The sequence below is a fragment of the Lepidochelys olivacea genome, assembly GCF_965140295.1.
Source record: "Lepidochelys olivacea isolate rLepOli2 genome assembly, chromosome: 3".
NCBI lineage: Eukaryota > Metazoa > Chordata > Testudines > Cheloniidae > Lepidochelys > Lepidochelys olivacea.
In genome coordinates, this window is record NC_140413.1 from 28,564,855 (window position 1) to 28,636,943 (window position 72,089).

Here is a 72,089-nt window from a genome sequence, read left to right on the forward strand (position 1 = left end):
ATGACTCTACCTAGCCTGCTGTACATGATGGCCATGGGGTAGAAGGGAACTAGAATGACATGCTCAGTAAAATATTCACCCACCATCCATCCTAAGGTAAGACCAGCTTCTTTCCAGATGACTGAATATCAGTGAAGACTTCTAAAGGGGCTGTAGCTCATGTCTTTTCTTTTTAATTTGTGTGTTTTGGTGCTTCTTCAATATCATGTCCCAAGTGACTAGGAGCTCCTTAAACCAAACCAGGGTCACTAGAGAGGTATATACATTTTATTGTAGAGCAGTTGTTCCAAAGTATCTATCACCACAACATCACATGCAAGAAGTGAGCTCTAGAAATCATAATCTTCTAGTTGTTTTTCCACAAAGGTACAACAACAAGTAATAGTAATGCAGGCTCTTCCCACATTGGTCTCACAATGTACATCAACTCGGTTGTGACACTCTTTCAATGGTGACTCTAGGCCAGTGGTTCTCAACTGTGGCTCACGGGCTGCTTGTGGCCCAATCAGCGCAGAGCTGTGGCCTATGTCACATCCTCAGCGCCATATAGGTTGTATTGGATGCAGCCCACATAAAATGCATATGTGGCCCTGTCATAAATATACAGGGAAGGGTAACAGCCTTCCTGTATACAGTACTATAAAATCCCTCCTGGCCAGAGGCACAAAATCCTTTTACCTGTAAAGGGTTAAGAAGCTCAGGTAACCTGCTGGAACCTGACCAAAAGGACCAATAACGGGACAAGATACTTTCAGATGTAGAGGGGGCAGGGAGAGAAAGATTTTGGTCTGTCTGCTCTGAGTGCTCACCGGACCCAGATCAAGGGAGCAAGCAATCCAACTCCATTAGAATCCGTAAGTAGTAGCAAGGGAATGCGTTAGCTTATTTTTGTTTTGGCTTGTGATTTTTCTCTGTGCTGAGAGGAAGGTGTATTCCTGGTTTTCTTTTTGTAACTTTAAAGCTTTTGCCCAGCGGGGAATCCTCTGTTTTTTTTAATCTGATTGTCCTGTAAAATTACCTTCCATCCTGATTTTACAGAGGTGCTTCTTTTCCTCCCCCCCTTATTATAAAGTTCTGTTTTTTAAGAATCTGGTTGGGTTTTTAGTGTCCTACAAACCCAAGGGTCTGGTTTGTGCTCACCTTGTTTATTTTTCAAGCCTCCCCAGGAAAGAGGGTGTAGGCTTTGGGGGATATTTTGGGGGAATAGGAACTCCAAGTGGTCCTTTCCCTTATTCTTTGTCTAAATCACTCGGTGGTGGCAGCATACCTCAGTCCAAGGACAAATAGAGATTAGTGCCTTGGGGAAGTTTTTAACCTAAGCTGCTAAAAAAAAGCTTAGGGGGTCTTTCATGTGGGTCCCCACTTCTGTACTGTAGAGTTCAAAGTGGGGAGGGAACCCTGACAGGCTCACAATGTTAAACAGGTTGAGAACCATTGCCCTAGGCTAGCATTTTGGGTCGTACTTCAAAGATGTAATGAAATTGCAAGGTATGACTTATTTTTGTTGTTTTAATATAAATTCTTTGTAAACACTGCTCTAAAAGGATCCTACTTGCAGAGTGCTGGGACTGAGAGAAGTTCTTTCTCCAACTCCATCCACTCTTTCATCCTTCTTCTGTGACTGCCAACAAGGTTTCCAACTACGGTGGTGATGGCACATCAGGATCTTGCAAAGAGAAAAACCAGTCAAGATTGCATTTCTGTCCCTTGCCTAACATAGCCGTAATCGAGGGGTGAAAAACCAAGAATGTTTCCAGCAATTGTGGGGGAGATGAGGTTACAATTAAATAGTACAAAAACACTAGCCCAAAGCGTTCTGCAGCAATTGCACTATGGCCAGCCCCAAGCATACAAAATTAATGGGCCTAGCCACCTCATCCCGCAAATCATGAGATTTTAAAATATAATATATTTTGGGTCTGTTATTCACCTTCTGGATTTTGAGCTTTTCTCTACAACCATAAGGGCCAGAAACTTTTATTTCTCAGATAAAAACTGAGATTCTCACGATCACCTGACTCCAGGTACAGAGACTTTAAGAAAACACACAAAATATTGCAAGATTTGTGATTAAAATGGTGACGGACTGGCGGTACCGAGATGGGCTGGCTGTACTGTAACAGGGGGATGAGAGATACACAGCCTGAACCAGTTAGGCTCTTGTGGCCACTCAGGGGATTGACTACAACACTGGAAATGCTAGAACCATCTCAGGTTGCGTGGCATTGAGCAGGGTGGAGAGGAGAGAGTGGAGAGGGTGCCACAGGGACAGGTCTGAGAATCAGATTTAATGGGACATGCTATATGTATGGCTGGAAGTTAACTATTTATTAACCAAGGTGTCCAAGGCCCACAGATTGCAATTCAGCTTGATGGATTCCCTAAATAGTAACAGAGGAATTTACATGAATCTCTAGTTTCTGGGGTTTTCCTATTGTGATTGAACAAAAAAATAGATGTTAATGCCAGCAAATCTGCCCAGACTGCAATATTTTTCTCTAATTTCACATTTTTATTTGAGATTAAAATGTTTATTTTTAAACAGTTAAATGGGGGGAGGGATAGCTCAGTGGTTTGAGCATTGGCCTGCTAAACCCAGGGTTGTGAGTTCAATCCTTGAGGGGGCCATTTAGGGATCTGGGGCAAAAATTGGGGATTGGTCCTGCTTTGAGCAGGGGTTTGGACTAGATGACCTCCTGAGGTCCCTTCCAACCCTGATATTCTATGATTCTATGATTCCCAGACCTGCTCACATGCATATCAGCTGCTTCCTTATGAGGGTTCCTCAGTCACAATGCAAACAACCCAGGAAAATACCCCGCAGCTCTTAACAGTTCTTATGTATAATACAGTACATTATTTAACAAGTGGAATCAGCAACTCTGCTTAAGGTATGTAGGGTTGGTTTATAAGTGCTGGACATAATAAGAGGGCATGTATGATGCAATGTGTCTGCAGTACAGCTTCCTGCTGCAAGAACCACAACGCTGGCTTCTAAATGGAAATGGGGGGGAAAATATCACAAGACTTGTTTCTGATGCCGATCCAAATCTCTAGAGTTTGCAAAATTGGATCCTGAGGCAACAGCTGGGAAGACAACTGTGCTAGCAGAAAACTCCATTGCTACCCACCTGGATCCAGTTTCTGGATCTTGGCTTTTTACTGGAAATCTTGTGGCTCATGACTAAAAATACTACGACAACAGCCTTTCTCCTCCTTTTAGCACACATTTAGCCAGAAATGGGGACTCAAGTAAATGTACCCAAACGTTTCAGAACTCTAAACAAATAGAATTTGGTTCTAGAAATTATTTTTCTTTTTTACAAACCTGTTTGCTCATATCTGTTTGTAAACCTTGAAAGCTAGAGGCTGCTCTAAAACAAGATCTCCCCAAATCCTTCCTTGCTCTGTCTCTGTACTTTCAGCTCTCATATGGCTGGTAACTTGCTAATGAGGATTGCAGTATGTTGGATAAAACTGAAAGGCAAAGGTTTTAAAAAATTCTTGACAAAACACATTGTACTGCATTTTTGACAGTGCTACTTCAAGGTATACTAGAAACATCTAACACAACAAATGAGAACTAGGCTTGTGGAATTTTTAGGTGACCTTTTCAGATTAAGGCCATAAGAAGAAAATCAGGCCATCATTTTCATTTACGCTTAATAGGTTATCCGCTTAGCATAGTTGTGATGGTGCTGAAGTAGATTAATACATTTTTATTTTCCTCAAAGCTGGATTAAATCCTGCTTAGGTTCTGTGAGAAATGGATTTTTATAATTTTAGGTCAGTTCCTGATGAAGTTCGAATATAAAATCTGCTCTGCATGGACAACAGAATACTCTAGTAGAAGGGAATGTTCTCTGAAGAGTAGGGTGCAATTGGCATCATAAAATGAGAGATTTAGGGCCAAATTTGGGTTTCAATCTTTCAAATATTTAAGCATTTGTTATTTATCATTCCTATTTCAGAAGCACATAGGAGCCCAGTCATGGATCAGCACCTCACTGTACTAGGCACTGTGCAAACACAGAAGAAAAAGATGGTCTCTGATCTGAAGAGCTTACAATCGAAGTAACGATTTTAATTATTCTATTCATCTGGGTAAAGTTATACATGTTTAAGGGTCCGCTTCAAAGCCCATTGAAGTTAATGGAGTCTTTCCATTGACTTAGTGGGCTTTGGATCAGCCTATAGGTGTTTGTAGACTCTGACGCTTGGTCTGAGCAGTTCCTGTGGTGTGCTTTACGTACTCAAAGGCTAACACAAGATTTTAATTTGAAAAAAACTACCACACACACACTCCCTCTTGCCATCTGCAAGTTTATGTAAGATTCTGTTTGTTCAAGAAAGAGAAAAAGACTTCCAGGCATTTTATTTATTTAGAGTTTAATTTCACAATAGTTATATATGTAATTTGTCATGGGTGATGGGATTGCAACATCAGGTATAACGCAGCCAGTCTTCATACAACTGACTTCAGGAGCTTTACATATTGCAGTTCTGTGGGTTAAAGATGAACAAGCTGTCAGATTTAAGTCGTATTTTGTGCGGGGGAGCCATATTTCACTAGTGGCTGTATTTTGGGATCATGGCTGTCTCAACCATCACTCTTATGATATTTGATAAGTGTGATAAATGACAAGTGTATTACAGAGAGAGAGAGAGAGAAAGCCATGAAACAGAACTCTTTGCAACATAGGATTTTTAGTGTACCCTCTTTGAAATATATAATTATGACTTTTCATGGCTGTTCACAAATTTTCATTTCACCAGTAATGACTGAAAGAAAATAACACATTTTGAAGATAAATAGGTGGTGACTCATGACACAAACACTTAATCTGATACTCAAATAAAAGCCACATTAATTTTTCAAAATTAATTTTGACACGTTCAAATATAGCAAGGGAAATTATCTTCAAAATACTATAGCAACACTATTTGCATTACAAAGATGAAAATACCGTACTTAAGGGCAAGTGTTAAAACTTTTGTAATGCTGTAGCAATAAATACACATTATATAAAAGGGTTACAGGAGGGCAGGATAACATCATAAAGGGAAAGTATTTGTGACTCACTTATAAGGGTAAGTGAGTTATCCTAATGTGCAGTCTGCAATGGAAATAAATGGAACATTAACAAAATATTTTACATAAGGCAGAGTCCAAAATTAAGGGGTTGTGCAAGGCTAACTGTAAAAATAAGCAGCTGAATCCTCTATAATAATATTGCAACATTTTTTGGCTTCCATCTATTGGTTGCCATAGGATTTTTACTTAGTGAGCAACCATTGAACACAAGGCAGCACACTTGCCAGGAGAACTTAGAAAATGGTTGGTAAGCACCCATTTCCCAGCTGCCCAAAAGCAAATAGATTTGCAACTGGGATGTGTATTATGTATGCCTGATTTGAATTTCTCTCTCCTTCAGAGAGCATGCAAATTTCTCTCTGAAATGAAGTTACTTATTATGCAAGGAATCATACAAAAAAAAAAAAAAGGCTAAGGGAAAGTAGGTTAAGGTAGTGTGCATATTGCCTAAAGAATCATGAGGCACATTAAGAATCTCTGTGATACCAGCTACTTCTGCAAACAGAGAACACCTTGTATGTTCCTCTGGTGGACATTAAAACAAAGAAACAGGAATAGCTCATTAAACCATTTTATTTCTCTGTCAGTTTCTAATTTCTAAATTTCCCTTGCTGGTATTTAAACCTGTACACAGTCAGGTACAGCCCCTGCCACAAAAAGTTTAACAGGCTAAGTGGACGAGACAGACCAAGGGTGGAAGACAAAACAAAGGCGCAGAGTGCTGATCACTTGCCTGGGGTCAGATAGTAAGTTAGTGGTAGAGAACGCAGGTCTCCTCACTGCCAGTCTAGTGCTCAATCCACTGGACCACACAGTATTATTCTGTCACCCTCTATGTCTCTTGGGATGATTCAGTTAATGATTTCAGGTTTTGTTTTCTACTTTTGAACCTAGGCAGTTATAATGGCAACTTATCTATCAGTGTAGATTTTTCTACAGAATCAATCGGCAGAGCCTGTGAGTGCCTCATACATATTAATGAATTTATCCCCAAGGTAGGGAAGTATTATCTCCATTAAACAAGCAGTGATCTGATCCACAGGGAGACTAAGTGGCTTCCTCAGGGTGACCCGGGAAGTCTGTTGCAGAATGAGGAACTGGATCCACATCTCCAACTAGTGCCTTTGCCACCAGGCCACCTTTCCTCTTACCATGTTTGTAAGTAAAGTACATTGGCCCACTGCACAGCTTAGCACAGTTAATCATTCCTGTTCGAGTTAGGCAAAGAACTAGACCACTGGTGGCATTACAGGTAAAGACTGAGGTGCAGTGGCAGCTATGTAAAAGTGCAGATAAGGATTGTGCAATCTGTCAACTCCTACACTCTGCGCTTTAAGTCCCTAATTTTCATAAGCAACAGTGTTGCCCAGAAATTCCGGCAAAAAATAGAAATTTAGCATTGCCCTATGACCTCAGATTGTAATGCAGTTGGAACTCCCAGACCGAGCAGGATCCTACCTGGATGGAACACCTCAGAAGCAAACCCTTAGGTCTGGGTGATATGTAGCTTGGGAAATGAGACTCTTCCCCCCACCCCAAGTCAAAGCAAATTAATTCTCCAGCATGGCGGTAGGGGATTCTTTGCTGCTGTAAGTGCCATCTTTCAGGTGGGACAGAAAATAAAGATCCTAACCACTTGCAGTCAATAAATGTCCCAGGAAACTTTTTGCAAGAGTAGGGATATTAACCCTGATGTCCTTCTAAACTCTAGTTTAGATTATGGGTTGATGAGGCCGGATATGGGGTTGAATTGGGAGTTTTAATAAGGCTATTCAGTTAATATGTAACTGGTTAGGAATTCTGTATTGGGTATTATTTTGTTTGATCCTATAAAATCTAAATATAATTAATTATACACTAATAGTATGCTTAGGACTGCAGAAAATGGGGCAGAGATGCCCCCTTTTCATGGAATTTACAGTTTAAATGACTGACAAAACAGAGCAAATACATGGTGAAGAAGTTGGCTGTTCCTTTTTTTTTAACATTTTTTTTCTTTCAGAGTAGCAGCCGTGTTAGTCTGTATCTGCAAAAAGAAAAGGAGTACTTGTGGCACCTTAGAGACTTTTAACAAATTTATTTAAGCATAAGCTTTTGTGAGCTACAGCTCACTTCTCTAAGGTGCTACAAGTCCTCCTTTTTCTTTTTGCGGATACAGACTAACACAGCTGCTACTCTGAAACCTGTCATTATGCAAGGCACTGAATTTAGCCGCATGGAGTGGCAATCTATCAACTTCATGAAAAAACTCATATAGATACAGACAGGCATCATCTTCCTTTCCAAATGCAAACAGATGGACATCATACCAAAAAGACTTAAGGTAAAAAATCCATTACAATCTACATACCACACAGGGTATGCTGAGAGATTGTGCCACACACTCTCAAAGAAACTGCGGAACCACCTGATCAACATCCTCTACAGCAAACAGGGAAAGATTACAGAATGAGCTCTCAAAACTGGATACTCTCATAAAAAACGAAACTTCCATGCAAACTTCCTCATGGCTGGACTTTACAAAAACTAGACAAGCCATTTACAACACACACTTTGCTTCTCTACAAAAGAAAAAGGACATTAGGCATGCATCCGATGAAGTGAGCTGTAGCTCACGAAAGCTCATGCTCAAATTTCTTAGTCTCTAAGGTGCCACAAGTACTCCTTTTATTTTTTTTTCTTTGTGGGCTTTAGAGAAAATGAGTCTTCTGGAGGGATTTAAACAAGCACTGGATGGATTATCTATCTAAGCACATCTAATGTTTTCATCACCATAAACCGGGATTTTCAAAAGTGACTACTGATTTTGTGTGCTTGAGTTTTTGGACAGTCAGCTTGACACCCTAAAGGGGCTTGATTTTCAGGAAGCACTGAATATACTCCCTCAGCAAATCAGGCCTCTTTAGTGTGTCTCAGTTTGGACACCCAAAGATTCAGGTTAGTCCCTTCTGAAAACCTTAGGTCATGATGGATCGGGGGGAAGCCTTGTGGATGGAGGGAAGCAGTAGGTGTGGTATATCTTGACTTTAGTAAGACTTTTGATACTGTCTCGCATGAATTCAAACAAACTAAGGAAACACAACCTAGATGGAGCTACTGTAAGGTGGGTGCATAACTGGTTGGAAAACCGTTCCCAGAGGGTAATCATCAGTTTGTCTACAGTCAAGCTGGAAGGGCATAGTGAGCGGGGTCCCACAGGGATCAGTTCCAGGTCCGGTTCTGTTCAATATCTTCATCAATGTTTTAGATAATGGCATAGAGAGTACACTTATAAAATTTGCAGATAATACCAAGCTGGGAGGGGTTGCAAGTGCTTTGGAGAATAGGATTAAAATTCAAAATGATCTAGACAAACTAGAGAAATGGTTTGACATAAATAGTATGAAATTCAATAAGGACATGTCAAGAATTCCACTTAGGAAGGAACAATCAATTGCACACTTACAAAATGGGAAATGACTGCCTAGGAAGAAGTACAACAGAAAGGGATCTGGTGGGGGGAGGGGGTCATAGTGGATCACAAACTAAATATGAGTCAACAGAGTAACACTGTTGCCCCAAAAAAAAACAAACAAACATCATTCTGGGATGTATTAGCACGAGTATTTGTAAGCAAGACACAAGACATAATTTTTCCACTCTACTCCACACTGATTAGGCCTCAACTGGAGTATTGTGTCCAGGTCTGGGTGCCACATTTCAGGAAAGATCTGGACAAACTGGAGAAAGTCCAGAAGAGAACAATCAATATTATTAAAGGGCTAGAAAACATAATTTATGAGGGAAGATTGAAAAAAATTGGTTTGTTTATTCTGGAGAGGAGAAGACAAAGGGAACATAACAGTTTGCAGGTACATAAAAGGTTGTTACAAGGAGGGAGAAAAAAAATTTCTTAAATTGCAGCAAAGGAGGTTTAGGTTGGACATTAGGAAAAACTTCCTGTCAGGGTGGTTAAGCACTGGAATAAATTGCCCATCATTTGGAGATTAAGAGCAGGTTAGACAAATACCTGTCAGGGATGGTTTAGAGAATACTTAATGCAGAAGGCTGGACTAGATGACCTCTTGAGGTCCTTCTAGTCCTATGATTCTATGGTGTCCTCTAGATCCTGTTTACATAGTTAAAATTGAGAGGAAGATTGTCCTTGTGATTAAGACACTAGACTGGGACCCATGAGATACAGGTTCAATTTCAAGCTCTGCTATAGACTTCCTGTGTGTCCTTGGGCAAGTCATTTCAACTCACTGTCTCATCTGTAAAATGGGCATAAGAATACTTCTCTTCTTACCTTTAGTCTGTCTTGTCTATTTGGATTGTAACCCCTTTGGGCAGTAACAGTCTCCTGCTATGCATATGCACAGTGCCTAGCACAAGGAGGCTCTGACACAAGTTTGGATGGATAGGTACTATTACCACTGTAATACAAATAATAATTGATCATTAATTCTGTCAGTTAAAACCTAAACATGCTTTCTACCTTTATTTTAGCTATTTTGGGGCCCTTCTGCCGCTCTGCAAGGACCTGGCTATAACCAGACTACAAAACTGTCAACACGTCATGGTATCACTTGATAAAATTTTGTAGTGAAGACAGGGCCAAAATTAGATTTGCATCCAGCCAGTGCTCAAAGTAATCTGAAACACGTGCCAGTTCTCCTGCCTAGCAATTAATTCTGCTTTCAACCCCCAGATTAATCCTGTCCCCCAAGTTCCCACATCAATTCTAATCCCCACATGTGTTCTGCCTGTCCCCCATCTAGCCTCATTTCTGCAGCTCCTCGGGTTCTTCATCCCAGTTTCCCAGGTCTGGGGGAAGCTTCAGTGGGGTCCCCTCTCCCCTTTCCCAAGCTGGGTGTTGCAGGGAGGGAGAAGGGAGGAGCAGAGGCACCATCCCATTACTCACAGGAGCAGAGCCAGACTTTGCTGCTGGGCTTTCTGTCCCTTTCTCCCCACTCCTTTCTTGAGAGAATGGTGTTGGCTCCTGTGGGGAAGGAGAGACAGATCTGGCTGCTTTTTCCCAGGAGGGTGAGCAAGTGGGGAAAGCAGCCAGTCAGAGGAGATTTTCCCCCCAGAAAATCATTTAACACACATGCCCCTCAGAAACCTAGCTTCTTAGAAATTTTATTTCGTGGGTCTGTGACCAGCGCACTTTAAGCACTATATCCAGCCTAATTGTTGCAATCTCACATGTATTCGAGCAACGAATCCTGTTGTTTTGACCCTGGGCTGTAAAGCACTATACCCATCTAGCTAGGTATCTAAGATTAAATTGGCTGCAGCCACATGAAAGGTGGCAGGTAGTTGTAAGAGGCAAGCAAACATGATACGTTTGACATCTCCCTCCTTCCCCTTTGAACAACATGTATCTAACAGCTATTTTATTAGAAACAGGCTGGTAGTGGATGGGCATAGTAAAATTGTTTAGGAAGTTTTAACTTCATGCCCCATCTGAAGAAGAGCGTGCAAACATTTTACCCTTGTGCTGAGACAGATCCTCCTGAATTAGTCTCATGTCAGAATTTAGGTACCTTCCTCTTCATATTTATGCAGTGCCCATCACCATGACACCTGAGCGCACTCTGCAGTGACCCAACCATGTGTGACCCAAGGTAACAGGCTTCACATACAATTATGGTTGTCTTAAATAAAAACAAAGTTTATTGGCATAATAGAGAAAATACAGGGAAAGTCATACAATGAAACTGGTTAAACAAATTGATATTAACCAAGTATGCAACCACAAAAGGTGCTGCTAAAGTGGCTTAAGCAAAATTAACACCTTATCAGGCACAATGCCCCCCTACCCCCTTTTACAGCAGGTAGTCTCTGATCTTTATCCCCAGCAACAAGCATGGTTCAAGTCCCAAGCTGTCTGGGTATATCAATGGGGGAATTTTTGTTTAATTTTTAAATTTTGTTGCTGTATAGGAAAAACAGAATATCTTCCACAAAAATAGATGGCTATCTGACACAGGTTTATTCCATAATCTTTGTAGGTAACAGTCCATCTCTTCTTTCAGGCACCTCTGTTCAAAACTGCATGATTATTAGCCTAAATGACCCACCATCACCTTTGTTCCCCTCTATGGCCCTTAGGTTTGAACATTTCAGCCCTTGCTTCTACAATGATACCTAGCTCTTATACAGTGCTCTATCAGTATCTCTCAAAACACTTTACAAAAGAAGTAGGTTTACTAATTTTAATTTACAGATGGGAAACTGAGGCATGGAGTGGTGAAGTGACTTGCCCAAGGTCACCCAGCAGACCAGTGGTAAAGCCCAGAATAGAATGCAGGTCTCCTGAGTCCCAGCCCAGTATTCTGTCCAGTAGGCCATGCTGCTTCTCATCCGAGTCATTTTGGGATGTCCCAGTATCCAATGTTTTGTCCCTAGTGGGATACCTCCCTTACCTTTATTTCTGCAACTGGAGCCATTTTGGATGCCGGAGAGTAGAAGGGCTACAGTGTGTCTCAATCCCCTGTATTTTACTTCCAGCTTCAGTTGCTGCCTTTACTGTGGGAAAGGACACTGCAGTAGAACTTTCCTTTATATTTAGCCTTCCCCTGGGTCTCCAGATGCTTTACTTACACATACATATGTGGATCCCAAAATAATGGTGAAATTTAAACAGCAGTAGACAGATTTCACACACAATGAAATTCACTCCAGTGCACGTGAAAAGAGCAAGGCCTTTGCACCACCTGAGTTCCAAATAAGCCAATTTTTTTAGGACTTCTCTGGTGATGAGTCCTTGTGCTGGTTCTCTGCACGTGGGTGAGTTTTCATCCTATGAAGTAGTCATAGTTATGTTGATGGCATGGGAACAAAATTGTATATGAATCTCAGAATTCCAGTTTCATCAGCTGTGGATGGTACCAAGCTATCAGGGGATTTCTCTGAATCATGGGGACAGGTGATGACAATGTTCTTGTGGTCTGTCCTGTTACGTGCTAAGGCACCATCATCATCAAACCAGCATGCGAATATCACTCAGCAAAGTCCTGGATTCAACAGCAATGGAAATAGTTACCCTTCAAACAATGGCTGCTTCCAGAGTCATCCTACAAGAACTGAAGGCCCAGTTCTACGGATTTGTCAACTGAACCTCAAGGATTTCTCCTGATGTGAAAGTGACTACCTAGCTCGCATTACGCAAGACAACAACTAGTTCCTAGTCAATTAGCTATTTCATGGCATTTTTATTCTGCTGTAAAATCCCAGTTGCAATCTATGCTATAGTAGTTCAAGGATTATTCCTTTGATCAAATCACATAATGCGTAAGAAATAACATCTGGCATAGCATGCAAGTGACTTTGGATATGTTGAGTGGCCTTCAATTACTGAAGCAGTGCAGGTACTTAATGCAACTAGTATTTTGAAGTGTATGGTTACTTTAATCACATGCTGTTTTTGTTATGTTGAACTATAAACCAATACAGCCTGACCTCCGCATCTATACTAGACACCAAGAAGTTGGACCCTTCCTCCACATATACATTCCACCTTCCATAATACCCCATTATAAAAGGATCTACTAACTGATAGGTCTCAGGCACCTTTCATCAGAACAAGTGGAAAAGCCAACATGATTAATGAACAATGTAACCAAACTCTGTGGAAAATCTACATATAATCTGCAGTTACTGTGATTACACATATGACTGGGTAGTATATAAGAAACACATTGATACAGGTACATGGATTAGTCAGCTGGAGTTCAGTAAGTATTCTTTCTCCTTTTCCTTCCTTAAGACTAGACAGAGCTCACGTTAGACTTTTAAAATTAATGTTTACAACATGAAACATCAAATTGTACTTTACAAAAAACACTTAGATTCAAGATACTAATTTCTGTTCAATATTCTGATTTCTGAAATATAGGGCCAGATTCTACCCTGTTTTACACCTGGTCATGAACTTAGAGGGAAATTTTAACCATCAGATCTTATATAAGAAAAATTCAATATAACTAAACTTTGGGAGAAAAAAAAAAAGAGTTGAAATGACATGCATCAGTCAAGTGAGAACTAGTTAGGGTATGAATCCTGAAATCCTTTTCACATGCAAAATTCCCATTTACTTCAATGGGAGTTACAAGCATGCATAGGTGGTGAGATCAAGTACTTGAAAGGAAATTCTGAACTTCTTGAAAGGACCTTCTGCAGAAAAGGACCTAAGGGTTACAGTGATGAGAAACTGGATATAAATCAACAGTGTGCCTTTGTTGCCAAGAAGGCAAATGGCATTTTGGGCTGTATAAGTAGGAGTATTGCCAGCAGATTGCGGGAATGATCATTCGCCTCTATTCGGCATTGGTGAGGCCTCATCTGGAGCACTGTGTCCAGTTTTGGGCCCCACACTACAAGAAGGATGTGGAAAAATTGGAAGGAGTCCAGCAGAGGGCAACAAAAATGGTTGGGGGCTGGAGCGCATGATTTATGAGGAGAGGCTGAGGGAACTGGGATTATTTAGTCTGCAGAAGAGAAGAATGAGGGGGGATTTGATAGCTGCTTTCAAGTACCTGAAAGGGGGTTCCAAAGAGGATGCATCTAGACTGTTCTCAGTGGTACCAGATGGCAGAACAAGGAGTAATGGTCTCAAGTTGCAGTGGGGGAGGTTTAGGTTGGATATTAGGAAAAACTTTTTCACCAGGAGGGTGGTGAAGCACTGGAATGGGTTACCTAGGGAGGAGGTGAAATCTCCTTCCTTAGGAGTTTTTAAGGTCAGGGTTGACAAAGCCCTGGCTGGGATGATTTAGTTGGGGATTGGTCCTGCTTTGAGCAGGGGGTTGGACTAGATGACCTCCTGAGGTCCCTTCCAACCCTGATATTCTATGAACTACCTTATCCAATTTTGCAAAGCATTTAAGAACATACTTAAGTGCATTCCTATTTGGCAAAGCACTTAAATCTATGCTTATTGAGTTGGGGCCTAAGAGAACAGCTTTTTACAGATAGACCAAGCTATTATTTTGAAATTTCCACAGTTAGAGGGCCTGATCCAAAACCTTTGAGGTCTTTCTTTTGATTTTAATAGGCTTTGTATCAGGCCCATAAGGAGCAAAAAATAAGATGCTTACTCCCCCACAACACACATACACAAAAGCAAGTCTTTAACCCGATGTTATCATCAGCAAATGACATCTTAAAGAGCCCTGAGAAGTACAACTATATAAAGTGTGCCATCTTGAAGTCTCTTATAGCATAGCTATGAATAGGTGCAGATGCAAGTGACCTCTTAAAGACAAGTTTACCATAGCAGTGTCTAGAAAGAAAAACGGGGAAAGAAATCTAGTCACTTTCCATTGCTGTGTGTGTGCTGCCTTCCAAGCCTTACATAGATTATTTTGCCCCCACACTACTCGCCCCTTAAAATAAACATGCCAAATCAAAAGTGAGTAGCCTTTATACCCTGTTTTCATGGTATAACATTCAGGTGATTGCAGGCTCCAATTTCTGCCTTTTATTTTTTCTTCCTGGATTCAGTAATTAGAAAAAGAAAAATCAAAATTGCATGACAACCTGTGAAGAAAGGCCATGAAGAATCAAACATTTATATGTAAAAACTAAATGTACATGTTTTACAGAAATATTTGGAGACACTGTAGGTCCAAACTTATTCCTAGTGTAATTCCACCATCTTGCAAAATCCTGTATCTCACACTAAGTATCATGGCTTTCCCATAAGTGACTGCTCTGTTGGGATGCCAAAATGTGAAGCAGTGATCAAAATACCATTTCCCTCTTTGTATGCTCGCTCTGCAGTACGTATTTTGCTAACCTAATCAGATGAAGATAAACATCTTGTGAGGTATTGTAAGTCTGGCTGAAGTTTTATTTTTGTACTTATTGGTTGCCAACTCCTGCTTGAGAAATGCTTTTAATGTTTGCAGTGGTGTTATAACCATGCTGGTCCCAGGATACAAGGGGGAGAAGGCTGGGGAAGTTTTAACCCTTTGGGGTGCAATCCAGACCAGTGAGAGATTGTCACCTCTTACCCCGAGTGCCTCATAATGCTCATACTGTAGGTCTCTGCCTGGGACACTTACAATCAGCAACAAGCATGCATGTCATACTCTGTGTCTGTGTGCTATGCAGGTAGCCCTGCTTCAGCAACTCTGACCCCAGCTGCCTGTTTACAACCCCATGTGGGCTTCTACCTGCCTGGGTTACAACCAGCAAGGTGACCCCAACGCACTCCCAGTCATGAATTTCCCCAAACTGTGTGCCCTGAAGTGTCCAGTCATTTCCATTCAGAGAAATGAAGTTACTCACCTTGTGCAGTAATGATGGTTCTTCGAGATGTGTCCCCCTATGGGGGCTCCACTGTTAGCGTGTCTGCATACCTGCACTACTGATTGATGAATTTTGGTAGCGGTGTCCGTTAGGCCCGCACATGCACGGTCTCTCCTCATGCCCTGCCATGAGGGTAGTCGGTGTGCACAGGCTAACCCCCTTTAGTTCCTTCTCTACCACAGTCATTGACAAGAACTATGAGGTAGAGGGGAGGAAAGTGGGTTGTGGAGCACTGTAGCAGGGCGGGGCACTCACTGCCACGGTGCCTCCTGCTGGGTCAGTCTGGGTTAGCTCATCCAGCTCAGGAGCACCCTCCTCTGGCCGGTTTCTCTCCTATCTTTACCTGCCCCTCTGCAGTTGCTGTATCTCCACCAGTTCAGGCCTCCCGGACTATGGTGCCCCTTACCTTGGGGTGCTTCCCCATGGCAGTGTCCCCACACTCTGGGTCTCCCCTCCCAGGGGAACCCCAACCCCCTATTCCCACCTAGGCTCAGTGGCTACTGCCAATCATCATCTAGCCACTTCTCTCAGTGGCAAACTGCAGTCTGAAATGGCCCCTCATCACTGGCAAGGAGGTTGGACCTGCTGCCTTTTCTTGCCCTGGCTGCCTCCCTGCAGCACTAGTACCTCTTCAAGCCTTCACTTAGGTGGAGCTGCAAATAGTCAATCAGCCTAGGCTCTGCTTCAGAGCTGGGCAGTAAACAAAGTCTCTCAGCTCCAATCTGCACTCATGTGGGGCTGCATGCAATTAACGAGCCCAGGCTCTGGTTCAGAGCAGGGTGGGAAACGAAGTCACCCAGCTCCAACCTGCATTCAGGTGGGGCTGCAAACAAAGTCATTTAACTCAGGCTTTCCTTCAGCTAGCCTGAGGAAGGGGGAGACTGCCACACACCGCTTGGGTGGCAGGGGGGAGGCAGGCCCTCCTACTCCACTGCGTCCTGGCCCAGGGCCCGAAGGGTGGCGGAGGGGTCTGCCACCGTGTTAGTGGGGATCCAAGCTGCAACACGCTGACTCACCCTCTGCCAGTGTTGCAGCCAAACAGAGGTCTACTACCCCTGAGCCACTTCCACTATCCCCCTCCAAGGGTACCTGCTGGTCTGGTGAGGTAAGGTGATTGGCAGGGACCTCAGTTACCAGCAGAAACTCTGCCGGGGTTGGGCCAGCCAGTGGTCCGGACTAGCCATCTGTCTCCTGTGGGGCCGGGTCATCCGGGGTCCGGGTGGTCTGGGCCAGTCGTCTGCACTCTGCGGGCCTGCTGCCACCTCCTAGGGCGAGTGTTCAGGGGATGCGTCTGTCCCCTCCAGTGGTTGGGCCCTTACTGAGCTTCTGGGTCCCACCTTTATACTTCTGGCCCCATCCCTTGACTTCCAGGGGTGGGGTAAGGCTCCGCCCACAAGGGGGTGGAGCTGCCCTCTTCCGCTGTGTCTGGGGAGGGCCAGTCCACCTCACTACAAGCACCCACTGGGAAAGGCATCTCAAAGAATCCTTGTCATGGCACAAGTTGAGTAACAACTTCTTCTTTGAGTAGTATCCCTATGATCAGGGCCCTACCAAATTCACGGTCCTTTTTGATCAATTTCACGGTCATAGGATTTTTAAAATTGTAAATTTCGTGATTTCAGCTATTTAAATCTGAAATTTCATGCTGTTGTAATTGTAGGGGTGCTGACCCAAAAAGGAGTTGGGGGGGGGCGCAAAGTTATTGTAGGGGGAATTCTGGTACTTCTACCCTTACTTATGCATTGCTGCTGGCGGTGGCACTGCCTTCAGTGCTGGGCGGCTGGAGAGAATCATAAAATATCAGGGTTGGAAGGGACCTCAGGAAGCCATCTAATCCAACCCCCTGCTCAAAGCAGGACCCATCCTTAATTTTTGCCCCAGATCCCTAAATGGTCCCCTCAAGGATTGAACTCACAACCCTGGTTTTAGCAGGCCAATGCTCAAACCACTGAGCTATCCCTGCCTCACTAGAAAGTGGTGGCTGCTGGCTGGGATCCCAGCTCTGACGGCAGAGCCGCCGCCAGCAGCAGCACAGAAGTCAGGGTGGCACGGTATGGTATTGCCATCCTTACTTCTGCACTGCTGCTGGCAGGTCACTGCCTTCAGAGCTGGGCACCTAGGCAACAGCTGCCGTTCTCTGGCCACCCAGCTCTGAAGGCAATGCAGAAGTAAGGGTGATAATACCACAAACCCCAAGTAACTTTCTTTTGGGTCATGATCATCAATTTGAGAAACACTAATCTCCCCCATGAAATCTGTATAGTATAGGGTAAAAGCACAAAAAAGACCAGATTTCATGGGAGGAGACCAGATTTCATGGTCCGTGACGTGTTTTTCATGGTCATGAATTTGGTAGGGGCCTACCTATGGGTGCGTCCCTGTAAGTGATTCCTGAGCAATATCCCTCATGGAGGGCTGGGACTTCAGAGTCGGGTCAGTTACAGATGACAGCACTGTGGGGTCAAAGGTGGCATCAGAGGTGAAGTCCCCAGTGATGGCATAGTGTTCTGTGAAAGTGTGGACTGACGCTCATGTCACCACTCTACAGATGTCTGCGAACAGGTGGCCATAGGTTCAAAGGGGATCCTGTTCAGATCTTTCAGTACCAGGTTTAGATCCTATGAGGGGTAGGCAGTCAGGGTTGTGGGAAAAGATTTACTATACCCCTGAGGAATCTTTTAGTGGTCAGGTGTGACAGCACTGAGTATCCCTCTACTAGCTTTTGGGAGGCTGTTATAACCACCAAGTGGACTCAGAGAGCTAAGAGATAGTCCCAATCTTTTTAGGGTCAGCAAATAGTCTAAGATCCCAAGGAGAACCACGGGTGTTAGGGAGATCTGTTGGGAGGTACACCAAATACAGAACCTGGACCATTTTTGCAGGTAAATGCTGCATGTTGAGGATTTCCTGCTGTGTAGCAATACCTCTTGTATCTTCTTTGAATAGGAGTCTCTAGGTGTCGGAACCATGAAGGAGCCAGGCCTTGAGATGAAGAACCCCCAGGTTGGGATGTAAAATGTGTCATCTGTTCCATGGGAGGAGGTATGGAGTGGCCTGGAGAGAAATTGGCTGGCATGTCACAAGCTGTGACAGGTAAGAGTATCAGGTCTGTCTTGGCCAAGTAGGAGCGATCAGCACGATGTGTGCTACTTCCCTTTTTATTTTCAACAGGACTTTCAACAGTAGAGGAAAGACATAGAGAAGGTCCCTGCCCCAGAGGATAAGGAGACCGTTGCCCAGGGAGTGCTGTCCAATCCCTGCTCTGGAGCTGTAGCGTGGAAATTTCTTGTTTAGGTAAGTGGTGAACAAGTTTGTGGTCAGTGTCCCCAACCACCTGAACAAATCATGAAGTACTACTGGGTCTCTCTCCCACTTGTGGTCAAGTGGGAATTTGTAACAGACTGTCTGCTGTCGACAGTGTGCCCAGGAAGTAGGCTGCTGACAGTATGACATTGTGGAAGATACACCAGTTCCACAGTCTCATCACTTCCACGCAGAGGGAGGGTGACCAAGCTCCCCCTTGTTGATTTATGTAGAACATGCAGGCTACATTGTCTTCGGGACTCTCATGTGTGATCCTTTCCATCAGTGGGAGGAAGTAGGCACAGCCATTCTTGACTGCCCTTAGCTTGAGGATGTTGATGTGAAGGGATATCTCTATGGGTGACCATTTGCCCTGTGTAGTAAGACTATTTAGATGTGCCCCCCACCTTATGAGTGACACGTTGGTGGTGAGAAGCAACGGTGCGGGGGGTTGCAAGAAGGGGATTCCTTTGTAACTGTTGGCTGAGTCTTTCCACCAGTCTAATCAGTTCTTGATCCTGGTGGGTAGCAACACAGGTTTGTCTAGTCTGTTCCTGTTTGTTCTGTAAACTGTGCTGAGCCACATCTGCAGGCACCATATGTGAAGCCTGGCCTGTGGTATTACAGCTATGCCCGCTGCCATGTGCCCTAAGTTGTAGGCAGTGTCTGGCTGATATTTTTGGGCTGTTTTGAATGGTCTCTGAGAGTGCAGCCAGAAAGAGGAGTCTGTAGTGAGGTAGGAGAGCTCTGCCCATAGCAAGTTGATGTCAGTGCCTATGAATTCCAGGTGCTGTACCAGAGTAAGGGTTGATTTCTGGATATTGATCTGTAGGCCCAGTTCTGTAAACAAGTGCATTGAAGCTTTGGTGAGCCTCTTGGAGAGACCTCTGATGAGGCAACCATCCAGATAGAGGTAAATCATGATCCCTTGGCAGCGTAAGTGAGCAGCCACCACTGAAAGAACCTTTGAAAATACTCTTGAGGACAATGATAGCCCGATATAGACTCGTGTACCGGGAGTATCTTTTTCACTGAATGCTTACTCCTGTCCCCTGGTGCCGATGACTCTGTGCCCATGGCCATCTTGTCTGTGAGCACATCAACAGTACTGGCTGCCAGGGCCATCCCTAGGGGGGTGTGGGCCCCGGGGTAGAAATGGAGGATTTGTCTTTTCCAGGATCAACCATGCCGACCAATTGCACTGGTCTGCAGGGCCCCGCAAAGCACAGGGCCTGGTGTGGACAAACCGATTTGCCCTACCCAAGGGACAGCTCTGCTGGCTGCTGTCAGTTTCCATGAGCCATGGGTACTAGACTGGAATGGATTCTGTGCTGACAGTGCCAAAAATACTGAATAATACTGTGAGGACTTCCCACTTTGTGAGAGGGGTCAACAGCTTCTTTCTTTGACCCACTGCCTTTAGCTGTAGAGGGCTGTAGGAAATACTCCCATCTGCCAGGTGACTTGTGGTGCGGGTCCTGAGAAGGTCTGAGAGCCACCTCCATGAACATAATCTTCTGCCTGAGATCTCTCGCCTTATGTGATGGCGACCAGAGTTGCTGGCAGAGCCCACACTTCTGCTGGATGTGACCTTCCCTAAAGCAGCGAATGCACTGGCAGTGCTGGTCTGCGATCGGGATTGCTTCCTTGCAAGTGAGGCACTTCTTGAAGCCCGGTGAACCAAGCATACCACACTGGGGGAAGAGTCCCCAACAAGGAAGAAAAAAAGTGGGGGGAAAAATAAAGGGTTTTTTACTATTATTATTTAAGAGAAAAAGGGGGTAAAGAACTACAATTACACTATACTAAGAGGCTAACTATAGAAATGCAAATAGAGAACAATGATCCTAATGGACTGTGAACAGCTCTGTCTCTAGCCATTGAGAAATAACTGAGGGGGTTAGCTCACGTGCGCTGACTAGAGAGACATAACACGTGTGGGCCTAATAGACGCTGCTACCAAAGTTCTCTGATCAGCAGCGCAGGGACACAACCATGACTACGGTGGAGCACCCATAGGGACACTACTTGAAGAAGAAAATAAGATTCACTTGCTCTTTTAAAAAGACAAAACCACAACACAGCTTATTAACTTAACTGGGGTAAATACACCCTTCCCTGCAAACATAGCACTGATATAGGTTTACTATATATAGTAAACATAAAATAAATGTATTAATCATAGGATATAGGTTAAGGGATGCCAAGTAAAAGAAATAAAATCAGAGGCTGTTACAAGCAAATAAAGGTAAAACACACAAAACAATCTAGCAAGGTACAGGCTTTGTTCATGAATGCTTTTCTCACCCACAGTCTTCCAGCAAAATGGCTGATCCTCCAACCTTGTCAGGATCTTCTCCAGAAGCCCAAAGTGCTTGTTCCTCTGTTTTCTTAGGTGAAAGAGAAAACTTGGGGTTTTCTGCCCCTTTCTTTTATAAGCCAGCAAACCTTTGATTTTTCTGAAGGTTGCCCCTCAAAGTAAAGTTAATTCAAGCTGTGAGGAAGGTAACCTGGAGTCTGGTGGTAAAGGAAGCTCCACATTCTTTCTTCCCCTGCTGGTGTTTGCTAAACAGCAAATTGTTCTGTTAGTTTGATGGCTCTATTTACTGTTTATATGTAAAGTAAGGTAACCCCACATTCTTTTATTTAGGATAGACCTGTTTAAAAAATCCCTCTGACATGCCCGGTTTAAACACACTTTAGTCATAATTACAGCATATATCCATAATTCAAAACACATACCACGTACATACATCAGACAAGAATATTAATGATCAGTGAGTTATTAGTTTTTCAAATGATACCTCAAGGCATATTTTGTTCAAAGGTTATTACAATAGCATGTAGGATGTGAATATAGGTGTGTTTAGGGTCACACTTCCCTCCTCATTTCAGGCACCCAGGGTTATAGGGCAGGCAGTGACAACGCTTCACTAGTCCAGATTGCACCCCAGAATGGTGGCAGTAACCAACACCTTCTTCCTGCCCACTCTGCTGGTTAGGTATACCAGTTTAGACTCAAGAGCCAAATTTCTGTGCTGTTACACTGACATAAGTCATTTAATTGGAATTACTAAGGATTTACACAGGTATAGCTCAGAGCAGAATTTGTCCCTTAGATTCACACCCATTTACCAACATAAGCAAACTCACACATCCCCTGAATTTGGGCCAATGAGTTTCCAAATCCTTACCCAATGGAAGTCAATAGAAAAACTCTCATTGACTTCAGTAGTCAGGATTTCAACCAATGAGTCTATACTGGTTTAACTCAAAAGTCAAGGAACTGGAAGATAAGGATGTTATGGGAAAAGTACCTAATAGGGGGATGTTAAGTGGTCTATTTTAACCTATAATTTATTATTCCCTCTTGTAAAATGCTTTTTGTGCTACAGGCAGAATTATATCACATTACAGGTGTCTTACAATGTGGTTCACAGACTTGCTTCTGAATTTGCCTCACCGTATTAGTAATAATTAACATTTGCTTTTTCTGAAAGGACAGGACAGTTAAAAGTTAGTCAAGTTGTTGGCTATATTGACAGTTATTAAATTAGTGAGTTTCTTCCATAGAAAGCTCAGGCAAAATTTTAAAGAGTAAGGAACCAATCATTAGTAATTCTTTTGGTATTCATTATGCTATTAGTCACAAAGCTCACTCATGCATTTCCAATTCCTACATAATAATTTCAGGGTGAACGGTATTTTTTTCCCTTCCCAATAATTTTACCTTGGCATCACACTACATACCCTTCCTTTTGCTGCTTGCCAGGAAAGTGTGGGATTTTTTTTTTTTAAAGAGAATTTTTTTTTTTTGGAAGCACAAGTAACAGGTTTTATGGTTTTATTCACGAAGAGACTATTTATAATTTAAATATGTTTATTCACAAAGTTGGTGCACCTCCATATTTCAATGTGATCAGCATACATAATACAACTGTGCTGAATGAATGACTAAGTTGTTTGTGTCCCCTGGGATGCGAAAGTCACAAGAAAAGTTGTGCTGCATTAAAAACCACCACAGTAAATACTGCAATACTGGTAACTTTTTGTCTCTGAAAGCCTGCTGTAGGGTTGTGTCCTCATGAATGATTTCATTTGTGAACGAGGCTTTTCATTCTAGTTTGTTAGACACTTGCCCATATAACGAACCAACACTTCACTGAACAAGGTTGGCAGTCTTTGCTCAGGAGTGTACCAAGTCTGGGATAGCAGTTAGCATCCAAGTCAAGCATGACCTGTATTAGCAAAGCCATTGGGAAGATTCCACGATGCTTGATCCCCAACTACTACTACTACTTTCAGGAACAATAAATGCACCTAAAAGATTAAAATGAAAAAAGCCAAAGATCAACTATTTGAAAACCAACCCCTCTAAGGTTAAGCTCTTGGTTCATGAAAGTTCAGAACTCAGGCTACAAGGATAAGGCATTCCATCACCATTGCGTAAAGAAACTGACTCCCAGTGCCAAAGGCTTCCCTCACAGCAGCATCAAGCATACTTTATTGTTTAATATAAATCACTGCAAATGAGCAGTCATTAGTCAGCCACCTCTCTTTTTCATATAATTACTGGCACCGAAAAAGAAAGCATACAGGTTGTTGTAAAATTAAATCCAACTATTTCCACCCAAACAGAACAGAAGCTGTTTGCGTAAGTTTCGGGGTAGGTTGGTGGGTGTGTATGGGAGTGTTGGGTGGGAGGAAGGGGAAGGGAAGAGATAACCCCCCTCACACACACACTTCCCCAAATCTTTTCTGTGTGGGATCACAATCTGCTTTTTCCTATAAAGCACATTTATTGTAGGAGTTTGATTTGAAAGAGTTTCAAGTAATTTAAACTCTGGCTGCAGACGCACAAATCATTTAAAAGCGAATTTCTCCAAGAGTTTCCATATATTAATGACATTGTAGGTTGGCATTACGAAGATCAATTTATATTTCTCAAACAACCACCACCCAGCGTATTAGATGTGTGCCAGAAAATAAACTAGGATGAACCAGCATGGTACAGAATTAGCCAACATGATATTAATGGCTGTATTATGTACCAAGGAGTGGATTTTCACTGAATGCACCATTATTTTGAAGTGTTACTCTAAGTGTGAATTCTGGTTAGCAGTGGCTCTTCACACTAGTAGACATGCCCAGAAAAGAATGAGTCCTGCTTTTTTCAGAACCCTGCACTATTTTTTACATAAAAAGCTCAGATTCCAACACCCTTACTCACACACCCTGAAATGCACCTTCCACTGAGATCAACTGAAGCATTTGAGGAGTAAAGTACTGATCAACATGAGTAAGGGTATGAGACTCAAGCCCCAAACAAAGATAGTCGTTTCCTCAGCCATGGCTTTAGCGCCTCTGGTATGGAATTTAGGGGTAACATGACATGTAGGACTTTGGTAATCATCTACATTCCCTCAGGACTTGAGGAGCAAGATAGCACATTCATCCTGCAAAGAAATTACACTGTCTCACTGGAGAAGCCTAACTCTCATTAATGGAAGCTATTCAGGTGCACCAAGAAGAAAACTGGCTTATCCGGACATCCTAACAGGCCTCAAGAAAACTAATTTCATTCGCAGAAGTTAACAGTGTGACATTTATGTCTGAAGACTTAAGAGTTCTCTGATAAGCTATTTGAGGCCTGTCTTTATAGGTTTAATGAGCACTTAGCAGCAGTTTGGAGACTATATAAGCTAAATGATGAGAAATGGCCAAGACTGCTGCAGCAGTGTGGAACATACAAAAAAAATCCTTCACAACCGTGGTTTAGTTAAATATGCACAATTTTATTTATTGAAGAGATTAGGACAAAAACATTAAACCAAATACATGACAAAGCACCAGAGGCAGTAAAACCCCACCATGCACATCACCAATCTTTCCTCCTACAAGGTACTTATAAAATTAAAATTAAAAAAAAAAAAGTCCTTCTTGACACAGCACCATCTTCAGAGCATAAAATCATTACTCCCTTTATATTCTTAGTTACCAAAATAGAACCAAGGCAGGTCAGCTGCAGCTAGCTTCATCTTTTGATAAAGGCCCATGAAACATCCTCAAGAGTGGGACCGTAACTTCCCTGCAGGGCAGGCAAATAGCATCCATACGTCAAATGCCAAGCAGCTGTACGCACATGCCACATACTATAATTGAGCACAAATTCAAGTAACATTTACATACTACAGAGTCCACATGTACCTACCCAAAAAACATGACCACTTCACAAAACGTATACAGGCAGTAATATCAGAACAACTGAGGTACTGGAAACACAAATATTTATGCAAAGAGATTTCAATATCATACAGCAATATAAAAGCAGTAATTAAAAACATTTGCCAGTCTAAATCAAATAAAGCTATCTAGAAAAAAAAAAGCTAAATAAAAAGTTATTCAGGGACAGAAATACCTGAACAGAAAAGAAATGCGTTAACTACAGCATGTAACATGTCATCCCAAGTCAACCCGTAATTGAAGTACTGGCTTAATACATCACTACTGTGACATTTTCTTCAATAAATAGAGTAAGTCTTGACAATACAAAAGGTGCATATTACTGCATATGTTTTGGGAGAAGTATCCATATTATAATAATGTTCAGCTTATTAATACCCTTTTATTTCTTATTCAGGGCATAACAAAATAACCCACAAAAAAACAAAGAAAAAACAACAGTTGCCATCTCAAGAGAAATTCAAAAGAAAAAACGTTAATGTTTTTCTTCAATAAAGAGCCCTCTATTTACATGTGGGCCAGTCAGTTAAACAAAAGGTTGGTTCTGAATCTAGAACTGATGCAAAGGCTTTCTGCCCTCTACAGTCACATACGTGCAGCATGGCAAACATGGCAGCCAGTATTTCAAACCCTTTTAAAAATAACATAGGTTTTCTTTTCTTCTTTTAATATTATAGCAGTAATGCATCTGGAAGCTTGAGTAATAATAGCTTCCTGCAACAAACCATTTGACACAAAACAGAACAGCTTGTTAAATGACAGTTACTTCCCCTTAAGGGAACAAAGCATTAAAATGTCATTTCCTGACAAGAATATTAAGTAGTATATTTAGAAGAAATATGAGTTGAAAATAGCTATCAAGAGACATGAACTGAACTTTTGTTTACTTTTTTAGCACCCACTTTCATGTCTATGTGCATTTAATTTTTTCTTAAATGAATCCCATTAATTATTAGACATCAGATTTAAAAAAAAAATAGCCAATTGTACTTTCCCTGAATAATGGCTGAAGTTAAACATTTAACAGTGCGATGCCAAGATGCGTGTTGAGGCAAAAAGTTTCTCTACTTGTTGTGAACTGCAACTATTTTAATGAAACAGAAATAGGAGTGATACAGCTGCACTGGAATTGGCATGTGCAGTCAGTCTCCTTGGCTCCAAAAGGTGAGAAGCTACAATTGCTCCATGCTGCCTTCCCCGTCCCCCTCCAAATCAATCTAACCTGATAGCAAGGCTCCCTCCCCCCAAATCTGTCCCCATGCTACATTTGTTTATATTAGCTCCTTGTGGAGATTCCTTCTCAAACCAAGGAATCTTTTGTGTCTTTCGCTACCAAGCTAGGCTGATGCAGGATGTGATTTAACATGGTCAGGAAGGACTCCTTCATGTGGATATCTCGTCATTGTACCTTCTGAACACCAGTCTTTGTGCTCAGTTAAAGAATGGGTCCAAATCTTCTTCCATGTTGACATCAGGCACCAGCTGATCTGATACTTCCTTAGCACCATATCCTGAATTAGAGACATTAAAATCTGTAGAAAACCAGGGATGGTCCAGAATTTCCTGTGAAGTCAGCCGTTCCGATGGCTCCCGGCGCAGTATGCTACGTATAAGGCATTTTGCCTTGGGGGAGAGAGTCTCTGGAATGTTAAATTGCCCACGACGGATCTTGCTGAAGAGAGAACTAGGCTCAATGTCATGGAAAGGATAGCGTCCAACTAACATTGTATAAAGCATGACACCTAGACTCCATACATCTGCTGCCTTGCCAGAGTAGCTGCCATTTGTGTTCAAGATCTCTGGACTCACATAGGCCGGGCATCCATGCTTATCAGAAAGAGAGTCATCATTTCCTCGTAAAATATATGCATCTTCTAGACTCTCCAATTTTACTCTAGTCCTGTAGGGCAAGAAAATAGAGGCAACCATTAAACACACTGATGAATTCCAGACTATTGCAATTACATGATGATGATGATAATACATCAGAAAAAATCAATCATCAAAAAAGGTGCATCAGTTTGGAATCCCCATTCCTAGGCTAAGATTTCCTTTATTTGCAGTAACATGTGCATTGTCTCTTCCCTCCCACTCAGACATTTGATTTTATTGAGAGAATAAATATAACCCCAATCATACGCGCCTACACTTTCTAGTAACAAGACTTAAGTTAACAGTAGGGCACGCATGAGAAGTCATTTCAAAGCTCTTGCTAAAAGGAGCATGGTGGAGTCTTTCATTGCCAAGTTCACTAAGATTGTAACTAACAAACGGGAGTGGAGTGTGTTTTAGATTGTTCTTGTGGCATTGAATCTTCCCCTTTCATTACGCAAGTTAGGGTAGTTTCTTTGTTTCCAGAGGGAAATTACCGAGTTCACTGAAAGTCAGGAGGTAGCTTCTAGCTTATGAAAACTAGAGAATTCTTTTATTACAAATTGACTACACTTTTCAGAGGAAGCATTTACATACAGTCTGTGTTTGGTGAAGGGGAGTTTGAAGTAACATCTGAAAGAGGATAAAGCTCAGAATCAAGGAGCAGCTGGTACAATAATAATCTACTTGTAGGAGAACAAAGCTTTTTCCTCATACAGACCACAAAGTGACATACCAGCTAAGGGCTAGAGTACAACTCCCTTATTGACACTGGTGAGCAGTCACTCACATCAGTAGTTCCACTGAAGTCAACTGGAGTAATGAAGTCACAATCTCACCCTAAAATATCTTTTCTCTTTAAACCCAACACACAATACAGGAAGAATGCACTATACAAATAAAATTTAAGTCTTCCCAACCATTCCTTTAAATGGCATCACATTAGCTAGGTATGTTACAATGGTATTTAACAGATTAAAACAAGACTATTATGCTTAGGGGAAATCAAGAGAAATAAAGCAATACAGTTCTTTGTGATGGACAGGTTAACAAAAAATGATTTTCAGCACGACCATAGAAATGGCGTATCTAGATTGGAAGCTCTTCATGTCTGAAGTGTCATGCACTTGTTAGTACAATGCAAGAATAAACTCCGCAGTGGCAAATTCTCTTTTATTTCAAACTAAAGTGAAAAATGACTCCAAGCTTCCTTGTTACATTACTATATTAGTACAGTCTAACTATACATATCTATATAACATTTAAAGTTGAGATCCCTTTTCACTGACAGAGGGGACACTGACACTAGTTACTCTTTAGGCTATAGATTTTATTCGCCAGTAATGACAGGTTGTTTAGGAACGGTTTTAGTATAATGCAAGCACATTGGAATCCTCCTTCTCTGAATGGAACAGAAACATAACATTTATCAGGATTTTCTTTTATGAGACAGTGTTCAATGTAAAACATTCACATCAGGGATCATAACCGAACATTAGCTAATATGGTCCTAGTCTCTTTCCATCATTGCTCTATGCGCTGTGCCCCTGGTAGGTCCCAGGACCAGAACAGGCCCTGTACAAGACAGTATTCCAAAACCATTCACAGGTGGGGCTGCGAACAGACTGCAGGCCACAGACCCTCATTAGAAAACACCTTTTTTAATAAGTATTAGGACGCAAAATGGGAGTCCTAGTTCTTAAATATTTACTGAGGAGAACTTAGCTTGGGCTTGAGTAGTAAAGGCAAGCGTGACCCACGTTGGCTTTAGAACTGGATCCAGGACAGTTCAGGGCTATATATGTAGAACCAACCAGGGCAGACTGTTGAAACGTGCTATATAGCAGACTGCTCTATAAACTCTCCAAACACCCTGAGACCATTTCAACATCTAGAGACATTTACTAGTTGAGGTCAAAGCCCTTTTGGCAATGTGCCTTGAATAAGGAAGTCATAAATACCTAATTCAGAATTCCTGGCTCCCAAATACAGGACATAAAGGCACCTTATTCTATGATTAAATAGGCCAATGTTTTCTCCCTTAGTTCACAGTGATGGGATGTGTGCCATGCATCAGCTTCCTGATTAACTACCTATTGCCGGCTTATAGACACCTCTGGTGGCGATGGACAGGCAACCAACCTCTAGCACTCCAAACAATAATCTACTGCAGTAATACTTCACACAGGAAAAGTTACGAGACCACAACCAATTTCCTTCTGTGTCAAGTTCAGAAGCTCTTTATGCCCAAAAGGGCTGAAGAGGGAAGCTGACTAAACATGCAGGTAGGATTCCCTCTGCAATCCTAAATATACACTTGTTCCCATATCTACACAAGAGAATAGAAAAGGAGGGAAGATGAGAGAGGAGAGAAACGCAGAGGGCAAAGTCGGACTGAAACTGAAGGCAGAGACATGAGAGGTGGTCCCAACACTGCAGCCTGTCACATTTTCCACCAAGATGTAGAGCAGAGTTACTCAGATGTGCACTTCAGTCACCAAACTGCCAAGCTGCAAAGCCATCAGTTCATCTTCGTGGAGAGTAAAATACACACACACACAGGTTGGAGAGGCGTATTCTATTTATAAGCAACTTGTGGGAGGGAATCCAACACACACACCCCTATGCGTTTCCCTCTGCTGTTGACACTCAGATGGTATTTATTCTCTTATCGTACTTTACATTTCCAATAGAGCTATGGATTAAAAAGAGAAAGACTAGTGAGTATTTTTGTGGTGTTGTTTTTTGGGTTTTTTTAAAACCAAGTTATTTGAATTCCCAAGCCTTTATGTTCTTGTGACTGAGTGGTGCCGTACAAAACTGACGCTGTGGGACCAGAAAGACTGCTCCTCTCCCTTCAAAAATATTTGATTCATAAGGAATCCAATGAGAGAAGAGGCTTCCTTTATTATAAAAGCAAGCAACGCACACACATGCTGGAAATGGAAAACCGTACTATGACCTTGAGCCTTATGCAAGGTGCCCTGCATTACAGGATCAAGCCCTATATGCATGCTATTGCAGGTTTGGTTTAAGCCAGTAAACTGAAGAGCAACTGGCCATTTTTGCTTGCTCCACCATAATCTGTGACTGAATGAAGCACACAGCCATGTTTTCATCCTTCTGAACAGAGTGGATTTGAAATCTTATATATTTTACACCCACACTCATTCACTCTCTTTTTATTTATGATTAAAGCAACAAAACGGTGGCCTTGCTAGAGGCAGTGCTTCTGTGAAGGTGATCAACAAACATGCAAGCTAGTACATTTGCATTTCACTTTGTATAAAACTAGCAGCTTGCTTTCTTAAGCTCTTACACATCAGGTGTACTGAATGTAAATTAGTACCTACTCACATACCATGAACTGCTTGGACATTTTATTTAGCTAGGCTGCTTTTGTGAAAGATCACTAAGACTAGCATAAATTTACAACAATGAACATTTTTCACCGATTGGAGAACACATTATGATAAAGCTGTCTACGCTCAGTCAGAGAACATGTGCAGGTATTTCCAAATGCTTTAGATGCCAAGACCCACAATCAGTGAATTCAGTGGAGAAAAGAGAGAAACCCGACCTCCCAAGTACTTAAAGCAGTCATGGAGAAAAACATTCTGGCCTACATTTTCAGAAGTGACAAGTGATTTCGGATGCCTCAGTTTGGAGCGTCTAACTTAAAATATTTTAAAAGGGGACCTGATTTTCAGAAGGCATGAGTACTTGCCCTTTTAAGGAGAATCACAATAGCAATTTTGGAGTGTCCAGTCATTCCTGAAAATGTAGGTCTCTGCATAAAGGGTGGGAAAGTCATCCAGTTTCAGAGTAAACAGACAAGCCTAAATTTGATTCTTAGCAGGCAAGAGACACTCTCAAAGCTAATATTTTAAAAAGAATTCATTATTAGTTTTGAAACTCTTCACATTGTGCTGTTACCAATTTGGAATAAAAGAAAATTAAAATATTAATTTTGCAGTTAAAATCCTTCCTTTCTCCCAATAAATCCACTACTGACCGAAGAAGGAGCTATGTTTAAACATTACTATAGGAATGGCTGATGCAAAATTAATCCCTAAAAGTTCAGATGTACACAATTGCCAAAGACGGATGGGAGTCACTTTCTACATATACTGTAGTGCAACAAAGACTTTTGTGAAGGCCTGCATAATTACAGTACATAATTTCAAGTTTTAATGCAGAGACTGAATAAGCACTTGGAAAAAGAACATTATGCATCTATCAGATCATTGATAAAACACTGCATTAGCCTAATGCATTAAAAAAATGCAACCCTGAATCAAGGCTACTTAAAAAGGGGAAGCTATTCTGCCTATGAATGCTTTCCCATTACTGGTGAATGAAACCACAGAAGTGCAATCAGAGGGCAGCAGTGGTACTCAGACGGGAAATGCGTCTTTGTCCCCATAGAAACCGTCAGGGAAACCCAAGAAAAACAATACCACTCTGAATTTCTTATCAATATGCCATTCATTACTTGACTGCATTCAGACTTTGCTCTTCAGTAATGTAACAAAACCTGATCAATTAAACCTCTTCTAGAAGATTCTTCAATGTAACCTCCTGAGTTGGCATCAATTCCTGGCAGACAGCTTTGTTATCATACAGCCTACACTTTTTCACAGTGATTCACATTATTCTTCCCTGCAGAGTTTGGGGATTACTGACAAATTACTACACTGCCTTTTAACACAGAAGCCAGGGCCACAAAAACTCTGCAATCACACTCCAGCTTCTCTCATGTTGTCCAAAAAGCAAACAGGATTTCCAGAACTAGAATCAGTGGAATTATTCAGAGGCCTCAAAGCTCATTTTTACCACTAAGGGAAAAACCTGAACATTCAACAGACACACTGTGAAATGAAAGAGTATTTCTGAGGTGCCCTATAGCTCGGAAGGGCATGCGTGAACTGAAGGTGTGATCAGTACGGCATCTGTCTCATGTTTCTCCAAAACAGCGTATACTGAAACGGACTTCTTGGCTGCAGCAGCTGAACCTAGCGTTAACGTTTTAGGAACACAGGGACTGCAATATTGCACCAGACCAGTGGCCCACCAGTAGCCAAGACCAGCTGCTTCCAAGGAAGCAGCAAGAAACTACTCTCACTTCTAACTTGATAGGTACATTATCCACTTGCTAGTGAAGCACTGTTGGGAGTGGGTGTTCAGGAATGACAGTAATTTAGCCAGTAGCCCTGTGCTCCAAGAGATCAGAAAGCAATTTCTATTGTTATCTGTTCACATCTCTATAGTTATGCACCAGAGAGCAAACCAATATCAAATGACAGTTTGGGGGGGGAGGAGAAAAGATTATGTCTTCCATCTTAAGACTCCTTCCTAGGTTAGACCACACACACAAGGCATTCACATGACCATATGTCATAGGCAACATCATTCTGGCTGAGGATAGAATGGCATTTCCTTTGGCCCCCACAGACCTGGCTCTCGCTGGACAGAGAGACTGTTGTTGAGCCATACTGTTTCCCCACTCCAGGGACAGCGACTACTCAGGCAGGATCAATAATTGCTCCCACATAGCCAATAAGCAAATCCAATCAAGGTAATTCAGTAGCAGCTCACTATAAAAAGTAAAAATTGAGCACAAACTGACTGTGCCATCAGATTAGTGAGAAAATGCTGGCACTGCTCACTATTCTCTGTGGCGAACTATTGTAAATAAGAGAAAAGAACTTCTTCTAAACAAACCAGGCCAGCAGTTTGAAGTGAATGTCTACTTTAGATACACGCACTATTAAATCCTGACATTTGCTAAAGTGAGCATATCATAATTTAGTTCAAAATTCATCTCTGCACCAAAGAGCATGCTATCTTACCCAGGGCAAAGGGGACAGCCCCTTCCCTCTCCCTACAACAACTTAGCAATGGAGTGCAGAAGGGCAAGTGCTGCATTCTCAGTATTAATCCTCCTTCTCCCTATGTCACAGAACCCTTTTGGTAGGGATTAGGCTACACAGTGAAGGCACAGGCTGGCAGCTCTCCAGCTCCACTGGCCTGACCCCACACCACTCGCAGACTACAGCAAGTAAACTCGGACTAATGCTGTCAGAACGAACATACCTGCTTTCATCCTTGACAAAATGTCCCCGTGTCTTTCCAAGGGGGAGGGGGATCAGACAGCGCAGGAGGATACTTGTTACCAAAGGAATGGAAAGATTCTCCCACCACCCCACTACCATGCAGGGATGGGAACTGTGCAGATTCCCTCACCATCCCTAGAAGAATGCCTCTGCAAGTACAAACTTCAACCCAGTTGCTCAGATTCCAGAGTGATGAGCATGGCTTAGAAATTTAGGGCCAGACCCTTAGCTGGTATAAAGTGACATAGCTCCACTGACTTCAGCTGAGCTCACATTAGCCGAGAATCAGACCCAGATTGCCCTTCATGCAGGATAAACCCACAGGAGGGATGACGTGGCCCCACTATCTTGTTTGTACAGCATCTGAACAGAATTCCATGCAATGGTACTGTCTGCAAGTGCATACTGCAGTAGGAATACCTTATAATGCATTTGTCTGTGTTCTTCTAGATTTAGGACACAAGACCTTCACTAAAGGGAATGTAGTTCCAGTTCTGTACTTTTCTAACTGAAGAGGATCTCAGGTTATTTTTAGTGAGGGATAAGACTTTGTTACAAGACCACAAAGATTCCATTATTTGATAAGCATCTGGGATAAAGTGGCTACCTGAACTCACTTTTATCTTTCTTAGATCGCATTAGAGGTCAATGGTTTTAAAAGGCTCCACTTGCATCTCTATGCACCTATATCCACCATGTTCTCCAGAGCCTTTTACTCCAGGAGTGGCAGGAAGGAACAAAGACAGGCATTTGGTTTAGTTAAGATAGCTGTCCACAAGGAACATAAGAACTAACCCCAAGTTTACTGCCCCAGGAGACACACTAAATAAGCAGCCTGATCTTCAGAGGTGCTGAGCACCCAGAGCTTACATTGAGCAAAACTGGATCTATGCAAAACAGTCCTAGTTTTGAAAAATGGCTAGATTTTGGGTGCTCAATTTGAGACACTTTACAAGAGGCTGGTTTTCACAAAATGCTGGGTGCTGTTCTGCAGACGGCCTGAAAATCAAGCGCCTTTCCAGTGTCTCAAGCTGGGCAACCAAAAAAACCCACTAGTCACTTCTGAAAATGTAGGCCATGCATACTGGCCAAATATTTATTTTGGAAAGTGAAACAAATGTCCAGTAATCAAAACCTGCCGGGGGGGAGGGGGGGAATTAGTTACTATCATCATCAAAAACCCTGCAGAAAGTCAGCAATGTAACTAAAACGTGACTGACTTGAATTCAAAACAAAATGCTGAGCTACGGTCAGAATTACACAGTTCATTCAGGAATCTACTGATTCAATGTTATCACCTAAGCACAAGGTGAGGGAGAGCAGCCCTCTCAGGGAACATGGTGTACACCACTTGCTGACTTGTCTGAAACACCCAAGAAGAGGACTGCCAATCACAGGAGAGTGCCCATAAATGATGCTTCATTCAGTCTATGTGCTTCAAGCACAGAATGTGGAGACACCTAGGCACTAAAGAGTAACAAACCCCTAAGAGAAAGGGGTAAATAGCTATGGAGGTGGGAATGATGGGAGGTGGTCTGAGGAAGTGGGAGGGAGAAAGGGGGAAAACACCTTCCAACTAGGTGGGAGTGGTGCAGATATTCCACAAGGGATGGTCAACTCCTGTTGGAGGACCCAGTCTTCTCTAATCACTGTCCGGTCAATTTGGAGCTCCCATGCTCTTCCAGTAACCAGCGCTTCAGTACTGTGATTAGAACAGCAGAGGGGACTGCTGGCTTCTATTCCCAGCTTCTGCTACTCCCTCGTTTGTGACCTTGGCCAAATCACTCAACCACAATGACCACATTCACGTCTATAAAATGGGGAAAATATTTACCTACCTCACAGGGACATTCTGATGCTTAAGGTTTGTTGATTGGTTCATGGGCTCTGGCAAAAAGGCATTGTATAAACATCTGGATCAAAAAGGAGGCTTAGCAATCAAAGGACACAGAGAGCAAAGGGACCATGAAGCTCGCTGCTGACAGAAGTTACTTAACTGTTCCGGTATTTATCTGAAGTTTGATGAATGAGATTTACTGCCTGGGAAGACACAATCCAACCCTCCCACACACTGTCAAAGGCAAAATAATTAGGAAGAGCCTCAGTTTCTGGGTTGAAATTTGATCTATGCTTAGACCCTCCACAGTTCAAGTTACACTATTTAATGCTACACCTTTCCTCTCAGTTTAGGTTAATGAAGGATGATAGAGCAGCCGATAAAAGAAACCTACTTTTGTTTCTGCATCTTTATTTTAAGAAAGCTGTTTACACAACTGCCATTGCTACAACGGAAAGCTCTTTAAACAGTTTCCCTAACTCCTAGAAAGCTTGCTTGTTCACTGTGTGTTCTAAGCAAGGTTAAAGGTTGCTAACACCAGAATTCAACCAGCTGACTGCAATGCAATTCGACAGGAGTATGAGGGGAGGAAGCACGGTGGGTGGAGCGACGAAGAAACAGCACTGCCCAAAATAAGAGAAACAGTCACTTAGGGCAGGTCTACACTTAAAATACTGCAGCGGGACAGCTGTACGGCTGCAGCGCTTCAGTCACGATGCTACTGTGCTAATGGGAGAGCTACTCCAATCAGCATAGTTAATCCACCTCCGTGAGAGGCGGTAGCGATGTTGACAGGAGAAGCCCTCCGGTTAACATAGCGCTGTCTACATGGGTGGGGGGGGCGCGCGGGGGGGCGGCTAGGTAAGTATAATCGTGTCACTCAGGGATGTGAATTATAGTGACGTAGTTATACCAAATGTAGTGTAGACCTGACCTTAACAACAAGTATGCAGCAAAATAACTCTCTGCTCCAATTTTCTGTGGGATCAGTTTTACTGCGCTAGGATGCCAAAGAACAGAACTAGGTTACCTTAAAGCAGCATACACTAGCCCCAAGGAAATGAGCAGTTCCAGAAAACAAAACAAAACTGCTCACTGTACCAAATAAATACCTATTACACCAGCACAGCCTTTCTAAATTAGTGGATTGTGCTCAATGTGTTGCCTTGGTATAGGATGAAGTGTCAGGTTATATTTATTTTGATTAACTCTCACCTGCATGCAATTTCCCATATTTACTAGAAGAATAAGGAAAAATTCAATATCTGGAATACCAACATTATTTTAATTTTCCCTATCAACAACAATGATTAATGTGCAAGATCGTTATGCTTCAAACATTATGACTGCTAATATTTTAATATAATTAAAGTCTTTAAAATGCTATAAAGAAATTAATAATTCCCTGACAGGAGAAGTGTTACTTGTGTTAGGAAAGCCAATGCAAAGAGCATGCTCCATACACAGACTGATTTGATTCTTAAATCTTCAGTGTGGTTCCTCCTGGAACAATTATGTTTTATATAAAACTGATGAATTACTTTAATACATATACAGCAATACTGGGCACATTGCAGTTTTTAGCACAGTCCAATGAAGACTCTACCATTCTGTGACATCATTAGGGGGGAGAAACAGCTGGGAGAACTGCACATTTCCTCTGCCCATAGGCACAGAGTATGCTGCTAGGTCAGTTTATAGGTGAAAAACATCTCATGACATGAGCATACATAAAGCCCCACAACCTATAAAACAACAACCTGCCTGCCTCTCTCTGTGTAAGAGGGAGAGGTGGTATTGCACATCTTGTGCTGTTAGTGTGTGTCAACTATTTTTGTGGTGTTCCACAGCAGTCCATTTTTTTTAAAATTAAAATGTAAGGACCATTTTTAAAAGCACAGGGCACCCAACGGAGCTCCCAATTAGGCACCAAAACAAAAAAAAAAGTTGGTCAGCTCCTACATGGAAGCTGAGCTGTTTTGAAAGTCTAGCACTGAATTGTATATAGCAAAGTCACATCTCTCACTACGTAAACAGATGTGAAGCTGCTCTCTAACCCAGCCTTACTAAGTGTTTCCACCCACATAGCAGCATCTTAAAGGGCTTTACTTCTTCAGAGATGAGGTATGAATTTAAAAGTCTAACTTTGAAATCCTAACATTAAGCTCAGTCCATTTCACCCTGACAATTTGCATTTAAAAAGGGTAAATTAAATGCAAAAAATCTTATGTTAAATAAAACAGTTAGATTGCATAGTTCAGGTCAGGAAACGCAAAAGTACTCTTGTACTCTACCGTAACATTACCCTGACTACAGTGCATATCTGTATATCTCATAGAATTCAATTAACAATGCTCAAATACGTAGGCTCTCAAAGCTGGATAAATTAACACAGCTGTAAGACCCTAGGGCCGGATTTGCAGAAGTGCTAAGCCCCCAAAACTCCAAATGAAGTTGACAGATGTAATAACCACTGGGTGGAAATAAATCTATCACTCTTCCCATTTTTTTTGTTTAATTTTAACTGTGCAACAGTAATTGTAGATTATGAGGTCTTTAAATTGAATCCTAAGCACAACATGTGAAACTTAATGCACCATCACATTCTAGCTTTGCTTTAGAATATCACCAGATTGTCATTAATGGAATTAGGGCTCAATCCTATGAGGTGCTGAGCACCCTCAACTGCCACTGAGGTCAGTGGGAGTTAAGGGCACTCAGTACACCTTGCTGGATTGAAACCCTACATCTTTCTAATTTACAGCTGTTATACAGGTTCAGAAAGGGTAAGAAAGGTTCCAACTGTGCATGTTTTTAATAGAACTTCAAGTGTTAGGACTTGGTTATGTATTCCTAGACATCATTAGGCCCAAAGAGGAGTAGGCACTAAAACTCTGAAATTGATTTTTTTTTTAAAATGAATTTGAACTATTTCTGAAGAATACATAGATTTATTGATCTGGTTCCTAGTCATCAGTTGCTTTTGCAGCTCTCAGCTAAAAGCAGCCAAAAAGTGGGAGAGTTTTCACTCAAGTGCTGGCTATATGCTACTGTTCCGATCGTGTTTCTACTGAAATAAAAAGGTCAGATGGTCTTCAACTAAGGGAACGGTTTCAGAGTAGCAGCCGTGTTAGTCTGTATTCGCAAAAAGAAAAGGAGTACTTGTGGCACCTTAGAGACTAACCAATTTATTTGAGCATAAGCTTTCGGGAGCTACAGCTCACTTCATTGGATGCATCTGATGAAGTAGCTCACGAAAGCTTATGCTCAAATAAATTAGTTAGTCTCTAAGGTGCCACAAATGCTCCCTTTTTTTTTTTTCTTTTAACTACGGAAAAGTTTAACAGGGGTACGTGTGTGTGTATATATTAAAGATGAATTGCAAAAACAAACATGAAAACAATTTGGAACAGAAATCTGTGCAGAAGGATCCCAATTAAACAACAGTGGGAGGGGGAGGAGAGAAGAGAAGCCCAAGTTATTTAGCAGACATAAAAAAAAAAAAAAAGATGTAAAATTGTAAGATTTGCCTTCTCCTACTTCCTGGTTCATTACAAATGTCGCAGACAGCAGCAATCTGCGACAACCAAAATACCATGCATTCCAAGCAGGCTGCTGGTTTCTGTGATGATGTTTCTCAGAAAGCAACATCACAAGCACTAGCAGCCTTGTTTGAAATGCCTGGTATTTTGGATGTCACCGAATGACACACTCTGCAACATCTTCAGTGAACTAAGAAGTTGAGCAAATACAGCAGCAGCAGCAGACTGGAACTGATGACTGATTGCGTTCTGATGGTTTGGAGCATGTGAAGAAAAATAAAAACAGAATCTAGTTCTTCTCTTTCTGCCTTTCACTATCTGTTTCACCCGACTGTCTCAAATTTGTTCGGATGAGGAATGGTTATAATACATTTAATGTTTGTAAATCACTCTGACATAGCTGGATGAAAATTAATTTTCTTATTGCTGGCTTAAAAGTAACTAGCAACAGCCTTTTAACCTCTAAGCGTATAGTATTTTAAAAACTAGAAGGAACGTTCTCTTTTAGTTAATAATTGACCGTTTTTTGACCCTCCAGTTAATGTTAACAATAAAGCAGTGCTATTGTAGCACATACCTATACTTACTTGGCCTTGTGCCTTATAATGTAGTCAGATCTTGGGAAGCGTTTAGTGCAGGATTTCCAAAGGGCAAAGTTCCATAGTAACTCTGCTCCCATTGATCAACATCCACTGACTACAATATATAACCACACCTGTTGTGAGCATATTATATTCTCTGTGCAATTTTTTTTTATTAACAGAGTAAAAATGAGACTGCCAATTTAAAATACCATATGTAAATTTTCTTACTATACTTGTAAACTAAGCCTCTATGTGCTATCGTGATATAACTATTTATTAATAATAAAATTAACAGTGACAATTCCAAAAACTCAATTGTTTCCATTTTGCACTTATCTCAGACTGGACCCAGTGTTAATCACTAGTGCCCCTTTCCCTTAAGACTAGAAGCTCCATCACCCGGAACTTATGTATTGCAGTGGTGGGGAAAATGGAGAAGAGCTATTTGTTTTTAAATAATTGTTTATGTGGGAATTAAATATGAAAATATTTCTGTTTGTCTTAGGTTTTATTAAAAGCCTGTTTTTACAAAATTTAAATTTCAGTTTTAAGTTGACGGTACCCATAAAACTCTAATTAGAAAAAAGAGAACGTTTCTATTCCTCATAGTTGAGGAGAAACTTACAAATCTGAATAGATGCAGCACTGTGTTCCTCAGCCTGCAGATGGATCTCTCAAGTGCCTTTACTGCTACTCAGAGCTTTCCTGAACAGCCACAAAAATGAAACTGACAAGACACTGACCTATTCCATTAAAGCAACTGAAAATCCTACACACAGCAGTGAAAATGCCAATTTCACTCTGCTACAGCTTGAGTAGAAGAACAGGCAAATACTCAACAGAATCACAGGACTGGAAGGTTAGAGAAACAGAAAACTTAGAAGTGACTCTGGCGTAGAGAAAGAGAACTCCCTCCCTCTCCCAGGAGCCAGCTAAAGGGTTTCAAACTAATCAGAAGTCTATCAGCCAGGACTGATTTGAAAGAGGAAGCCCCCCAAACAGGATCAAGGACAGCCTATTGGGAACAACACCCCCCACACCCTGTTTCCAGTAGCTGGGGATGAGGACTGCACTTCTCAGCAGACTGTTGCCTCTATGCCTTTTTGGTGTGGCCCCTCCATCTTTTGGGTCAGCCTGCAGCTAAGTAGGCATAAATCCTCTGCATGAAATAAGAAAAAGAGGGGAACCAACACAATACACATCATAAAAAAGGTAACGCACAAAGCTCCACCTCTTTCCATTCCCTTTTATTTTAAATCCTTTGAAAGTCACCTTCAAGTTTAATATTTCTCCCATGTTCCACACTGCTCCAGCAGGGCTCAATGCGTGAGAAATCACTACCGAAATGCATGATGGAACACAATTAATGGGAACTGGTAGCCACAGGGAAAGGATTCTAACCTTCAAGGGCCTGAAGTCTGCTTCCCCTTCATCTACTCATATCCAGAACCATCTCACCACAAAAGTAAGGAGATAGGAAGAAAAAAAAGTTGGTCCTCCAAAACCAGCATTACAACAACTCTGCTCCTCAAGTGCGCCACCCACCAAACAGTGCAGGAGTCTAACTTGTTGCTGTCACATGACACATACAGAAGCAACGCTATCACTGCACTGTCCTTGCCACTTCTGGTCAAACGGTATTAACAATGCTGAGAGTTCTCCTCAAAGAGTCTAGGGTTCTTGTCAGCTTTAATCCCCTTCTTGGTGGATCTCCAAAGGCCAAATCCCATGAGGGCCTCAGGGCCCTGAACTGTAAGTGAAGTCAGTGGGGGCTGTGGATGCTTAGCAGCTTTGAAAAATCAGGCCTCATGAATCTCAAGTTGAGCACTCAAAAGTTGACACACCCAACCACCATAGACCTTTTATGTAAATGCAGGCCACGAAGGAAGTCTGTGCCACAAAAAGGAGAAAACAGACTTCCCAGTGCAGTGCCTTAACCACTAAGCCAATTCTTCCCTCCACCCGTTAGGAATGGGCAGCAACTTTAGTCTCAAATCCTACAGATCTTGGGGATCTGCCACAGGCCTCTGCACACTCTCTCCTCCATGTACACAACCTCTCTCTATGCAGCCAGCTCTTCCTCCAGAAGCCAATCCCTACTCAGGACAATGGAGATTCCACAGTGCAGAGGTGGTGGTTCTGGAAACAATACTAAACATCCATACTACTTGGCTCCAAAATCCTCACATAGTTGTTAGAGGAAAAGTATGCCCACTTCAAATATGGCTCCCCAGCTCCAAGGACAGAATGTTAGTAGAGCATGAGGAAAGGAGGGAAACTGTCCTAAATAAAGGATTTCCTTACCAGGCTTCCCTCCACACATCTGCAGGGTTTTTCTCCTCATCAGCCACAGAGAAATAGGGTTACAGTAATGAACCCAGTGCAATATTAACCTTAACCTAGAATTTGCTGGCTGTAGAAGAGCAAGGAGAAGAGAAACTAACCCATTCAAACAGCAATCCCAAGTCCAACATGCAAAAGATTCTTACCTTTCTTCATCCTTAAAGATAAATTTTCGCAGTTTGAGATCCCGCAAAACCAGTCCACCATCATGACAGTGCGAAACAGCAGAAGCTATTTGGTAGAACAGTTTTGCTGCCTCTTCTTCTTTAAGCTTCTTGCAGGTACGAACAAAAGAATGCATATCCCCATAGCCTCTTTCAAAGAACACGTATGCTTTTGTCTCCCCAAGAATTATTTCAGTAATTTGGTTGATACTGTTGTGTGCAGGTAAACAAAAACACGGCGCTAATGACTCTTGGTAGCAACCAATGTCAAATACCTAGAAGACAATGACAGTAAAACAAGGGTTAAAGATAGCGTAAAGGTACAAAGCGGTAGTTATATCTGGCACTCAACACTGTACAGAAATTTGTTGTTGTGTATGTACATTGCTTTTACAACTCTTCTTGCTATGTGTGGAATTGTCAGATGTGCATTTGTGCACGGTGTTGGGGAAAAAAACAACCCAGAGACTATACCTCATTACATGGAAGGGAATGCTAAGCTAGGTAGTTTTTCTCCAGAAGTAATAGAGTGAATAGCTTGAAGACTCAATATGTGATTAAACCCAAATTGTACTCTACATTATGGTTTGAGGGCCATAGTTATATATAAAGATGTCAGACCTCAAAAGTAATCAAATTAACCTTCCGTTTGAAGAAAGCCAACTAAGACCTCAGGGACCATGAGCAACCTGTGGAGATTTGTACTTAAAGAGATCTTGTCAAACTAAAGCCAACAAATCTCTTTACCTATTTTACTAACTCCTTAAAGCCTTAACATTTTTCATGTTTAAAATCAAATCTGTCACCATTAATATTGTTTACTTCCTCTTACTTATGTTCATCGCTGACAAGAAAAATCAGAGAAGTCAGTTTCACTTTCACATTCTCAGTTTTGCAATAGTTGTGTTTTAAAGGTCAGAAAAACTTTATGGAAATACTGGTTTTAGACTTTATACAAGCTTTCTTTAAAAAAAAAAATTAAATCTTGGGGCAAATATAATTGAGTGTCCCTTTAAAAGCTGAGTGTCGCTTTAACAGTAAGCAGGTTATCAGTGATCTTGTGAATGGGCTATAAAAATGCATAAAGGATGCTGGGAAATCCAAATATAAAATGTTACTATAGTCTAGTGATTATGAATGAATCAGTATTTGAGTCAATTAAAAACTCTAAAGCAGTGGAAAGATTCCATAGAGAACAATGGAATGCTTACACTTTCTTACTGTAGAGCAACAGATGACAAAGAGTGTATTATATTATACTGTTATACTATTATATTGCCCCAGATGCACTGTAGGATACAAAGGAAGGGGTGAGTGTTTCCAGCACCAGAAAACACTATTACTGTCTAACACATTCTGGGGTGTACTGCTACTTTCATAACAGTAATCTGGTCCCACTAGAGATGCAACTGGCTACTCTTTGTATTGTTTTAGTTAACAGCATTGAGAGAAGCTGGTATATCCTTAAACCAAACGCCCATTAATATGATTGTTTTTCATATCCTAGCTTGCCTCCTTGGGGGGCAATCACTGTCATTTCCTCTGAAGCTTTAAAAGCTTTTAAGACTAAAATCTTCTGACATGGTTCAACAACAATTTACAAAAAGCTTTTAAAACAAAACTAACGTTTGTAGTGCTTCAAAGCACAGTTTTGACAAATTCCTTCCCCAGGAGAGATTCCAAGATGGCAGAACACTTGACAAAATGGGCCAAAAAAATACTTACCTGTGTTGCTATACTCCACCACAGACAACATTCATTCAGACAGGCAGACGCCCAACTGACCCCACTCATTTTATAAGAGGGAAGATTAGCATCAAGGGGTTCTGGTGACATGATAAACCACAAAGGCAGCACTCAGGGTTTGTTGCTAAAACCCCACTGCATAATTCATTCCAGAGGGAAACTCACTGACACTTGGATCTGTGCTGAGGTCTCAAAAACTTAGTAACTACCACATTAGAAATGGTTGGAATTACTAAAAAGTAGCTATCATAACAATGAAAAAGGACTTTCATAACCTCCCAGTATTTTAACTGTCTTCATTTGAAATACCATTTCCACAATTCTTATGCAATTGTAGTGTCCTTAAAAAAACATCAACCACCACCTATGTTATACTCCATAGTTCTGAGGGAACACTGATCAAGTAGATCTCTGATGTAAGACAAGAGACCATATGTGTTTTGCTTTTTTTAAAGTACTATCATACTGTCACTATCCAGAAGTTTTTTTATAAAGGGCTTTTTTTGTAATCAACCTATGTAATATCCCTGGACACAGTTCAACACAGTTCAATAAACAGCAGTCTGATTTAGTTCTTGTTAGCAAGGGGAAGTGAGCACACATATTGTTCAAATGCCACTGAACCCAGAAGCAACTAATGAATGGCATTTGTACAACTGATGTTCAGATTCATTTGGTTGCACCCACTATCAGGATGTGTGTGCTATCTCACCCTGTGCCCACGCAAGAAATTACTTAAGACTATCTCAGTAGGATACCAGTCAGTAAAACTTGTTAGCTTTCTTAACAGGGAGGATATTTGTCAAATAGGAGTCATGCAACTGTAGGGTGTTTTAAAGTATGCATTAATTGAGGTAAATTTAGGAATGTGATAACTCCTCAGTCAAAATAGAGATTCAAGGCAAGTTAATTGAATGGTGTAAAGTTTTTAAAAACTCAAGCATCTTAAGAGTGTACGGCTCAATGGGAAAACAAAACAAATTAACCCTTTGAGGAACTGAAATTTTGCTGCAGTCTGCCGTAAAAATATCCTGAAATGCTGCAAGGCTTGCAGATAAGGGAGAAAAAACTTGCTAAAAATAGAGCACAGCAATGAAATTACTACTGGCCATTCAAGTTTTTATATAATTTCATGCAGAGAATCAGCAGGATACCCTTATTTCATAAGACAATGCAACTGTCCTAATATGTAGCTCTATTCTACAGTAAGGAATGGAGCTTTCATTCTAGAAATTCTATTTCAACTTGTATTTATTTTGGCAACATAATGTATGCATATGTACAACATGCAATATCACTCAGCTTCCAAGGACAAAAGACTTTTTTTTCCTCCAACTAATCAATTGTAAACTAAATCTTCATTAAAATCAGGGTTTATGACTCATAACTGGGGCGTCCATTTACATTACCCTCTGAATCAAAATGTTTTACAAATAGATGCAAGGAGTAAATTAGCACCCTCCCCTTGCAATATATGCTAGTCCATAACTTCTTGTGAATCAAATTTAAAAGTATGCAATAACCAACAATGTTATGACCAATCCTTTAAATAATGAGTGTCTGTCTATTGTTCATTACAGAGACAACTCAACACCAGAAATTTAAAAAAGATTGCTAAATGGCATAATCATATATTTTGGGAACAATACAAGCATTAAAGTGCGTGTTGCAGGGTTGCAATTTGCTATATAGTCACACTACTATTGCTTACGTGAATGAGCATATAATGCACCACAGACAATGAAAAATGTAACCAGTGCAGTTTAGGAACAAAGAGGGGGAAATATTCCCTCAGCTTGAAAGGGAAATGCATCGCTTGATAGAAGTGCAGGCATGTGGGTTTCCTTTTCCCATGGGTCACCTTCGAATGTTAAAAGAAAATGGGGGAGGGGGTGTTGAAAAGCAGGCAGTCTACAAAGAGTGGCTTAGGTATTTTGTCTGCTCTTCTAAAAAAACGTAGGTGTACAGCTTTTATTCTTGCTGAATTGTGCAACGGGGGAGGATGCTATTTACAACCAACCTCCTCAACAAAGAAGGCTCAGAGCTCAGCAGGATTAATTCCAGGTGGATTTTTAATCACTTTTCAGACAAAGCTGTCTACAACTTGCAAGGGTTTCAAACTGAAGAAATAAAGACAGACACAATACAGTATCTTCAAATTAGCAGGGGGCTCCATTTTGAAGAGAGAATGGGGAAGGATCAGGTTATAGCATGATCAAACTAACATTTAAACATATATAAAAGATGGTTCTTCCTAGTACAGTTCATCTTGGGTAGAAGGCAGCTTGGCTCCAGGCCACCGTTATAACGTGGCCATTGTCTGGAGTGAGGGGGAAAGTTACTGGGTGCCTGTTTAATTCTGTTCGTTTAGGGTTTGGGTTTAAACTGATCTAACAATCGAGCTAGTCGATATTAGTTGGCTATCCGGTCAAATATAAATCAATACACGATCTGTTTAAAAAGATAATAATGGAGAAAGGTGTTACCTTGCAAACCAGCTCCTCTCCACTGTGCAAATGCACGGCTCGGAAAACGTGGTCTCCCTCAAGAGGCTCCAACAATAAGTATTTCCCGATGCAAGAAACGCAATGCGACAAGTTAGGAGTCTCTGGCGGGCTCGGAGAGCCTAGGTTCGGACTAAAACTCTGGCTTGGCTCGGTAGATCTTATAGACGAGAGTTCTTCAAAATCCTGGTTTTTATTCCGAGGTCTCCCATATCGCGCTATTGTGATAGGGGTTGACCTTTGTATGTTCATGGGTATTGAAAGAACCAACCAAAGTTATATACCAAACCCCTGAGTTAAGAAGATCAGTCACTTGCCAGTCCAGCTGCAGCTGCCTTTCTGTTGTTTTTAAAGGGGGTGGGTTACGTAGATTAATAGTACCAAAAATAATAACCCACAATAATATCAAAGCGATTGTTTTGCAAGCGGATCAGCTTCAGAGCAGCGTGCTGAGACCCGTGTGATCAGAGAAAGAGGATTTAGCCGGAGGTCCTTTTGTTTCTTGTACGGCAACAGACTCGTTTGACTGTTGGGTTTTGTCTTTTTCAGAGAGCAACAAAGTTACTAATTTGAGAACGTGGAGAGCTGCAACGTTCGATTTTCGAACCCAGCCTCGCAGGGAGGCTGTAATATAAATAGAGCAAAGAGGGGGGGAAAGGAAGGGGGAGGCTGATTCGGTATCAGTCTCTAGTGTCCTAAACGCCCACTAAAATTTTTAATTCGCTCAACCCCAAAAAGGTTAAGTAACGTGCTGCATAAAGGACTGGATTGTCCTTTCTCTTTCTCTCTTTTTAATACAAGGTGAAAGGGAAAAAAAGAAAGTTGCCTACGTTTTAACTGTAGATGGCGTCTGAACCTTTCCTCTGATAGCAAGGGCTATCCAGAAATTCACCAAAAAATAGAGGGAGCATTTAACTTAAAAGAGCGGTCAGCGGCAGCAGCAGAGCCGACAAAAGAGACAGTATAGCTATAAAAAAACCTGCACAAATACTTCGGTTTGCCTCGGATATTTTTCCCCCCAACAGAGTGAACTGCAAAACCAAAAACAAATGTGCACAAATATCCACACAATTATGCAACGCAAGATTTTTGTTGTTTTAATCAAAGAAAAAGTGCAATCAAGGACACGATCAAGAGTCTTAGATATCCATTGCACGAGGGGGTTTTTTGTTGTTTCCCCCCCCCCCGTGTGTTTTCTCGCAGGGCCTCCAGGCGCTTTAACAGAATTCACGCACAAAAGAAAACAAAACAAACTGCAGGGGGAAAAAGAATCCTGGTGGTTTCCTTTCTCTGGGGTGGGGGAATGTGCAGGGCGGGGGAAGAGAAATTGCAATCACTCTCAAAAAAAAAAAAATATTGCCGGGATCTGATATATTTCCTAGAGGCAGGAGAAGGGGGAAGAAAGGGATGGCCGGGCCGATCCCTTTCAGCAAGGCATCATCCCTCCACCATGTATTAATAGCTACTTACGTGGCTGGGATTCTCTCTCTAGCTCGCGCTATGCCTCACTACTCAATGTCAGCAGCTCCCGCAGCACATTTACACCGTGCCCCAGTGCAAAGGCTGACTGCACAATCCCCGCCGCCGCACGGCAGACTGGCTCAGAGGAGAAGCCCACCCCACCCTGAGCCGCCTCCTCATTGAGCCAAGGCACCATCAATCACAGAGCGAGCCTGCCAACCCGCCCTGCCCCCCCCCCCCAGTCTCTTCCCTCCCCACCTCCACTCACTCTCTCACTGAATGAGCCGGTTTCAGGGTAAACAAGGTGAAATATCCTTCCGCAGCGCAGGCTGTGAAATAGGAGCTGTGTGAGCGCTTTGTAGCTGCGGCTGGCAAGTCACTGGAGCTGCCTGAGTCAATGCTGGGATCTGGGCCTGTCGAGTTTCCCTGACCTCTGCTTTCCGCTCGTTTTGTTTGCCTGGCATCTGGTCTAGTCTGGTTGGAAACTGCGTGAACCTTGCGGTTGGGGGTGGCTTCTTAACCTTTTTTTAATAGATTTTGCCCTTAATAAAAATGGAATAAACGCTCCTTAAATAAGAACCCACCATTTCCCCCCTTTGCAAGCATGAACGCTGTGTGTGTGTTAGATGCGGCCAGAGGCGCCCAAGGCTTTTTCTTTTCTTTTTTTCCTCAATGAAGAAATCAGTTTTTCCAAGCAATGTGGGTCTTAACAGATTGAAGCAAGCACCAGCAGTGACTTCCCAGTGTCCTTAAGTGGGAGGAGTTGCCCTCACTCCAGGACTGGTTTAATCACCATTCCAACCCTGAAAGGTGTTGTGGGGGGAGGGGAAGGTAGCGAGAGCAAACTCATTTGTATTACATAGAGGAACCTATGAATGAGTCAGCCTCGAAGCACAAGTGGGGTTCCTTTTCCTTGTTAAAACGCCTCTGTTTTTACAACTGATTTTGGATGTATATAAAGTTTAATGAATAGCTCCCCAAGCCCAATGTTTTCTCCCTCGAGTTTGGCTTCCTGACAATTCTGGAGCCAGCAAAGGGAGCAGTGTTAAAAGCAGAAGAGTGCAATCCAGGCGTGAAAGGCAGCCGCATGCAACAGAAAATGGAAATGGTTTTGCCGTGCAGCAGTGAGGCGATGCAATGTAGGGCAACACAAACTGGGCATTCGCTGCTCAAATCCTGCTCAGGATTTTGTTGTGACAGATGAGAGGGTTATTAACTGGGAGACAGCATCCACTGTTTGGGGCAATGACCTTTGTGACACAGTTCTTGGCAAAAACTTGGGGTATTCTAACAAACTTTAAATAACCCCAGTATAGGAGAATTTATCTTGACTTTTGCACTCAAGAAATACATTGTAATGAATGCAGCATATAGGCTGTAAATGGATCCACAGGGAGGTGTTGGTATTTGTAGGGGAAAGAGACATTTGGAAAACATTTTAGCAAGAGCTTTTTCTAAGCCAGCACCCCTTCCGCTTCACTTATTCCCTCCAGGATGGTTTGGGTCTTGTGTTGTCCCAGAAAAGCTCTGAGCTGCAGCTATCCCCTGTTAATGTACCAAAAATGTAGATATAATAAAAATATTGAAAATGAATATGCCTAACCTTGGGCCAAAATCCTGTACAGGCCTGAGGAAACTGCAGGGCTTAATCCCTTGTAAATCTAGTGACAAACTAGTGACAATTCCTTTGTTTAGGGGAGGAGGTAAGGGAGAAAAGAGGATAGCTGCTAATTTGCAACAGTTTGTGAAGTTCACCTCTCATTTCTCCTGAAATACCACGCACAGTTTAGAACCACCACTAGTATAAGTTTTCTCAATGTCTCCATGTTCCATCGTTAGACCCTTAGTCAGTTTGTTCTTCTCTTCTGAAGATTTAATGATAGCAACTTGTATTATGTGTTTAATATTGTTTGGTACCCCAGGCACCTTGGGGAGAGGGTCTATTATAAATAAAAAATTACCTGAAAGCTCATTTACCATTCAGGGAAGGTTCTGAATTCACAGCCCAGTGGTGGTATCCTCTACGAACAGAACAGATGCAGAAGCGAGGAGCAGCATCGCAAGTCAAGCCAAGACAGATCAACCTTGACCTAAAGGGGTTGCCTCAAGAGGATAATAGGAACATAAAAATAACCATGCTGGATCAGACCTGTGATCCATCTAGTCCAGTATGCTGTGTTTGAGAGTGGCCAGCACCAGAAGCTTCAGAAGAAGGTGTAAGAAATCTTTCAGCAGGTAGATGTGGGATGCTCTGCCCCAGAAAAAAAATCAAGTTCCTAGTAATTAGAGCGTGTTTTACATCCTAAAACATGATATTTTATATTCCTTCAAAAACTGTAGCATTAAAACTGATCATTCTGAATAGCTGTGTTGGCCATACAAATGCCTAATCTCTTTAAATATTTAAAGTTCTTGGCCTCAGTGATACCTTGTGCAATGAGTTCCATAGTCTCCTTATGCTCTGAATGAAAATATATTTCCTTTAATCAGTTTTGAATTTACCATCCTTCAAATCCACTCAACGTCCCCTAATTCTTATGTAGTGAAAATGAGAGAACTAACCCTACTTCCCCTCTGGGCCATAGTTTTAATGCTTTTTTACCCTGTCTCCTATTTGTTTCTTTTCTAAAATAAACAAGATCTTTTAATCTCTATTCACATGAAAGTTACTCCATTGAGTAACATCTGTGTAAAACTTGGTGGAACTGATAGAAGACTGAGTGTTTGTAAACTGCTGGTCTGTCTCCCCAGTCCGGGAGGGATTAAACATCACATTCAAGGTCCATTAAGAGCCTTTCTTCAGGGCAACATTTATTGGTTACACCAACAATCTGTAGCAACCCCCAAAATAAGAGTTCAGCATAAATCTCACAGCTACCCTTCCCCTGACCCAAGGGCTTCCTTGTCAGAGCCCCCCACATTACCAGAAATTCTTCCCCAATTCACTTATTGATTGTCTGTCTGGTTCTCCATACCATAGAGACCAACCTGAGTCTCCTACAGGAGCCTGTTATAACTCTCTAACCCACACTTGCCTAGTTGCTGGCTTTTATAATTACATGATCCCAAGCCAATCAGTCTTAGCTGGGAGGTAGTTGATCTGTCACAGGTGAAGCTGGGCTCAACTTCTTTTAAAGGGCCAGCCACTCTGTGACAGTCTTATCCAATGCTGGAGAGCAAGTAAAGGGAATAGCATACAGCACAACTCAGCTCTTGGGGCTTATTTCTCTATTCTAACCAGGTTGATAGTGCTGCCTCTCTAGCAGTACAGCTGTGGTGTTTATAGCTTCCAAGGCCAGAAGGGACCATTTTGACCATCTAGTTTGACCTCCCATATAGCACAAGGCATAGAACTTCCTCAAAGTAATTCCTAGAGCGTAACTTTTAGAAGAACATCCAGTCTTGCATAGGTGCCAAATCCGTGAGTGCTCTGGGACTGGAGCACCTACAGGAAAAAAATAGTGGGTGCTCAGCCCCATCAGCAGCCTCACGAATCAGTTCCTCCCCCTTCCTGCCCAGTGCCTCCCCCACCACCAGTGGCCCTGCCGATCAGCTTCTCCACCTCCCTTCTAGCACCTCCCACCCGCCACAATCAGCTGTTTAGCAGCGTGTGGGAGGGGCTGGTGGGGAGGGGGCGGAACAGGGGCAGGAAGAGGCAGGGCAGGGGTGGAGGTTTGAGGGAAGGGGTGGAGCAGGGGTCCAACACCCCCAGAGAAATCTCAAAGTTGATGCCTCTGCATACTTCGTTTAACAATTGTCAGTGATGGAGAGTCCACCACAGCCCTCGGTAAATTGTTCCAATGAGTTATCACCTCACTGACAAAAATTTACATCTTATTTCTCATCGGAATTTGTCTAGCTTCAACTTCCACCCACTGGATCATGTTATACCTCTCTCTGCTAAATTGAAGAACCCATTATTAAATATTTGTTCCCCATGTACATACTTATAGACTGTAATCAAGTCACGCATTAGCTTTCTCTTGGTTAATCTAAATAGATTGAACTCTTTGAGTCTATCACTATATGGCATGCTTTCTAATCCTTTAATCATTCTTGTGGGTCTTCTCTGAACCCTCTTTATCAACATCCTTCTTGAATTGCGGGCATGAGAAATGGACACAGTATTCTGGCAGCAGTTGCACCAGGGCTAAATACAGAGGTAAAATACCCTTTCCACTCCTTCTTGAGATTCTCGTTTATGCATCCCAGGATCACATTAACTCTTTTATGCACTATAACTTGTAAATCTTTTTCAGAGTTAGTTTTCCAGGTTAGACACACCTCCACCCCAGTCCTGTAAGTATGGCCTACATTTTTTGTTCCTGGATGTATACATTTACATCTAACTGTATTAAAATACATGTTTGCTTGCGCCCATTTTACCATAGATCCAGACTGCTCTGAACCAGTGATCTATCCTCTTCATTATGTACCACTCCCCCAATTTGTGTGTCATCTGCAAACTTTATCAGTGACAATTTTATGTTTTGTATGTTAACTAGCATGAGCCAAGAACTGATCCCTGCGGAACCCCACTGGAAAAACACCCACTTGATGATGATTCCCCATTGGCAATTTAATTTTAAGACCTATCAGTTAGCCAGGTTTTGAATACATTTAGTGTGTTCCAGTTGTATCGTTCTAGTTTTTTAATCAAAGTGTTCTGCTGTACTAAGTTATATGCCTGACAGAAGTCTAAGTATATTATATCAACACTATTATCTTTATCAGCCAAACATATACTCTTATAAAAAATATCAAGTTAGTTTGATAGGATGTATTTTCTATAAACATATGTTGAATTGCATTGATTACATTGCTTTATTCCTTTAAAAATCAAGTTCCGTAGCAGCTGCTATATTATCTTGTCCAGGATTGATGTCAGGCTGACAGGCCTATAATCACCCGGGTTATCCCATTTACCCTTTTCAAAAATTGATATAACATTAGCTTTCTTCCAGTCTTCTGGAATTTCTCCAGTATTCCTACACTTATTGAAAATCAACATTAACAGTTCAGCAAGCTTCTCAGACAACTCTTGTAAAACTCTTGGATGCTAGTTACCTGTTGATTTTAAAATGTCTGACCTTAGTTGCTGCTGTTTAACATCATCCAAAAATACTACTGGGATGGAAAGAGTGATCTCATCACCATATGTTGAGACTATACAATCTGTTTCTTCCCCAAATACAGAACAGAAATATTTATTGAACATTTCTGCCTTTTCTGCATCATTCTTGATAATTCTACCATTTCTATCTAATACCATTGTCAGAATTCTTTTTATTGCAAATATATTTTTAAAAACTCCTTAGTGTGCTTATCTCTACTGGCCATAGATTTCTCCTTGTGTCCGTTGGCTTCCCTTATCAATTTTTTACAATTCCTAACTTCTACTTTATTTATTTATTAGTGAGACAGGCAGGAGACTGGGGACCAAAAGCCCTGAGTTATAGTTCTGACTGTACTCCTATTTACTGTGTGTCATTGGACAAGTCACTTAATTTGTCTTGGCTTCAGTCTCCCTGTCCACACAAATTGGGATATCAATACTTAGCCCAGCTTTGTAAAGTCCTTGGAGATTCTTGTAAGAAGGGAGCTCTCGTAGTGTTTGGTAATAGTGTGTTATTATATTTTCTCATCCAATATAACATAGACATTGTTTTTCAGTGTTGCATTATGCTAGGCCATGATATCTGGAAACAATAATGCCAAATAACTCATAAATTATATGCCCAGTAAGAAAATATTTAGATTATCATGATCTCCTAATAATTCTGAAGATAACTCGCTTTAAAAATATAACTCATGTCCCCCCTTCTACTAAGTAAATTAATTTGGGGATGGTATCTGTTATAAAACTATTTCTAGGGTAGCTTCCAGGTAGCTTTATATCTTCGGGACATTATCCCATGGATCTACTCTGTCTGGAAACTAACCTGCGGAGAGATTCCCGTCTGCAGTTTCCCTGTCTAGATCAGGCTCTGCAATTCTTTGTTCCATTACTTATAGTCTCCATGTGGAGACTTCTTCTTTGGTAGCTGTATCCCAATAGAACTTTTCCTCAAAGAAGATGCTAAGTTTTCCCTGCATAACAGCTCTTTAAAAGTGTGCTATTGAGAGGAATTTCCCTGGGACATGTTTCCCTCCCACAACCCAATCTCAGAGCGCATTCCCATCCAGGGGTGTGAGGAAATTTATATTTTCCTACTTTGCCTTGGGGAAGTATACACCTTTCCTTTTCCTTAAGGGAGGAGAACCTTATTCATGAATTTTCTATCACTGCAGACTGAAAGCACCATGCATGTAGAAACTGGAATTTCTTATAGTATTTTGGATTTTAAAACATTAGGCAAAAAGGTGTATTGCTGCTTTATCAACAGAAAATCAAAGATTTTATTTGGGGGAAGGGAGGTAGAGGAGTTTCTTGTCCATTGAACATTTTCAGTTGTCTTAAGCTTGAGAAGTTTATTTTGCATCTGCTTTCGTATTTGGATATGGGGACTCTCTAAGGACATGATCCAGAAGACCACTGAAGTCAATGGGAGCCCCTTTTAATTGACGTCAATGGGTTTTGGATAAGGTCACAAATCTTACGAATGCTGAGAAGACAGTTTTGCACAGATTCTCTTTTCAAGGTCGACCTGCTCTTTATCCCTTTGGAATATTCAGCAAGCAAACACAAACCAAGAACAGGAAGGATGATAACTTTTAAAGTGGCAAAATTAATACCTTCTTTTTTTGCCGATTTACAAGGTGTGGCATTGATCCTATCAGAAACCTCAAGCAATGATTAAGAGCATACACTGTGCTGCAGGAGGTGTTGAAAACTTGCATATTGAAAAGGGCAGTTCATTCCAGCAAAAATGAATAAATAAATCTAGGCCAAAATGTGCTAGTAAACACTGCCCACCTGTCCACAAGAGCCTAATTTTTAATACAGGATCATCATTGTTTCTAGACCACATCAGATTTGATTTTTTTAAAAATAATTTGCCATATATTCCTAATATGCTAATTACCCACAAGGATGAAGACTGTGAAAAAGAGTTGTTGATCCACAGTTTACAAGAGAAACAGGTGATTCAAAGCCATGGAGACAAACAGCAGTTTTAAAACAAGGGGCCTGTATGTTATCCTCTGGTGAATGGGTGCATTTCTTGTCAAATCAGCTACTATGCATGTGTATACACATGTAGTAGAGGATCTGGCAAAGCACGTGACGATATATACTTGCGTACCATATCTGGAGTGAGAATCAAGCCTTAGGCTCCATTCTTCACTTGAACAAGAAAAAGTGTGTTATTGAATAACTCCGTTCAAGATTTACAGCTGACTACAGAGCATAAAAAAGAAACAATATACAAAGTAATTTATGTACTGCAGCCAGTTAAATGAGGTAGAGAGAAGCGGGTCCAACATTTCACCAAACGGCTTTTTTTTTATGTTGCATAGAAATTGTAAAGAAAAAGGCTATTTGCTCAAGTGTCAGGAGATAGTCTTCACATATTTATTTAGCATGGATATACGAAGTACATTACATTACTATTCTATAAGACAAAACAAAAAGCAAAAAAGATATAATTCCTACTAAGGAGGAAGAAACCGACTTTTCCCCCCAAGAATTAGTGATCTTGGTCTCTGGGTCCTAGCCCCAGTGATGTAAATTTTAGAAGTGGATATTGTTGTACCATGTACTGAAACACTGGAGTTTTGCTCTGCTATGAGCCACTGATGGATCACTGCTTATATGATAGTCTGGGAACCACATCTGTGTTAATAGATCCATGTTAATGAATCTTGGACAGTATCAGCATGGACAGATCAAACTACCTTGTCAAATAACAGAATCATCATCTCATCTGAGGCGTGGTCAGTGACCTTTATTAATAAAAATAAAATAAACATAAAATAAATCTATCAATGCAATGGACTATTAGCTGCTTGTACTTCTCCCCTCTTTACTAACTCTGCCATCAGCATATGGCACCATTCAGAGCTGCTAAAAAGTGGTTTCACTACGTATATCCATATCACTGTCAGCCCCCTACTAGCTGCAACTGGCCTTACATGACAGAACTTTCTCTCAAAAAGGCTTTATTTTTAATGTTGCTCCAAACTCTTAGTTTGTCTGTGTAAAATTACAAAAAGCAAAAGGTACCCTCTGCTTATTCTATATTAGATGTAATAGTTACACATTATCAACATCAGCTCACTAATAAGATGGCCATACTTTTTATAGTTATTAGTAATCAGTCGCAAGGTAATGGGGAATGAAAAAATATTGTTTTATTAGTAACAAAACGGCATAAGTGAACACAACAAATTTGTGCACAAAATTCAGAAGGAAAATACCTTTTATGCTTGTTCCATTTTTTTAATATTCAGGACAAACTATGAAACACCACTACTAATTATAAATAACGATTTAATGGATCTTATCTAACTCTAAAATATACATAGTAGCTTGAACAGACTCAAATAGCTCTCGGTCTACCCTTTCACCTTCTTCCAGCCTGTTCATACCAATTATCTCCTTTCAGGGAAGTTTGTTCATTGGTTTTGCACTTTGGTAATAGATTCTCTTATGCTATTTTCTACAGGGATTGTGCAACCAGCTGTCCTTCCCTAGGTAGCACAGGTTCTTCCGGCATTAATTCCTTCCATCTGTATCATGGTCTTGGAGCTTGAGGCTAATTTCCAAAGGACTCAGAGTTAAGTAAACGTCTAAAAAATTCCCTTTTAGAATTTGCGTGCTCAATTTCATGGTGACACTGAGGGATCTTTAGGTAGGATTCCCTGCACATAGCTAAAACTATAGACTCTTATAATGCACAAACAATACCATGCTGAACCATAACAGCTGAATATATGAAATATATCCATGACTGAAATCTGAATGCTAATAGTTTTATTTTCTTTATTTTTAACATTTAAATTAATTTAGTTTTCATTCATAGATTTTTAATGCCAGAAAGGGCCATTGTGATAATTTAATTGGGCTGATCTCATGTATAACACAGACCATAGGACTTTACTATATTGATTTCTGTTTGAGCTGGAACATATCTTCTAGAGAAAAAATCCAATCTTGATTGTAAAATTTCTAACAATAGAAAATTCATCACAACGCTTGATAAATTGTTCCAGTGGTTAATTACCTACACTGTTAACAATTTGTGCCTTATTTCTAATCAACATATTTCTAGCTTCAGCGTCCAGCCATTGGATCTTGTTATACCTTTGTCTACTAGACTGAAGAACCTCTGTTATCAATTTTATGTTCCTCTGTGTCGGTCACTGATCACTTATAAAACTGTAATCAAGTCACCCCTTAACCTTCTCTTTGTTAAACTAAGTAGATGGAGCTCCTTGAGTCTCCACTATACAACGTTTTCCAGTGCTTTAATCATTCTGTGGCTTTTCTCTGCACTCTCTGCAATTTATCAGCTTTCTTGTATTGTTGTCTATGATCCTGAGAATACCACAACTCCAGAAGACAAGAGGCTCCCTGGTATCTAGCAGTGAGTCTTAGATGGCTTGATCAGCTCAGTGCAACCCAACTCAAATATTGTCATAATCTGTGTCTAAAATGTGTCATATAAGGTATCATATGCAAACTGGTAACATGCTGGTCTTTAATATTATTGTGTGGTGTATGTATGTATGTTAAAGAAAGAATAATAACTATGTGCTGGAAATATGTTCTTCCAAGGTGCTTAAGTCACTCTGTCCTAGACAAAGAAATGTGGTTCCATGTGGCTCCAATGTAAATTGAACAAGGAGAGACAATTAAACTACATTTAAATGCAAAGTAGACAAAGCCATCAAGTAAACCAGAACGGGAGTGACTTCTTAACAATCTCGGCAGGCCATGGAAGCTGCAGCTCAAGGAAACCTTTCTGCCTTCAGAAGCAAGATCATTGAACTTTGGAAGATACCAGCCAGGACAGACAGCCATTTTGGCATCCTTTACTGGGCAGATATGAGAGGCCATAGGTCTTGTACATGGGAGAAGAGTGGAACCTTTCAACCAAAGAGGTTGAAAGTCTCTGGAAACCTAATATAGGTGAGAAACCTGCTTGAACAAAAGACTCTAGTTTAAGTTAAACTTTACTCCTAGAAATGTGTTTTTACTTTTGTTTGTTTGTAACCGTTTCTATCCCTATTGCTTCGACTTGGTATCACTTAAACTGTGTCCTTATGATAATAAATTTGTTTTACTATAAACCAACGCAGTCCTGTGATTGAAGGGAAGGGTGTGTTAGCCCCAGTTAAGTTAATAGGGTGCTGGGTATGACTCTTTAAAGGGGCAGCAAACTTGATAAGGTTTTGTGAGTTCTATAGTAAGAGGGGCTGAACACTGTATGAACACATTTCTGGGGAAAACTCAGGGGTGGAAGGGTTGTTGAGATCCCTCTACAAGGAGACACTGGGAGGTGGAAACCTGGATGAGAGCTCCAGGCTTGCAGGCTGGCTGTTGCTGTCAGGACTGTGAACTATAGCAGCATAGCATTCTGAGTACCCAGAGTTGCAAAGCAGGGGATGACTGAAACCCTTACTGGCCTGGGTGAAGCCCAATGTGTCACATGATCACCAAGTGTGGACACTGTATTCCAGTAGCAGTTGTACTAGTGCTAAGTGCAGAAGTAGCATATCCTCTCTGCTCCTTCTCAGTATTCCCCTGTTTATGCATCCCAGGATCCCATTAACCCTTTAGCTACAGCATCACACTCAGAGCTCACGTTCAGTTGACTACCTACCGTGACTCCCATGTCTTTTTCAGAGTCACTGCTTTCCAGGATAGAGTCCCCGAAACTGTAAGTAGGGCCTGCATTCTTTGTTTGTAAGTAGACATGCATTTGGCCATATTAAAAAACACGTTTGCTGGCACCCATTTTACTAAGTGATCCAGATTACTCTGTGTCAGTGACCTATCCCCTTCATTAATTACCATTCCCCCAAATTGTGTCATCTGCAAATTGTATCAGAAACAATTTTACATTTTCTTCCAGATCGTTGATAAAAATCTTAAATAGCAAAGGGCCAAGGCAAAAGGCAATCCTAAGAACACAAGAACATACGAATGTCCATAACTGGGTCAAACCAATGGTCCCTTTAGCCCAGTATGCTGTCTTTTGATAGTGGCCAATACCAGATAATTCAGAAGGAATTAACAGAACAGGGCAATTATCAAGTGATCCATTTCCTGTTGTCAAGACCCAGCATCTGGCAGTTAGATGTTTAGGGACACAAAAAGCATGAGGTTGCATTCTTGACCATCTTGACTAATAGCCATTGATGGAGCAGTCCTCCATGAATTTACCTAATTATTTTTTTAATCCAGTTATAATTTTGGCCTTCACAACATCCCCTAGCAATGAGTTGCACAGGTTGACTGTGTGTTGTGCGAAGAAGTACTTCCTTTTGTTTGTTTTAAATCCACCGTCTATTAACTTCATTTGATGACCCATGGTTTGTGAAAGGGTAAATAACACTTTATTCATTTTCTCCACACCATTCATGATTTTACAGACCTCTATCATATCTCCCCTCAGTTGCCTCTTTTTCAATATGAACAGTCCCAATCTTTTTAATCTCTCCTCATAAGACAGCTATTCCATACCCCTAATCATTTTTGTTGCCTTTCCTTTGTACCTTTTCCAATTATAATATATCTTTTTTGAGATGAGGCAACCAGAACTTCATGCAGTATTCAAGGGCATACCAGGGATTTTTACAGTGCCATTATGATATTTACTGTCTTATTATCTATCCCTTTCCTGATTGCTTGTAACATTCTGTTATCTTTGTGACTGCTGCTGCACATTGAACAGATGTTTTCAGAGAACTGTTCACAATGAATGCAAGATCTCTTTCTTCAGTGTAATAGCTAATTGAGACCCCATAATTTTGTATGTACAGTTGGGATTATGTTTTCCAATGTGCATTACTTTGCATTTATCAACATTGAATTTCATCTGCCATTTTGTTGCCCAGTCACCCAGTTTTGTGAGATCCCTTTATAATTCTGCTCGATCTGCCTTGGACCTAACTATTTTAAGTAATTTAGTTTAATCTGCAAACTGTGCCACCTCACTTTTTACTCCTTTTTCCAGATCATTTATGAATGCATTGAACAGCACTAGTTCCAGTACAGATCCTTGGGGACCCTGCTATTTACTTCTCTCCACTGTGAAAACTGACCATTTATTCCTATCTTTTAACCAGGTGCTGATTCACGAGAAGACCTTCCCTCTTATCCCATGACTGCTTACTTTGCTTAGGAGACATTGGTATGAGACCTTGTCAAAGGATTTCTGAAAGACTAAGTACACTGTATCCACGTATTTGTTGACCCTCTCAAGGACTTCTAATAGATTAGTGAGGCATGATTTCCCTTTACAAAAAGCTGTGTTGGCTCTTCCCCATATCCCTACACGACCCCACTAGAAACACATCTGCTCATTGAACAATTCCAAAATTACAGTTACCCAGTTTTTAGCCATTTAATGTGCACCATGTTGATTTTTTATCATTTAGTTTCTTAATCAAAATGTTATGTGATATATGTAAACAAAGCCTAAGTATATATCAACACTATTACCTTTGTCCTTGATGTCACTTCTCTCTTGAAGTGTCTGTTGGCTGGGTATGGTGCTGCCCACATCAATTTTCTTGATGTTTTTACCGTCTAACACAGGGGTTCTCAAACTGGGGGTTGGGACCCCACAGTGGGTCACAAGGTTATTACATGGGGGGTCATGACCTGTCAGTCTTCACCCCCAAACCCCACTTTTCCTCCAGCATTTCTAATAGTGTTAAATTAAAAAAAAAGAGTTTTTAATTTGGGGGGGGGTGTCGCACTCATAGGTTTGCTGTGTGAAAGGGATCACCAATACAAAAGTTTGAGAAACACTGGTCTAACATAATGTTATTGCTTTATGTCTGGGTTTCAAGGATGTTTATTTTGGTGTAACTGATTTTGAGCCCTGATTGGCTTGCTATTTCGCCAAGCTGTTCATCTTCGTTTGTAGCTTTCTGGGGGTCTTGCTCAATAGTGTGACATCATCAGCAAACTCTAGGTCCTCTAGGAATTTGCCATCTACCCACGCTATAACAGTGTTTGTGTTGTTTATATGCTTCTTCATTATCCGGTCTATGGTAATGCCTGACAACAGCAGAAATAGAACGCAGCCCTGTTTCATGCCAGTGTCCACACTGAACCACTCTGTCGGCTGGTTGTTCACCCTTAAGCACACTTTGCATCAATGTACATAGCCATAGCATGCACTAAACTCAACAATATATGGAAATCAAAGATATACATTACCAAAACAACTCAAATGTAATCTCAGTGCTAACATACATCTGTGAGAGCTGAAGAGCTATTAAAATGTTAGCTAAAAACTAGATGCCTTTGAAAATAAGTGTCTATGAAAGATTCTGAGCATTGGATGGAGAGACTTTATACCCAGCAAAGAGATCCGACAAATTACCAACTACCAACTTATCTCCACTAGTATCAGAACCAAGTGTTGGACATATTTGAGTTGTGTACTCTGGATGCCAACACACAGACACCCACATGAAGCTGTCAAGTGGAAACCAACTGGTGTGAAGACAGAGAGCATCGAAGAGAGATCTTAGGAAGGACCCTTTGCAGGTAGGTAGGACAGAACAGTTGATCTCAATACCACAGAGCAGATTGAAGCAGTAGCTAATGACAGATAGGGATGGAGGAGACTGGTTTCCACCTTCTGTGCCAACATTGGCATAAGAAGGATGTAATAGTAATAATAATAATTAATTTCCTTTATCCACCAAATTTCTAACATCATCAAAAATGATATCAAGTTAGTTTGACAAGATCTGTTTTCCAGCTGACCCATGTTGATTGGCATTATATTGCCCTCTTTGGATACATCTACACAGCAAATATAAAAGCCCACATCAGCAAGTATGAGTCCAGAACAGCTGACTTGGGCTCATGGTAGAGGACTAGAAATAACCATGTAGATGTTCAGGCATGGGCTTGCTGTATTTCAGAGCCCAGGGTCCAGCCCAAATATCTACATGGCTATTTTGAGCCCCATACCATGGGCCCTATGAGCATGAGTCAGTTGACCCAAGCTCTGAGACTTGCTGCCAAAGTGGCTGGAGTTGCTATGTAGATGTACCATTTGAGTCCTGTATCAGCAGTTTCATTATTTTTCCTAGGATTGATGTCAGGCTGACAGGCCTATAATTACCCAGGTTATCCCGTTTAGCCTTTTAAAATATTGGCATAACATTAGCTTCTTTCCAGTCCTCTGGAACTTCCCCAGTGTTGCAAGAATGATTGAAAATCAACATTATCTGTCTGAAAGCACCTTGGCCAGCTCTTAGATACAAGTTACCTGAACCTGCTGATTTAAAAATGTCTAACTTCAGTGCTTTCTGTTTAATATTTTTCTCTGTCACAGTTAGAATGTAAAGTATTTAATTATCGTATATGATGAATATATCCTCTGGCTTTTTCCCAAATAAAGAACAGAAATATTTATTGGACACCTCTGCCTTTTCTGCACTATGGGATCATTTTACCATTTCTGTCTAGTAATTGACCAATACAATTTTTAGTGTTCCTTGTGTACTCAAAATCTCCTTATTATCTTTAACTTTGCTGGCCACTCTGCTCTCCTTATGTCCTTTTGCTTTCTTTATCAAATTTCTACAGTGTCTTGCTTCTAATTTATATTCATTGCTATCAACTTCCCTTTCCCCAACCCAATATTTTAAAATTATTTTTATTGCTACTTTCACTTTCCCTCAAAGCTGTTTGTTTGTTTTTTAGATCAGAGTAGCCTTCTCTCTCAGTTGTGTCTTTCAAGGGATCTAATATAATGTTCTTGAACAATTCCTGATTATTATTCACATGTTTTTGTTTAAATTCTTTCTACTGGCTGATCTGGCTCATAGCTATTTTCAGCTTTGTGAAATTGGCCCGTTTAAAGCACCAAGAATATTTATTACTGGTTTGGACTCTATTCTGTTTGCACATAACAAATGTAATCAAGTTCTGATCATTTGCATCTAAGGAACCAGTAACTTTTAGTTTTGTGGTCAGTTCCTCTTTATCTGTCAAGTACTAGTACTGGTTACAGAAGAACTCCAGCATATGTTGCTCAGTTTGAAGGTGTCAGAGGTAGTGAAAGGCTTTCAAAGGGTTAATCTGGAAAGTTATACTACATCCAGAAGCAGTCGGTGTTGACTATCTGAACCACTTCCATTGTTATTTGGGATAAAACACCTTATATTAACTTCTATAAGTACCTACCATCATATGAGGCTATCAGCATTGTATCATGATGAATGGAACTGGAGTCAGAGGGCCTGTGACAGAGTGTTAGAGCAGGACCATGATCACTGACATTACTCCAGCATGAAGAAGGCTGTAGGCCCAGCTGGTGGCACTTTCTGTTAGGGGATTATGAGCACCTGGGTGGCAATTGTTGAAGTAATGATGTAATTGGGAGGCTATAAATAGGAGGAACAGGAAGCAAGGTAGGGAGCTCAGAAGGTAAGTAGTGTGGAGGAAGGAGGATGTGCAAAGCTGCTATTACAAGAGGCTTATGTTACATTGTGTGTGGAAGTGCAGAGGAGTAGAAGATACACATGGTGAAAGAACAGCCTGGGTGTGTTTATGACCCAGAAAAGGTGACAGAAATGGGTCAGATAGAGTGGCATGTTGGATAGGTGAGAGAGTGAGTGCCCTGTGACCAGGCCGATGTTCCCTAGAGGCACAGGCACCTGCTTCCTCCTTGCCCTAGGGGTGCTCAACCCCTGCTCTACCCCAGGACCTTCCCCCAAGGCCCCACCCTGCTTCTTCCTTCCCAGTTCTGCCCCCTCCTCTGAGTGTCCTGTCTCTGCTCCTCCCCCTCCCCTCAGCATCTCCCCCCCGCCCGCCCCAGCTGTGGAACAGCTGATCATGGGAGGTGCTGGGAGGAGTTGATCAGTGGGAGGCACTGGTGGGGGGGAGCTGGCTGTCAGTGTGTGTTAAGCACCCACTAATTTTTCTGTGGATACTCCAGCCCAGGGCACCCATGAAGTTGGTGCCTATGTGTAGAGGGACTGTTGTTAATGGGTCCCCAGTGGAACAAGGGATGTGAGGAGTTAGGCTGGAAGCAGCTAAGCCACATGGACAGAGAAGTTCACTTTTCAATTTAACCTGCATTCAGCATCCTTCTTTTTCAGAATGGAACATGGGGGCAGCATCTGAGCTTTGAATCCTCTGATGCTCAACAGTTCTAAGCCATGGAACTCAGTCTGAACCCCTCCTGAGCTCTGGATTTTGTAGACTCAAATCTAGCCCAGTGATATAGACCCAGAGGAAGGACTGTGAGCTGTACACAGACCTGGCCATGCAGGAGGATGAGAACTGCAAGAAAGTAAAACTCCTATTTTATTGGGGAGCAAAGCGGAAAGATCTGCACTACTATGAAGCTCAACACTGCCTCAAGTCTCCCAGCAGTCCTAGGAGCCCTGGGGACCTATTGCTCCCTGAAGCAGAACAAAACTATGGTGTGACAGAGGTTTTTCACTGGAGACTCATCCAGAGCAACCGGAGACATTTATGATCCAGTAGAGACAACACCCAGCAAAAGCCTGCAGAGATCCTTGCAGACTGGAGAGACCGAGAACCATCTGGAGGCCAACGCTACAGGGAGAAAGATTTCACAGAGAGTTTACCAGACTCCGACAGAGGTAGGTCACTTCCAGCATGGTCTCCTGTTGACAAGATCAAACTCTCTCAAAGCTGATTCTCTAGTAAAGACTGAGACTCCCACTTGCTATGTGCTAGCAACCTGTAGGGGAGCTTTGAGTGTCAATTATTTATTTTTAATGTTTATGTTAAAATGTTTGTAAAATCAATGGAACTGGAGTCAGAAGGCTCATGTTTGCTGGAGAGACTTACGGATAGGACACCACCAGAACAGGGAGTTAAGCTGGAAGCAACTCCGCTAGATGGACAGAGTCATGCACAGGGTTTAATACAGTTCCACTTCTTCAACGCCATTTGGCATCTGTCTCATTGCTAATGTAACTAGCACTGGTGACTAGAGTCTTTAATGTCAATAGAACAGGGAGGCTTTCTTAATTAGGGGCCTGGGCTGAATTTGATCATCTGAGGCTTTCACCTGTAGGTTAGAACCCATTACCAGTGTGAGAACTTACAACTTCTGCCATTATAGCCCACCACTATGGACTGTTACTATACAGCAGTGAAATGGGTTTTTTATACTACTATGCACATCCCATCCATCTTCTAGTAATATATACGCCCTACTTTTGAAATAAAACATGAGAAGAGTTATTGCTTTTTTCTTCCACTCCAGCATCTGTGTTTTGGTAGCATGTACAGGGGTGTTTGGATTACAGCATACTGCATATATGGGGCACGTCTAGAAGCACTTTTTTGCAGTGATGTGTCCATGCATCAGCAAACTACCTGCTTGTGCTACCACCAGTTTATAGATTCCAAGGCCAGAAGATACCATTGTGATCATCTAGAATCATAGAATACCGGGGTTGGAAGGGACCTCAGGAGGTCATCTAGTCCAACCCCCTGCTCAAAGCTAAGTTTTGCCCCAGATCCCTAAACGGCCTCCAAGGATTGAACTCGCAACCCTGGGTTTAGCAGGCCAATGCTCAAACCACTGAGCTATCCTTCCCCCGTAGTCTAGCCTGGCTATAACCGACAGCACCATGGGAGACTGCTTTATCATTGCTTTCTTTTTTTCTCTTCTATTTCCCCTTATGTTCTCTTCATTTATTCATTGGAAAGTGTTTGTTAAAGGGTCTCCAAGAGAAGCCAAAAGAATGAGCAAGAGTGGAAGAGAGCTAAATATCACTACAAGGTTTTATAAAATTTCAGAAATAGCTCTAGTTTCCTGGGTGCTTGCAGTGAGCCACAGGCCCTGCCTGCAATGTTACATACATAGGGAAAGCAGGATTACAGTATAATGTATCATCTAAATTGGAACACTGTCTGAAGCGCAGTATAGCTGATCTATAATTTACATTCTTATTTTGACAGGCTGGCTTTCAGTTTTCAGTGGGTGTGTGAGGAAGTAACCGTGCACAAAACTTACATTGCTAATACCATTGCCATATAAAACAAATGTTTGAATAGGAGGTTTGATATGATTCAGTCCTCTTGCTAATCAATGTCCTACAATAATATTTTATGAATATATTAAAGATAAGACAAACCCTATTTCCCCACCATGGACATAAAAAGCTCCAAGTGCCGTGGAACCAATGCAATTCCACTGTGGTAGATGCAAGAAACCTGCACAGAGGGCTTTTGGTCCTGTGTGCTGCTAAGTATTGCTTTGAAAGGACTCCTTCACTGTTGCAGAGGGGATCAGGTGAGGTTCCCAGATCCTTGTCAAGGTGAAAGGTGGGTGCAGCAGATGCAGGGGTTAAGGAGTCCTGAGCTGTAGTATATTCCTAGTAGCAAAGTGACTCATGATCAGCATCCCTGGCTGATGGAAGATTTTCTTCCTATCCATCCCTACAGACTTTCTGAATCACATCTACAGCAGTTGTTTCACTCCTGTGGTTATGCATCTGATCTCTAAATATTGACTTGCCCATAATTTTTTTAATAGCTCACCCATTAAGTCTTTCAAGTTGTTGAAAATTGTTACTTCAGTAGCAACATTTCATTCAGCTGTTGCCATAAGCTGAGGATTCCTAGACAATTAATGTGATTTCTAACACAATGTTCAGTGATAGTTTCCATGTTTCTAGCATTGAACAGCCCGTGAAATGATCAAGATACTGTAGTTTTGACATTTTTAAACTCCATCTCTCAGACTGGAGACTTCAGGTCACAATAAGCATTTGTTTGCAAGTTAGTCGACAACTAAATACACAAGACCTTCCCTTCCCACCCCCACTTTAGGATCCTGGACAAGCCTGTGGTACTTTCATTGACTTGAGAAAATACAAAGCATTTTTAGATTGAAATGTAGAGAATGTATTTTTTTATTTGTATCTATTTTGAAGTTCACATATCTGATACTGCAGCAGGTGGCTTTTTACACTTGGAGAAGATGTTAGAGCTATAAGTTCAGGATCTTAAAATAAATTGTTTATTACAGGAACCCTTTCAGTTAACTTTAGAAATGGAGTGGTTTGAGGAAGTGAACACCACTTTTTGGTCTGTCTCAAACAGACATTTCTAAAAGACTTCTGTCACCTAGTCCTCCATGCTGATCCCAGCTGACATTTACTTGCTATGTTGCCTTCTGTTCCTCAGTGTGCCCATCTGTAAGGTGTGGATAAGAATATCATAGAGGACAGTTGTCAGAATCGGTGTTTTTGCAGTGCTATGAAGCTGAAAGAATATTGCTTTTTCTTTATAGATGTAAGAAATCATTACCATTGAAAAGATGTACATAAATTAAACTAAAGAGCTTTTAATATCCTGCTGCAAGAATGATGCAACAGTCAGTAAGTGCTTGTCTACATGGTGGGATAATACAGACTATGGGGATGCGATTTCTAAAGTGCACTAATATGCTGCAAACTAATTGATCCATGTGGATCCTGCTGGTGTTCACTGAAGTTTATCTGCTGAGTACAGAATCTTTAGTGTGCACCAGCAGAGTCTAAATGGAGCAGTTAATACACAGAATGTCAGTTCACTTTATGGAGACAGTGAGATTTCTAATCTGCATTACCCCACCATGTGGATAAGTCCTAGGAGTCTAGTTGAATGGCAGAGTATAACTCTGCTCCCTGAAGCTTGCCAACATGATGCTGGCTGACTTCCGGAATATGGAGCCCCCAAGTATGATGTAATGCCACTTGTGGAGAGTTCAGCCCCAGCAAATGACACTGTAGGATACAGCAAAAGATTGATCTTGGCAGTAAATGGGTACCAGCTACTGTATAGCTCTATGTTGTAGCTACAACTTCAACTGAATGTGGAAGCCAATAGAGACAAGCATGTAACAAGGGTTGTGTAGTGTAAAGGCTCATCCTATTAAAGAGATAAATCATTATATTTTGCAGTAGTTAAAGTTCTTGAGACCTTTTCAGTGGGTAGCCTGTAAGCAAGTAGAACTCCCAATCTGCTTTGAAATACTCGACACACTAGAGTCCAAACTCTCTCACTTCCTGGGGTTTGGCTCTATTAAAACCGAAATTAACAGCAATTAAAATCAGCTCAGTTACTTCAATGGCTCCTACCTCAGGACTGCTCAGCCCACATCCTAGATCAGGGATCGACAACCTTTAGCACGTGGCCCATCAGGATAAGCCACTGGCGGGCCAGGATGGTTTGTTTACCTTCAGCGTCTGCAGGTTCGGCCGATTGCAGCTCCCACTGGCCACGGTTTGCCGTTCCAGGCCAATGGGGGCTGTGGGAAGTGGTGGCCAGCCCATCCCTCAGCCCCTGCCGCCCCCATTGGCCTGGAATGGCGAACCATGGCCAGTGGGAGCTGCGATTGGCCAAACCTGCAGATGCTGCAGGTAAACAAACTGGCCCAGCCCGCTAGTGGCTTTCCCTGACAGTCCACATGCCAAAGGCTGCAGATTCCTGTCCTAGATCATCACTCTAGAAGCAGGATATGGGGGAGAACAGAATGCTTCTCTAAGTCATTAGAGCCAATTACTTTTTCCCAAAGAGGTGGGGTGTTCCAGGCGTAAGTCACTGATTAGTGTCTGTTACTGGTCCCCGTCTGTGCTGATTCACAGGGGATAGGAGTTGTTACAGACCCCAGCTTTAGAGCTTTGGCTCAAGCTGGGGCAGCTCATAATTTTAAAGTTATGGAGTTCTGGTTCAATCCCCAGTGTGTTAATCAAGATGGTGGCCATCACACAGGCAAACACTTCCAGCTTGTTACATAGCCATAGTGAAAACAAATCACAGTAATTTTACCTTCAGATCACAATGGCTTGGAACAAGATCTACCTCAGAGCTACTTCAGGCACTATATACCACCACCTCACCTGAGAACTCATGTTTTGTATCATCATCTTGGCCAAAGAAAGCTTGGTCAGAGGGTGGTTATACATCAGCAGTAGAAGTCATATTCTACAACAGTGATTTTCAATCTTTTTTTCATTTGCAGATCCCTAAAAAATTTTGAATGGAGGTGAGGACTCTTTTGGAAAACTTAGACATACTCTGTGGGTCCCCCAGGGGTCTGCAGAACACAGGTTGAAAACCACTGTTCTACAGTCCAAATTATTGGGCTCACTACAGGTATTAAACTTTTCTCAGTTATGGCTTTTGATATAAAGAGGTCAGACCAAATGATCTCATGGTCCCTTCTGGCCTTAAACGGAGTCTCTGAATTCTCAGTCCAAGTTCATTCACCTGATATTTTCCTTGTCCATCAGTATCATTGCCACAACATCTGAGCCAAGTCTACATCAATTTGCTCCTTTGTCAAACACTGAGCCCTGGTCTACATTAGGACTTTAGGTCGAATTTAGCAGCGTTAAATTGATGTAAAGCTGCACCCGTCCACACGATGAAGCCCTTTATTTAGACTTAAAGGGCTCTTAAAATAGATTTCCTTAGTCCACCCCGACAAGTGGATTAGCGCTTAAATCGGCCTTGCCGGGTTGAATGTGGGGTACTGTGGACACAATTCGACGGTATTGGCCTCCGGGAGCTATCCTAGAGTGCTCCATTGTGACTGCTCTGGACAGCACTCTCAACTCAGATGCACGATTGTTTGCCATTGCTCTGACGCAGGGAGGGGCGACTGACGACATGGCTTACAGGGAGTTAAAATCAACAAAGGGGGTGGCTTTACATCAAGGAGTATTTCAGGCAGGACTTCACGGAGGGTTCCAGTAAGAAATGGTGCACCTAAGTTATTGTTCTTATTGGAACAAGGAGGTTAGTCTGGCCTCTGATTGATACATGGCTAGATTTACCTCACTGCACCTTCTCTGTGAGTGATTGCAGTGTGACCTAGAGGAATGAGTCCCCTAGGTGGGGGTGGGGTTTGCAAATGAGTACAAAACAAATCTGACCTATTTCTTGTTTTGATACACTCCATCTATCTTTTACATCTTTGGCTGGCAGCAGACGGTGCAGAAGGACTGCATGCCATCCACATCTCATGGCTGCTCGGCAGAAGATGGTACAATAGGACTGCTAGCAATCCATATCACCTGCCTGCTCACCATAAGATGGTTCAATAGGACTGACTGCAGGACTAAAGAGAATGACCTGATCAAGTCACTCCAAATTTAGTCCCTGCGCCCATGTCTGCCCAGGCGCTCCTGATCAATCTCACACAGGCGACCAGGAGCACCTCGGACATGACGATGACGGCTACCAGTCCTATTGCACCGTCTGCTGCCACAAGGCAATGGGTTGCTGCTGCTGTGTAGCAATGCAATACCGCGTCTGCCAGCACCCAGGAGACATACGGTGACAGTGAGCTGAGCGGGCTCCCTGCTTGCCGTGGTATGGCGTCTGCACAGGTAACTCAAGAAAAAAGGCGCGAAACAATTGTCTGCCCTTGCTTACACGAAGGGAACGGGGCTAAAACATTGTCGCGTGTGGTTCTGGGTACATATCATCAGGCCTCCATCAGGCATTGGGATCTCAACCCAGAATTCCAATGGGCAGCGGAGACTGCAGAAACTGTGGGATAGCTACCCACAGTGCAATGCTCCAGAAGTCGACTCTAGCCTCGGTACTGTAGAAGCACTCCGCCGAGTTAATGCACTTAGAGCATTTTCTGTGAGGACACACACACTCGAATATATAAAACTGATTTCTAAACAGACTTCTATAAATTCGACCTAATTTCGTAGTGTAGACATACCCTGAAATAGCCAAAAGACTGCATTATTTGTAGGAGTTCAATCTCCATAACCCCTTTGTGGAGTTGAATAAGTACATCAGCCCCCAAATTCTGTTTCCTTGCTAATTCAAGTGAATAATATTGAACGACATACTGTGGCTGTGACAAATGTGGGTCTCCTAGGAAGTCTTTTGCATGAGGTACTTGGTTAGAAACTGGTTTTAATTTTATCAAATTTTATGGCTCTTGCCAACACCTTAAAAAGATTACGCCTTCAATTAAGAGCTCAACATGTTAGAGAACTAAAAAGAAAGCAAATTATTATAAAGAATAATACAGATGTGATAGGCAATTGGAGTGGGTCACATCAGCCTTTGGAGGTTAATTAGAAAAAAATCTGAAAGGTTTAACAGTAAGCAACCCCTTAAGTGTCCATGTAGATGACTTTTAAGCAATCAGAACTAAATGTCAACTTAAAAAAAAATGAAAAATGAATGCTTGGAAGTAGGAACAGCTATTCCTCCACCTACCCCCTCAGCTGCTGTTTTATAAATGAAGCCTCATTCATTATCTAAAACATTTTTGTCCTTACCAAAATTAGACAGTAAGAGGGTAAAGGTGTTTCAAGATACCTAACTGAACTTAAATATTATGGTCTAGATTCTGATAAGCAGGATTCTGATACTTACATTGAATAGTTGGTTATAATTATCAGTGGAGCTGGTACACTATAATTAAGGTTAACTAATGCTTTTCATTGTAAGACCATTTTCAGTTGCTTATAGTATTGCAGAACTTGATCATTTGGGATGAAGTTTTTCCTCCCATATGTCTGCTTCGAGCTGAACTTATTCATAATTATTATGAAAGTTTCAGCTAAAATGGCTCAACCATTTCTGAGAATGAGATTATGAAAAATACATTTGTTTTGTCCATGTGTTTTTTTTTTAAAAAAAACACAACATGCTTACAACCATATAATTGAGACACTAATTCCCCCGTGTTTGGAACAAGGGCTTGAAATTTGACTGGGGGAAGAGGTATTGCTCTGATGTTGGGTATGCCTTTTTAACGGGAATGGCCAAATTTGGCAACATTTGCCAAGTTATGAGCCTCTGAAAAAATCTCTCATGCTCAACGGAGATTTGTTAGTTTTAGTAGCTGAGTTCATGGAAGGTTCTGTCTGCAGTAAACCTGTTCCAGCCCAGGGATGACTTTCCCTGCAATTATTCCTCCTGGTAGCTGGGACCACTGTGGTGCCAGTTACAGGAACTGAGAGCAAGGAAGATGTCTACTATGCTCTCTGTGGCACTGAGGCAGAGTGGAGGAGGAAGCTGTGTGACTCAAATGCAGAGGGGGCCAAGAGCCAGTGTTTGGCACAATGGGGATGCATAGGAGTAAAGATGGGGTACTAGTTGTAGGAGGGGATAAGAGAAGGAGCAAGGGGATGGGGTTTGATAAAAGTACAGGGGGACAGGTTGGAGCCACAAGTCTCATCACTAGAGTACTCCCCTCTAGAACCTGACACTGAACCAGAGTCCCATCTTGACATTCCTCTGCTGTTAGCAAATAGGTGTGATACCTGCTGACACAGTGTCTCTCTCATCACCCTTTAGTGGCTGGCCACGTTGAAGATAACTACTGCTACCAGTTACTCGATTAACCCAAGTGGTAGAGATCTGTGCTATGCATCTAAAAGTCCAGCCTCTGCTGATGAGCCAAGTTGGGGTTAGTATGGATCACCAGGATAGAACAATTTCTAAATTTATCTTTTTAAATTAGGAATTTACATCCAAAAAGAGCTATGTTAAAAACATCAAGGTTGCAAAGTCAAGCACTCAGAAATTAGGAAATACCAGATGTAAGATTGCCTGTGCCACTTTAATTTGCCCCCCTATCCAGGCTGGCTTGACCTTGGGCTGGAGAGCATGGAGCTAAGCCAATCTTGATGAGATAAGACCACCTGAAAGGAATTGGGGATTCCAGTAGAAAGGCAGCAGGAAGCTTCAGAAAGGGAGTGGATAGTTTAGAGAAATATCTGTGATTGTCAGAGGCAGGAGGCCATGTAGTGAGCTAGGGAGGCCCAGTACAGGAGACTAGTTAGAGCTGGAACTGAGGAGAGACTTTGTTTTGAGACTGAGTTCTGCTCTGTTG

At 41.7% G+C, this 72,089-nt stretch overlaps 1 protein-coding gene across 2 annotated transcripts; it reads right to left on the reverse strand.

Moving 5' to 3' along the window:
• Positions 1-24,468: 24,468 nt before the first annotated feature.
• Positions 24,469-47,229, reverse strand: TRIB2 (tribbles pseudokinase 2). 2 transcript variants are annotated; one of them, XM_084622611.1, is made up of 4 exons: positions 47,116-47,229; positions 45,628-46,269; positions 41,378-41,670; positions 24,469-26,837 (listed from the first exon to the last, which is right to left on the reverse strand). In XM_084622611.1, the coding sequence occupies exons 2-4, from the start codon at positions 45,895-45,897 to the stop codon at positions 26,369-26,371; spliced, it is 1,032 nt and encodes a 343-aa protein (XP_084478737.1). In that variant the 5' UTR covers positions 45,898-46,269; positions 47,116-47,229; the 3' UTR covers positions 24,469-26,368. The 2 variants fall into 2 exon arrangements, with proteins under 2 accessions (XP_084478737.1, XP_084478736.1); XM_084622610.1 differs by having other exon boundaries at positions 45,628-47,229.
• Positions 47,230-72,089: the final 24,860 nt, after the last annotated feature.

Coding starts and splice junctions, on each gene's coding strand:
- TRIB2 (XM_084622611.1), bottom strand. CDS start 45,897: ATGAACATACAAAGGTCAACCCCTATCACAATAGCGCGATATGGGAGA. Junction 41,671..45,627: donor GAGAGGAGCTGGTTTGCAAG/GTAACACCTTTC, acceptor ATTGTCTTCTAG/GTATTTGACATTGGTTGCTA. Junction 26,838..41,377: donor ATCTTTAAGGATGAAGAAAG/GTAAGAATCTTT, acceptor CTTGCCCTACAG/GACTAGAGTAAAATTGGAGA.